Here is a 72089-nt window from a genome sequence, read left to right as displayed (position 1 = left end):
CCTCGTCTCCCTAGACTTTGAAAAAGAATAACATTCATTGGAAAGAGGAATCATGGTTTAAAACGCACAAAAAACAAGAAACAGTGGACTGTTCAAGGACGAATACCATTAATCCTAATCATAGTGACTATTAATCTTCCACTTCAACATATTCTAGTTCGAACTGAGACTGTTATACAATTTTATTCACAGATAAGCCAAGTAAAGGATTAGACTGAGAAGTCAGAACTTAGACCTATACCAGAACTTAACAGTCATCAGAACATAATTTCTTAACTCGAAAAAAAGGAATGCCCATCTTAGTAAATCCTCATACAAGTTCTGAGTTATAGACTTCAGAACTTAATCATCAGAACGTGTAACTAGAACTTGTCCTCAGAATTTGTGCAATAATGACACAATGACTGTTTATCTAAAATAACATAGACCACCATAGAAATTTTCATCATTCAGATGGAGTGATTAGTGTGTGCATTAAGCTAAATTACAGACAAAGAGTAAAGTCTGATTCACTTCAGTACATCTTAGAAATAAGGCATAACTAAAATTTTGCTAAAGAGCTGTCATTGTCCTGAAACCTACTGATGAATGAGTTCATGCTTGAGTCCACCTCAACTGTTTTGTGCTAATTTTATGCATCTTTTGAAATTCTATTTTACAGTGGCTTCTCAGTGTAAGTGAGTCATGACTGTGTATCAGAATTTATGCTATTATCAGAGTATTTCTCCAGTAATCATAGAGTGTGAAAAGTCACCAAGAAAATATTTTGCTTTTCTAATGCATATCTACTTAATACCAGCAATGCACTTGGGTCGTCCCTTCCACATTTTTACTCTAGATCTCAAAGGAGTACCTGATTTTATTCTTTGATTTTTTTTTTTGCTTTTTCTTTTGATAAGTGAGGTTTATCAGCACTTAGTACATTCAACAGTTTTACTAGTATCAGAACTTAACAGATGAGTAGCATTATTCTAATTTGTGACTTAGTAATAAGATATACAAAGTAAACTTAACTAAGCTCAATTATCAGAATTTGCTAGTGTCATAGGGTTTCCACTGAAATAATTACTTCTTACATGGAATCATTTGTTTATTGAAGACTACTAGGTCAGTATCTAGCACAGTTATCCTCATAGGATTGAATAGGTACTTGAACAGACATATCACTTATCAGAGTTTAGAAACATATATCAGACAACAGTCAGTACTTAAAGACATTTATCAATTAAGCACAGAATACACAATGAGATTAATTCTGTAAATACTGAGCATAAAGTCTGATAACACAGAACAAGACTAAGCAGATTTAGAGAAAGAACCTGAAACCATTCCAAGTTCATTTACCAATCTTGTAAAAGTAGCTTCACACAGTGGTTTTGTGAAGATATCTGCTAGTTGTTGATCTGTGGGAACAAAATGCAATTCCACTGTACCTTCATCCACATGTTCCCTGATGAAGTGGTACCTGATGCTGATGTGCTTTGTCATTGAGTGTTGAACTGGATTACCTGTCATAGCAATAGCACTTTGATTATCACAGTAAATAGGGATTTTGAAATATGTTAACCCATAATCTAGTAACTGATTCTTCATCCAAAGAATCTGTGCACAACAGCTTCCTGCAGCAATATACTCTGCTTCTGCAGTTGATGTGGAAATTGACTTTTGTTTCTTGCTGTACCAAGAAACCAATCTGCCTCCAAGAAATTGGCAGCTTCCACTTTCTTTGGCTCAGTCTGAGAGAGAAATAAATTATAAAGACATTCATTTAAAGTACCTGTTTTAGTTCTGACACCTGCATCAGGATTTCCAATTATCAAATCAGGTGTATGTGATTTTGTCCACTTCCTTGCAGATGGAAGGTTTTCTCTAGAACTGGATGCTCCCCCATGATTCATGCTATCTTCATTTTCATTTTCTGATGCTCCCCCTGAAACTATGCTCTCTGAGTTGGATTCTTCAGTATTTAGATTTTCAGTACTATCAGAACTTGGCTTATCAGAACTTGACGAATTAGAACTTGAAGAGCCAGATGCATGTTCTGATGTTTCTTGAGATGTGGTAGGATCTTGAGTATGCTCCCCCTGCATAGGTGCATCTTCCTTTGACGTAGTCTCCACAGTTTCAATAACATCAGAGTTTAATCCATCAGAGTTTACAGTATCAGGACTTAGACTATCAGGATTTTCTGTATCAGAATTTGAGTCTTCATTTTCAAATCTCAGCTGATCATGGTCAATGAAATCTTCAAGACCAGTAATCTTTTTGTCATCAAAAGAGACATTGATAGATTCCATGACCACTTTTGTTCTCAAATTATAGACTCTGAAGGCTTTTGTGGAAAGTGGATATCCAACAAAGATTCCTTCATCAGCTTTTAGATCAAACTTTGATAGCTGTTCAGAATGAGTCTTGAGAACAAAACACTTGCATCCAAATACATGAAAATATTTCAGATTCGGCTTCTTTTTCTTCACCATCTCATATGGTGTTTTTCCATGCTTGTTAATGAGTGTTGCATTTTGAGTAAAACAAGCAGTCTGCACAGCTTCAGCCCAGAAATAGGTTGGAAGCTTTGCTTCTTTAAGCATTGTACGTGCAGCTTCAATGAGAGTTCTATTCTTCCTTTCAACAACTCCATTTTGCTGTGGAGTTCCAGGAGCAGAAAATTCCTGCTTTATTCCATGGTTTTTGTAGAACTCTTCCATTATCAAATTCTTGAACTCAGTGCCATTACCACTCCTTAAAACTTTCACAGAATCTTTGACCATTTTATCCAGATGTTTGATATTATCAATCAAGGTTGATGCAGTTTCAATTTTTGTATGCAAGAAATACACCCATGTGTATCTGGTGAACTCATCCACTATGACCAACGCATACTTCTTCTTTGCAATAGACATGACATTTACTGGACCAAATAGATCAACATGTATTAGATGATAAGGCTCAAGAATTGATGATTCAGTCTTGCTCTTGAATGAAGATTTTCTTTGTTTGGCTTTCTGACATGAATCACAAAGACCATCAGGAGCAAATACTGTGTTTGGCAATCCTCTCACAAGATCTTTCTTGACCAGTTCATTTATATTGTTGAAATTTAAATGAGAGAGTTTCTTATGCCAATTCCAGCTTTCTTCAATTGATGCTCTACTCATTAGACAGATTGCAGAACCATCAGTATTTGTTGAAAGCTTAGCTTCATAAATGTTACCACGACTGTATCCTTTCAGAATAACTTTGCCTTTAGATTTACTCACAATTTCACAGTGTTCTTCAAAGAAATCAACATGATAACCTCTGTCACAGATTTGACTTATACTCAGTAGGTTGTGTTTAAGTCCTGAGACTAGAGCTACTTGTTTAATTATGACATTTCCAAGATTGATATTACCATATCCCAATGTTTTTCCAATGTTGCCATCTCCATAAGAAACACTTGGGCCAGCTTTCTCCACAAAGTCTGATAGCAGGGCCTTATTTCCAGTCATATGTCCTGAACATCCACTGTCCAGAACTAGAATATTTTTCCTGTTGTCCTGCAATCACAAAGACCACTAATTATTAATTTTAAGGACCCAGACTTGCTTGGATCCTTTGGCCTTATTAAGTTTGTTAACATTTGCAGCGGATTTAGCATCAGAGTTTATGTTAACATTTTTCTTATCAGAACTTACACTATCAGACTTTGAATCAGAATTTACACTAGAAGGAACAATGGAAACTTTCTTCAAAGAAGGTTTTATTTGATAATAATCATAGTACAAACTATGATATTCCTTACAAGTATAAATGGAATGCCATAAACTACCATAATGAAAACAAGGATTTTGTGGTTTGTATCTAACAGACTGACTCTTAACTCCTGATTTTGAAGGTAAGGAGTTAATATTCTTATTCTTCCTGCAAAAAGAAGCCAGATGGTTAGAACTTCCACAGTTATGACATGTTTTCCTAGGAGCATCAGGAACAGGTTTATAATCATTACTTTTATTCACACCTTCCTTTCCATTCCTATTTTTCCTAGGTGATTTTACCTTGTTTGCATTCTTGACATCTTTCAGCTTATGCTTAAGCTGCTTCTTTGTCATTAAGCCTATATTCACTTCAGCTGTCTTTTCCTGTTTTAGTTTATCAGAAGTTAATTTCTTTGTAACTTCTGATTTTTCATTTTCAGACTTTACAGTTACAAACTTAACAGGTTTTAACTTTGGCTTTTGTTTATCAATAGACTTAATTTCTTCAGTTCCTTTATCTTTCTTATCTTCTCCATAACCTAAGCCCTCTTTCCAGTTTCCACTACTTAGCAAATTTTGAGTTGTTTTTCCAGAGTTAGTCCAAGTCCTGATAATCTCTCTTTCCTTTTCTAACTCAGTTTTTAGAGATTCATTTAATTTTAGCACTTCATTCCTAACATAAAAAGCATCATCTCTATCCTTCTGAGTTTGATGGAACATGACTAACTCTTTTTCTAAGAAATCATTTCTTTTCTTAAATGCAAGATTTTCAGAAGTTAATCTTTCACATGTTAAAGTTTGATCTCTATAGCTAACAAACATGGTTTTAAGATATCTTCTCAACTCATTAATATCATCATTACGAAAAGCATAAGTAGTCTGAGGTACCTTTGTTTCAGCAGCTTCAGAACTGCTCTCAGCACTTTCTTTATCAGCATTTGCCATCAATGCATAGTTTTCCTCACTTTCTGTAATAATCCCAATTTTTGAGAAATTTTGAAACCCTTATGAATAGTGTTTTTGCTGAATGAGAAAACTGTTCATGCCACGCTATGTAGGGGTTCTGTTATTGATCTTATGGGATATTATTAGTACTCTATGAAGTATATAAGTGTATGTAAAGATCGTCAGAATCCAATTCCGAACACTTTGGTTTTTCCCGGAAATCCACAAGATACGGAGAGAATTGAGTATAAGGTAACAGGATAAAAAGGATTTAAATTAAAGGATTATAATAGAGGATCATAAAAAGGAATATAATGTATTGAGAAAGGTTAAGGGAACCTAAGTAATAAGATCCCGGGTATGATCCTCAAACGATAAACAAGAACGAAAGATAAGCGAACCGTAAAACAAATAAGTGACCAAGAGACAAGCTTGTACAAGAAGCCAGGGACTGTGACATCATCAAACCACAAGGTGTGGACAAGTGGGAGCATTATGACATGTGCAAGGTGACATAAGCATGACATGGGAAGGAAGGAGGTGTGGTGGCTTTGTAACCACACAAATTCAAGGGCACGAAGGTAATTGACTAAAACAAGCACAAAAACCAAGCAACCAAGCCAAGTAAAATCATTTTCATCAAAAATCAAAAGCAACCAAGGCTTTGTTCTTCATTGCTCACGGCTTTTCACTATTCAAAAGGCAAGAGAATTCAAAAATTCAAGATCCAAGCTTCCTAAATTGGTGAGTAAATTCCCTAATCATCTTCATGCTTAGTTAGGGCTATATCATGAGTTTAAGCCATCAATTCCTTCTCAATCTTCTTCATTTAATCAAAGAAGAAGACAATGAATAGTGTTTTCAAGTTTTTTAACTTGAACTTTTCTTGGTTTTCTTGAAGATCCAAGCATTCTTAAGACTTCTCCAAGCTTCTTAAGGCTTCCTAGCTCCACCCACCACTTCAAGGAAGGTATACCATCTCCAAACCCTAGATTCCTATATAGTATAAGATGATTTTGATTAGTGGGTTGATATTGTAGCTTGTTGTTATGATTTAGAGTTTGGGATTTGGAATGGTAGTGAAATGGAATGGTAATTGTTGTGGTTTTGATATAAAGGAACTTAAGTATGATTAAAGTTAAGTTTAAGCATAAGTATGAATGATTAAATTGAATTGGTTGGGGTTGTTATGATGTGATGAGGATGGATGTTGGTTGTATGTTGGATTTGAGGTTGAATTGGGTTGTGATTGTGAGATGATTTGGAGTTGTTTAAAATTGGGTAATCGCGTAAACATAGCCGTCGTAACGTCCGATTTTCTTTAGACTGTTTTTGTGCATAGCATTAGGACCCGAGAACCCCCTGCTAGATTATGACCACTGCCATGATTAGATAGCTCATGTTACGAGCTTCGTTTTGATATGTAGTTCGTTCGATTCCGATGAACGGTTTAGGAGAAACGACCGTTTCAAGTAACGGCGTTTCGCGAATGAAACTTTTTCCCTCGCCTTACTTTGAAACATAGGTTAAAGATCAAAAAGGGTTAATTAATGTATGAAACATTTATGGTAAGTGTGTTAGGCAGTTGGTAAGACACTCGCGAAGGAATCGCTTTAAAATTCGTAAAGGTTAAATTATTAAAAATGGAGGAGCCGAGGGTACCCGAGTGACTTAAGCGAATCAGTGAGCGCAAAACAAGCGTTAGAGTCTAAGTTAGTTAAAGTATAGATTTACAAGTGACTTTGGTTTAATTCCAACTTACTTGTTGTTTATAGGTTACCAGACTCGTCCCGAGCCTTTTATCACCCCAGTCGCTCAGGCAAGTTTTCTACCCGTTATACTGTTGTTGTGATGAATATATGTATATGCATTATCTTGCGATAGATGCATGTTGGTTAATTAGCAAATTTTTGCGATATATTGTAGCATGTGATATGGTATATATGCATGCCTGTTTTATATTCTTGAAATATATATCTGTTGGTTATTTGATAATACCTATGCTAGAGGATAGTTGTATCTTGCATATACCCTTAGTATAGGGACCCAAAGGTGAAAATATTTTCTAAAACCGGGAGTCGAGGATCCCGAGTAGATTTTATATGGATATGGATATATATATATATATATATATATATATATATTTATATATATATATGGTTATAGTTTTCCAAACTATTAATCGAATAAGGTTTATTCGATAACTTTAAACTTCATTTTATTATTGAATATTATTTCGAATATTATTCGAGGGCTTATGACTCTTTTATTTATTTATCTGAATATTATTTGAATATTCATTCGAGGGCTTATGACTCTTTTATATATTATTATTGAATATTATTTGAATATTCATTCGAAGGCTTATGACTCTTTTATATTATTTATGAATATTATTTGAATATTCATTTGAGGATCTATGACTCCGATTATGTGCTGTAATATATTCTTTATTTTATTAAAGAATAAGGTGTAAATAATCAAACTTATTTTCGGTTATTCAAATAAAGATAATACTTTTATATAAGTATATCTTTGGTTATTTAATATTCTTTTTAAGTATAAGTTTTAAAACTTCTACTTCAATTATTTTTATAAAGATTATTCTTTATGGGAATATTAATTAAAATAATAATATTCAGTCATTTTCTAAAATATTCTGGGGACTGATTTACTTCATTAAATCAGCCTTACTCCAAACACTCTTTAAAGTGTTTTCGAGTCTTCAAAATGATTTTTAAAAGTCAGAGCGGATCCCAAAACTCATTTTTATATTTAAGATCTTCCTTTTAAGGGGATTTAAATACTCGCTCAAAACCTGGGGAATCCGGCTCTGTGGTGTATTTTATATTCGCAACAAGGTTGCAGATTTGGTAAATGAATTGATTACTTGCCCAACGTTCGGGAAGTAAGCCCCTCTCATTGAGTCGGCATAAGCGACAGGCCGGGGTACGGTCTATTATTGTGTAAGTGGCTCAGTGGGAGTCCATCAAATGCATAAGTGGCTGAGTGGCAGTCCAGCATAGGTCTTAATTATGACCAGGGTGATGACCAGTGGGGAATTCGTCCATCTACTAGTAGAAAAGGTTACTTATTGGTATCTTTGCCTGATCAGCAAGATATCGGGTTTATGCCAAAATTCTTTTCCTTTCCAAAATTCATTGGATGTTTTAAACTCTGTTCATACTTTACATAACAGAGGTTCCAGGAAATGTTTAAGAGATATATATATGTGGATATATATATATCGGGACTAAATAAAGTATCTCGTAACTTTATTTCATTCAATAATATTTCAAAGATTGAATCTATTCAAGTCTTATCTTGTGGTCTCATCAGTGGGATGAACTTTTGAAACTGATTATAACTTGAATGGTGGTAGTTCAAGTAGTATTGGGAAAGATATAAGTATATTGGGGTATTTGGTAACCTCATCTTTTAAACTTATATCTAATTAATAATTGTCTTATGAATGACAAAGATTTTCAGAAAAACGTTGAGACAAGGTTAGATATATGAGATCACCTTGCAACGATATTTTTATACAGTTATACACTGGGATTTTGTGTATATTATGCATGGAAGAAGACTTCCAATATTTTGAAAAGTATATATGTATATATACTGAATATTTTGCGACTTCATCGCATTAAGATATCAAACTTGGTTCATTTCTTTTGACCAAGACTTTCATGAGTATTATGAGTAGGCTCATATATTGTAAATCATTATACATATTATTTTGGTGGGCTTGCTGCTCACCCTTGCTTTATTTCTTCATCACACAACAACAGTTAGGAAAGATGGCCAGACTCCAGCAGACCCAGCGTAAGCGCGTGGGAAGCGTCCCGCGTCTTCCCGTTGATGTTGTAGCTGCTATAGCTGCAGAGGTAGATCTATTGTAGATCAGACCATCTACTTTTGAGAATCAATTATGTATAATTATAACTTGTGGCAGATAATGGCAATTAACTGTAAATTTATCAAGTAATCATTTTGGGTTGTAATAACTTTTAAATTGTGGATTCAAAGACTTGTACCTATTTAAATTTCATCTCTGAGACTATAACGGGTTGTGGTGTGTGTTAGTGTGGGGTCACAGCATAAGGTCATTTATTATTAATTAAGTGAAGTGATATTGTGGAAAGAAAGACCGTGACGACCCGGATCCCCGACCCCGGATCTGGGGGTGTTACAGAAATGGTATCAGAGCTAAGCGTTATAAACCTCAGAGATGATGGGACGTTAAGATAATAAGTTCACTAAGATAATAAGAACTCTTGCCAAGTTCATAGTCGGACTACCTAACGTAGTACTGACAGTTAAAACCCTTATGGGAACCCTTATAAATGTAGCGATAGAAGCGTAGTTCGTTATCGTATAGAGTAGCGGGACTCCGAACCCTGAGGTTGAGGAGCAACAGCGCGATGATGTTTTATTACTAATTGGAGATCGGATTGTGGATCCAATAGAGTGTCCTAATGCAGGACCAGATGATGTTGATATTGAGGATGTAGCGGTTGAGGATGTTGTCCTAGAAGGGATAGTTGTTGAGGAGGATCCCATGGAGGATCCTGACAAGATTGGATAAAGGACCACTGATGAATTGATGACCATGGTTAGGTCGACTACCGGAGGTTCGTTCAAGTTTGTAAAGATAGTAGCCCTTTTAACGCGGCTTACTCATAAGACTGAGAAGTTCGAATAGACAGAGAAATGCGAGAATAGCTTTCAAGAACTGAAGCAAAGGTTGGTGACGGCCCCTATGTTGGCGTTGCCGGATGGAAAAGGAGATTTTGTGAAGTGTAGTGACGCTTCGCACAAGGGCTTAGGGTGCGTGCTTATGCAGCACGGTAAGGTAATCGCGTACATGTCAAGACAATTAAGGTAATATGAAATTCGATATCCCCGCCCATGAGCTTAGGCTCGTGGCAATAGTTTTACCCTAAAGATTGGAGGCACTACTTGTATGGAGAGAAGTGCGAGAATTACCTAAGCCATAAGTGCTCTAGTACATTTTCACGTAGAAAGAGCTCAACATATGCCATAGGAGGCAGTTAGAGCTAATCAAGAATAATGATTGGGAGATTCTTTATCATTCGGGGAAAGCCAATATGGTGGCTGATGCCCTTAGTAAAAAGGAGAGACTCAAGATGATAATGTCTTTGGGAGAGTTTATAAGAGATTTTGAGAAAATGGAAATAGTAGTGAAGGTAACCGGAGCCGGTACCGAAAAGCTGTTTGAAATTGCAATAGAGACCGAATTATTGGAAAAGAGCATATTGTGCCAGAAAAAGGTGATGAATGAAGGCAGAGAGCCAACAAATAAATATGAGATTAATACTGAGAAAGATGATAAGGGAATAATGAGGTATTCCTATAGAATTTGGGTTCTGAAAGTTCAAGAGCTTAAGGATGAGAACTTAGATGAGAGCCATAGTTTGAGGAATAGGATTTAGGGCAAACCCTGAACGTGATAGTCAGGGAGGTCGCCATCAAGATAGAAGGAACCCATGACATAATGGAGTGGAAAATGAGGATTTTAAATTAAAAGATGACCCCAATTATGGGGAGTAGGATGAAACATTTCATACTAAGGAAACAAAAAGTCGAGTAAGGAAAGGAGACCCGAGATGGTACCCCTATACGGCAATTCATGGACCTGTCTAGACAGAACTTAGACTATTATCCCCAACCACCACCCTGAGGAGACAGTGCGGTGGGAAATTCTTTCATGACCTTTAAGTCGCTAAGCTCTCAGAGTTCCAAGGAACAAGCTGACCCAGTCGAGGCAAGAGCCTGGCTAAAGGAAATAGATGAATCATTTGAGATTCTAAATGATTGACGAACCACAAAAGACTGTTTTGTCACTTACCCTCCCAAGAGAGAGACCACCCGCTGGTGAAAGGCCAAGGAAGGCACGGAGCAAGAGATTATAATAAACTGATTAAAGTTCAGCCAATTGTTTTCGGGATCGTAATTCCCAAGGTTATGGAATAGTGTAAAAGCTTTAGAGCCAGAACAAAGGCAGACGAGTATGATGAATTATGAATCTAAGCTGTAAAAGTTGTTAAGATTCGTTCTGAAGACGCGAATCCAGAATGACGGGATATTTGAAATCAATGCTTATGTTGTGTTGGTTCATGAAATAATGATAAGAGAAAGGAAAATAAAAAGGAATTGAAGTGGAAAGGAATAAAAAGGCAACAGAGTTTGAGGAATGATAAGGGAGTTGGGTATGAGGAAACCTTAAAGACTCCTATTAATAGAAATAGAAAAGTATATGATCATCAGGATGAGGGTGATTCACCATGAGTTAAAGTTGACGGTTGAAGGCATAAGAGATGCATATAGTTTATCCCCTGTAAGTTGGGAGGATTCGAGGAAACATTGAGATAGTTCGAAGGATAAATAGTGAGACGCGGATAGACTGAGGAGACAAGGAAGTAAGAAATTAGGAAAATTGGATGAAGGAAGTGACCTTCAAGAATGTGAAGTGTAAGACCGGTGGCATGATACCCAGGAAGGGAGACGCCAGGTATGAAAGATATACCAACATTGAGGTGACTGTTGAGATAAACAACAAAAGTAAATAAGGATTTATTAAGAAGAAGTTCACGTTGAACACGACCAATATCTTCCAGATCATCCATGTGATCATTACCAAATCAGGAAAGACAAGCGGATAACCATTGTTATCTTTTGGAGGCCATATGGATTGACCTCAATTTGAATAAGGATGCTATTATGAAGTTAGGTATAGACTATCGAGGTGGAAATGATTGAACAAGATACCCTTATCAGGGATATATGACTTTATTTATCCATGGAAGGATGCTTGTACCTTTTTAGAGGTGGAATTAAGGATAGAACATCGGTAACTTAAAACGAATCCTAGGGGAATGCATAAAGGTTGGCATTTCACCCTTAATAGGGATAGTATGAGTTTTGACAGTATGAATTGGAAATGATTAAGATAACAACAACCTTTAAGGATCAGTGGAGAAATTTTTCAGAAGTATATAGACAATGGTTCTAGTAATAGTGAATGGTATTTTGATATGCCCTGTATCTAGGGAATACAGGAGGGACGATTGAAGGATAACCTTAGAGGTTTTACAAGGAGAAAGGTAATATTCAAAATTCTCAAGAATAAAAATGTTGATAAAGGAAATATGACATAATTATAATGTTGCCAAGTGGGGCACGTGTTAAACCACGAGAAAGTATGGATCGAACCAGTAATGGTCGAAATTGTTCAGGGCAATTAGGACTTAAGATAAAAGATGTTCTAATTATGATTGAGAGTCAGTCATGACAGTGATTAACCTCTAAAGACTGAGGGGATAACTTATGGAAAAATGGAAATTTTTTTTCTTTCCCATCTGATTTTAAGGAAAACATCTTCACTCAAGCAGTGATCGGAAATAAGGTAGAAAATTTATTTGGAGGTGGTTAAAATGACATTGACTGTAAGGAAATTTTACTATCAGGAAAGGCCAAAGAGGTGGCCGACACTTTAAAGGTAAGTGGATAATTATAGGCGCGTGTGCCAAAAGAATACAGTGATGATGGTTAAAAATGTGAAGGTTGAATTATGGTTTGGAAGATTGACATTCCTTCTGATGACTGTGCAATACCCAACCGTAATAGTAGTTGGTAAAGGTTTAAATTGTGTAATCGCCATGAACGGGCTATCTATCTTAGAAGGTCCTATCTTGAGATAAGCCAGGACCATGTTTCAAAAAGGACCAAACAAACCTTTGAGTTAAGTCTTCTATTTAAAGCATATGATTAAGAATGGTATTAACCTGCTATCATTCCTTTGAGCGAAACTCTTCTGCAATTTTATCTGCTTCATGTCATGTATGTATGTCAGAATCAGGAGTGTACTCCATGAATTATGAATGGGGGTTATGTTAGCTCCTTAGAAGAATTCGATACAACATGTATGGACTCCGTATGTTTAGATATTAAGATTTCATGGAAAGTGAATGACGACAGTAGGTCAGTGGTGGACCATAGTAATGCAGCAATGATTCTGCGAGTAATGAGCTGGTTACAACCATGAGAGTTGTATTGGAATGGGTGTTGAGATTGAGTACCACTAATCGGGTCGTGGTAGTGTATAAGTTATCATTGATAGACTAATTAAGTAGAGTATCTACCTGGTGAATAATTATTCTTTCTTATCAATAGAGAGTCGTATTATTATACGAGGAAGGTTGCGGTGCGAGCATAAAATCCTAGTAACGGTGATATATAGAATGAGATCCCAGATTCGATTTTCGATGTCGAGGGAGTTTCAAAGGTGATTATGTATAAGCTCGAGGAAGAGCATGGGTCCATAGAATGATGGACGGGATAGCGAAAATATTTAGGCACGTGAAATGCGATGCTATAATACTTGATGTTGATATAAATACATATATGTTTTGTTCTTCTATGACAAACCTCTATAGTTCAGAGGTAGGTTCCAAGCCAGATATTTTGTGGCAGTATATTTTTTTATATATATACAATTCTCTTCAGTTCGTTCTTTTCTCTTCTTTTCATTTCATGTAATTTGAGAAGAACAACCCTTCCAGAAGGGGAGGTATTGCCGAATGACTGTCTATCTGTGTGATAGAAGCCTAGTAGGATACCAACTATTGTTTAATTGCTTGTCAAGTACTAAAGGCTGGCCACCTTCTGTACTAACTATGCGAGATAACAAGTGTTCATGATCATAGTGATCTCTCAACAAATTCCTTTACTTCTATATGATTGATCAAACTTTGGGAAATAGAAACAGCTGAAAAAGGAATAATAAAGTTGTGGTAGTATTCGGAATGGAAACACATTCGTGATACTAAGGTTGACGTGGTTATTAAAAGGTTATAGAACGCTAGAGAGCAAAAGTATAACCCGTATAATATTAGGAACGGAAGGTAGTAGCGATTACGAACTGGAAAAGAATGGGTATTGAGAAGCAAGAGTTCTAATGATTAGAAGCTATGATGAGAGTCTGTGTAATAGACTTGAAAGAATTTGGAATGATCACTTAATTCGGATTGAGTTATCTTACGACAATAGATCATATGTCATTATCGAGATGTCGCCTTATGAGATCCTTGAGGGAAGATAATGTCGATCTCCCTTATGTTAGGATGAAGTTGTAGAGCGCAAGATGCTCGGACCCGTAGTAGTCCAAAGGACCAAGGATATGATAGATCTAATCAGAGGACGGCTGGTAGTAGCCCAAGATGGACATGATAAGTATGTTGATTTGACACGAAAGGATAAAGAGTATGAAATAGGGGACCTAGTAATGTTATAGGTATCCCTTGGAAAGGATTGATGAGGTTCGGAAAGAAAGGAAAGCTAAGTCTACAATTTGTTGGACCCTTGGATATATTAAGACGTTTGGGAAGTTAGCATATAAGCTAGCCCTAACCCCGAATATGTAGCAAGTTCATAACGTGTTCCACGTATCAATGTTAAGGAAGTGTAATTCGGATGCCAGTCAAATAGGGGCATATGAGCGCATAGATATGCAACCCGACGTAACCTATATGGAGCAACCAGGAAGGGTTATAGAGTGAAAAGGAACAAGTGCTTAGGAGAAGGATTATCAAACTAGGCAGAGTTTGGTGGTAGAACCACAATGTGGAAAATTGACTCGAGAGTTAGAAAGTGTAATGCTAAGAAAGTATCCCCATTTGTTTTCTATCTGATTCCGGGACGGAATCCTTTTAAGGAGGGGAGACTGTAATAACCCCAATTTTTGAGAAATTTTGAAACCCTTATGAATAGTGTTTTTGCTGAATGAGAAAACTGTTCATGCCACGCTATGTAGGGGTTCTGTTATTGATCTTATGGGATATTATTAGTACTCTATGAAGTATATAAGTGTATGTAAAGATCGTCAGAATCCAATTCCGAACACTTTGGTTTTTCCCGGAAATCCACAAGATACGGAGAGAATTGAGTATAAGGTAACAGGATAAAAAGGATTTAAATTAAAGGATTATAATAGAGGATCATAAAAAGGAATATAATGTATTGAGAAAGGTTAAGGGAACCTAAGTAATAAGATCCCGGGTATGATCCTCAAACGATAAACAAGAACGAAAGATAAGCGAACCGTAAAACAAATAAGTGACCAAGAGACAAGCTTGTACAAGAAGCCAGGGACTGTGACATCATCAAACCACAAGGTGTGGACAAGTGGGAGCATTATGACATGTGCAAGGTGACATAAGCATGACATGGGAAGGAAGGAGGTGTGGTGGCTTTGTAACCACACAAATTCAAGGGCAAGAAGGTAATTGACTAAAACAAGCACAAAAACCAAGCAACCAAGCCAAGTAAAATCATTTTCATCAAAAATCAAAAGCAACCAAGGCTTTGTTCTTCATTGCTCACGGCTTTTCACTATTCAAAAGGCAAGAGAATTCAAAAATTCAAGATCCAAGCTTCCTAAATTGGTGAGTAAATTCCCTAATCATCTTCATGCTTAGTTAGGGCTATATCATGAGTTTAAGCCATCAATTCCTTCTCAATCTTCTTCATTTAATCAAAGAAGAAGACAATGAATAGTGTTTTCAAGTTTTTTAACTTGAACTTTTCTTGGTTTTCTTGAAGATCCAAGCATTCTTAAGACTTCTCCAAGCTTCTTAAGGCTTCCTAGCTCCACCCACCACTTCAAGGAAGGTATACCATCTCCAAACCCTAGATTCCTATATAGTATAAGATGATTTTGATTAGTGGGTTGATATTGTAGCTTGTTGTTATGATTTAGAGTTTGGGATTTGGAATGGTAGTGAAATGGAATGGTAATTGTTGTGGTTTTGATATAAAGGAACTTAAGTATGATTAAAGTTAAGTTTAAGCATAAGTATGAATGATTAAATTGAATTGGTTGGGGTTGTTATGATGTGATGAGGATGGATGTTGGTTGTATGTTGGATTTGAGGTTGAATTGGGTTGTGATTGTGAGATGATTTGGAGTTGTTTAAAATTGGGTAATCGCGTAAACATAGCCGTCGTAACGTCCGATTTTCTTTAGACTGTTTTTGTGCATAGCATTAGGACCCGAGAACCCCCTGCTAGATTATGACCACTGCCATGATTAGATAGCTCATGTTACGAGCTTCGTTTTGATATGTAGTTCGTTCGATTCCGATGAACGGTTTAGGAGAAACGACCGTTTCAAGTAACGGCGTTTCATGAATGAAACTTTTTCCCTCGCCTTACTTTGAAACATAGGTTAAAGATCAAAAAGGGTTAATTAATGTATGAAACATTTATGGTAAGTGTGTTAGGCAGTTGGTAAGACACTCGCGAAGGAATCGCTTTAAAATTCGTAAAGGTTAAATTATTAAAAATGGAGGAGCCGAGGGTACCCGAGTGACTTAAGCGAATCAGTGAGCGCAAAACAAGCGTTAGAGTCTAAGTTAGTTAAAGTATAGATTTACAAGTGACTTTGGTTTAATTCCAACTTACTTGTTGTTTATAGGTTACCAGACTCGTCCCGAGCCTTTTATCACCCCAGTCGCTCAGGCAAGTTTTCTACCCGTTATACTGTTGTTGTGATGAATATATGTATATGCATTATCTTGCGATAGATGCATGTTGGTTAATTAGCAAATTTTTGCGATATATTGTAGCATGTGATATGGTATATATGCATGCCTGTTTTATATTCTTGAAATATATATCTGTTGGTTATTTGATAATACCTATGCTAGAGGATAGTTGTATCTTGCATATACCCTTAGTATAGGGACCCAAAGGTGAAAATATTTTCTAAAACCGGGAGTCGAGGATCCCGAGTAGATTTTATATGGATATGGATATATATATATATATATTTATATATATATATGGTTATAGTTTTCCAAACTATTAATCGAATAAGGTTTATTCGATAACTTTAAACTTCATTTTATTATTGAATATTATTTCGAATATTATTCGAGGGCTTATGACTCTTTTATTTATTTATCTGAATATTATTTGAATATTCATTCGAGGGCTTATGACTCTTTTATATATTATTATTGAATATTATTTGAATATTCATTCGAAGGCTTATGACTCTTTTATATTATTTATGAATATTATTTGAATATTCATTTGAGGATCTATGACTCCGATTATGTGCTGTAATATATTCTTTATTTTATTAAAGAATAAGGTGTAAATAATCAAACTTATTTTCGGTTATTCAAATAAAGATAATACTTTTATATAAGTATATCTTTGGTTATTTAATATTCGTTTTAAGTATAAGTTTTAAAACTTCTACTTCAATTATTTTTATAAAGATTATTCTTTATGGGAATATTAATTAAAATAATAATATTCAGTCATTTTCTAAAATATTCTGGGGACTGATTTACTTCATTAAATCAGCCTTACTCCAAACACTCTTTAAAGTGTTTTCGAGTCTTCAAAATGATTTTTAAAAGTCAGAGCGGATCCCAAAACTCATTTTTATATTTAAGATCTTCCTTTTAAGGGGATTTAAATACTCGCTCAAAACCTGGGGAATCCGGCTCTGTGGTGTATTTTATATTCGCAACAAGGTTGCAGATTTGGTAAATGAATTGATTACTTGCCCAACGTTCGGGAAGTAAGCCCCTCTCATTGAGTCGGCATAAGCGACAGGCCGGGGTACGGTCTATTATTGTGTAAGTGGCTCAGTGGGAGTCTATCAAATGCATAAGTGGCTGAGTGGCAGTCCAGCATAGGTCTTAATTATGACCAGGGTGATGACCAGTGGGGAATTCGTCCATCTACTAGTAGAAAAGGTTACTTATTGGTATCTTTGCCTGATCAGCAAGATATCGGGTTTATGCCAAAATTCTTTTCCTTTCCAAAATTCATTGGATGTTTTAAACTCTGTTCATACTTTACATAACAGAGGTTCCAGGAAATGTTTAAGAGATATATATATGTGGATATATATATATCGGGACTAAATAAAGTATCTCGTAACTTTATTTCATTCAATAATATTTCAAAGATTGAATCTATTCAAGTCTTATCTTGTGGTCTCATCAGTGGGATGAACTTTTGAAACTGATTATAACTTGAATGGTGGTAGTTCAAGTAGTATTGGGAAAGATATAAGTATATTGGGGTATTTGGTAACCTCATCTTTTAAACTTATATCTAATTAATAATTGTCTTATGAATGACAAAGATTTTCAGAAAAACGTTGAGACAAGGTTAGATATATGAGATCACCTTGCAACGATATTTTTATACAGTTATACACTGGGATTTTGTGTATATTATGCATGGAAGAAGACTTCCAATATTTTGAAAAGTATATATGTATATATACTGAATATTTTGCGACTTCATCGCATTAAGATATCAAACTTGGTTCATTTCTTTTGACCAAGACTTTCATGAGTATTATGAGTAGGCTCATATATTGTAAATCATTATACATATTATTTTGGTGGGCTTGCTGCTCACCCTTGCTTTATTTCTTCATCACACAACAACAGTTAGGAAAGATGGCCAGACTCCAGCAGACCCAGCGTAAGCGCGTGGGAAGCGTCCCGCGTCTTCCCGTTGATGTTGTAGCTGCTATAGCTGCAGAGGTAGATCTATTGTAGATCAGACCATCTACTTTTGAGAATCAATTATGTATAATTATAACTTGTGGCAGATAATGGCAATTAACTGTAAATTTATCAAGTAATCATTTTGGGTTGTAATAACTTTTAAATTGTGGATTCAAAGACTTGTACCTATTTAAATTTCATCTCTGAGACTATAACGGGTTGTGGTGTGTGTTAGTGTGGGGTCACAGCATAAGGTCATTTATTATTAATTAAGTGAAGTGATATTGTGGAAAGAAAGACCGTGACGACCCGGATCCCCGACCCCGGATCTGGGGGTGTTACACTTTCAGAGTCTGAGGTGTCTGTCCAGCTTTTCTGCTTTGTGACAAGAGCCTTGCCTTTGTCACCCTTTACCTTCTTGCAGTCAGGAGATATGTGGCCTTTCTCACCACAGTTATAGCATTTAACATTGGTGTAATCTCCTCTGTCAGACTTTCCTCCTCTGCCTTCAGATCTTCTGAAATTCTTCTTATCAGAACTTATGCCTTTCCTGGAAAACTTCTTTCCCTTCCTGAACTTCCTGTATGCAATCTTTGTGATTCCTTTCACCATAAGAGCACACAGCTTCATCATCTCCTCATCAGCATCAGTCTCAGGCAAACTTTCAGAATCTGAGTCATCATCACTCTCAGAACTTGATGACTCAGTATCAGACTTTATGAAAAGAGCTTTACCCTTGTCTTTCTTTGAGGAAGCTGCTTTGGGGAATTCTTCTTCAGCCTTAAGAGCAACTGTCCTTGACTTTCCTCCTTTCTTCTTGCTTCTTTGTTCCATCTCCAGCTCATGAGTCTTGAGCATTCCATAGATTTCGTCAAGAGTTATTTCATCAAGATTGTAGTTGTCTCTTATTGTCGTTGCCTTCAAATCCCAGCATTCAGGAAGAGCTAACAGGAACTTAAGGTTTGAATCTTCAAGATAATACTCTTTATCAACCAATGACAAATCATTCAAAAGTTTGACAAATCTATCATATAAATCATTCAATGACTCATTTGTCTTTGAGTCAAAGTGTTCATACTCTTGAGTGAGTATTGTCTTCCTGTTCTTCTTAATTGTGTCAGTTCCCTGACACCTTGTTTCCAGAGCATCTCATATCTCTTTAGCAGTCTTGCAGTTGATTACCCTGTTTGACATTACATTATCAATGGCACTATGCAGTAAGTGTCGTACCTTAGCATCCTTAGCAATTGATGCTATGTCTTCAGCAGTATAATCACTCTTCTCTTTTGGTACGGTCTTTGCTGCTTCACCTGCAACTGCAACTGCGAGCTTGGTTGGTTTGTGAGGGCCTTCCTTGATTCTATCAAGGTATTCTGGATCTGTTGCTTCCAGGAACATGGTCATCCTTACCTTCCATATGGGATATTCCGATGGTCTCAGTATGTGAACTCTGATGGTCTCATACCGACTCTGAATTTGTGTCTTTGGTGGTTCCTCAGTTTTGGTAGGCTTAGTTGGAGTTTCTGTGTCCGACATGATTGTGTTTGGATCTTTAATTGTATGTATGTTAACAGATAGGCTCTGATACCAATTGTTAGGTCACACACACACTGTAGAGGGGGTGAATACAGTGTATAGTACACTCAAATCGAACTTTAAGAACTTAAGTAACAGAAAACAAACTTTATTGAAACAATAAACTCTGTTACAGTATGGAACTGTTACCTCTCAGTGATGAACAAATATCACGAGAGCTGCTAGGGTTACAATGAATAATCTTCTCTAATAATGATAACACTTATAGTGTAAACCCTATATCTGTGTTTATATACTACACAGTTACAAGATAATCGCTAATTGATATGGAATATAATTCTGCTTCCTAAAATATATCAATCAGATATCTTTTCTTCCAAGTATTCCATTCTTTACAGAATTCCTTCTTCATGCATATCTCTTCTTATGTTTATCTTGATCTTCTTTCCTTTAATCAGCTACTGTCCTTATCTGATTGTCCTTCAGCACTTAAGTTCTGATATCTATCTTCTGATGATTATCTCCTGATAACATATGTACTGACATCCTTAAGTCCTGACTTTCAGTATAAGTACTGATCAACAGTTAAGTACTGATTTATCCTGTTCAAGTAAGATCTGAAAGCTAAACATAAAACATATTAGCCATGACATTATCAAATATATCTAACACAGGAACATGGTCATCCTTACCTTCCATATGGGATATTCAGATGGTCTCAGTATGGGAACCCTGATAGTCTCATACCGACTTTGAATTTGTGGCTTTGGAGGTTCTTCAGTTTTGGTAGGCTTAGTTGGAGTTTCTGTGTCAGACATGATTGTGTTTGGATCTTTAGCTGTATGTGTGTTAACAGATTGGCTCTGATACCACTTGTTAGGTCACACACACACTGTAGAGGGGGTGAATACAGTGTATAATACAATCAAATCGAACTTTAATATATTAAGTAACAGAAAACAAACTTTATTGAAACAATAAACTCTGTTACAGTATGGAACTGTTACCTCTCAGTGATGAACAAATATCACGAGAGCTGCTAGGGTTACAATGAATAAACTTCTCGAATATATGATAACACTTATAGTGTAAACCCTATGTCTGTGTTTATATACTACACAGTTACAAGATAATTGTTAATTGATATGGAATATAATTCTGCTTCCTAAAATATATCAATCAGATATCTTTTCTTCCAAGTATTCCATTCTTCACGGAATTCCTTCTTCATGCATATATCTTCTTATGTTTATCTCGATCTTCTTTCCTTTAATCAGCTACTGTCCTTCTCTAATAATCCTTCAGCACTTAAGTTCTGATATCTAACTTATGATAATTATCTCCTGATAATATAAGTACTGATATCCTTAAGTCCTGACTTCCAGTATAATTACTGATCAACAGTTAAGTACTGATTTGTCCTGTTAAGTAAGATCTGAAATCTAAACATAAATTATATTAGTCATGACATTATCAAATATATCTAACAATATATATATATATATATATATATATATATATCTCAGCCCTATATCTGGTGGATACATTCAAATCCACCAGAAAGTTTTAAAGACTTGTATTTTTATTACTTGTGTTTTGATTTATATAATTCTTTCATTCCGCACTTTGCAAATCAAACACTTATATATATTATTAAGTTAAAACGGTTTTAAAAATCTCAAAAAAAGCCAGAATTACATTCAACCCCCCTTCTGTAATTCTTGTTGTCTTGTTAGGGAATAACATTAAGAAATGATTGATTAGTGCATTCAGATATAGGTGGTTTCACTAAAAAGCTCAAGAACAATATCATCTTCATATGTTTGAGTAAAATTCAGGTGAAAAGCCCATTACAAGCAGAGATTAAAGCAATATCCTTCATAATTGAAGCTATTAGTAGCGGTGATAAAAGTAAGGATAAATGTATGTTCCACACTGATAGTGAGAATGTTATATTACTGCTATTGTAAGCAAAAACAGGCTTTTCCAAGAAGTCATAAATATTTTATGGAAGGCTAACGAGTAAGGTAAGAAAATCAAAGAAGTTGCAGAGCTCGTGGTAGATGACATGAATACGTAAGTGGCTTGGCAAGAAATTTGGAAAGTTTATTAGTTGTCTTAGTAAGTTATTTTTTTAGTATGTTTAGTTGGTTTGTGGAGTAGTAAATTCCATTATGTGATATTTCTTTTAGGTTCGGGGATAAATTAGATTATAAGTGTTTATTTATGTTTTTTATCGTAGGTAACCCGTAACCGCTACCCTTCGGGTGCGCGCACTGGGTAAACCCTATGGGCTCACGCAATAGCCTGCAAACCACATGAACCAAGGTAAACCGCATTTAAGCGACAGGCTCTGGCTCAGGAGGCATAATCATAAATTCTCCTCCCGTGGGATTCGAACTTATGACCAAGAGGATAGTTAACCCCCCTCTTTAACCAGTTGAGCCAACCCTTGCGGCATGTTTATTTATGTTTGTGCAGTCATGTTTGTGCTTTTTAGTGGGCTGGTTGCAGTGTTGTAAAAATCGGCATATTAAACGAAATATCGGTTGGACATGTGTTGTCGATATTATTCATAAGAATCGCTCAATTGTACGTTTTGTCTACATCGATGAAAAATCGGGTCAAATTACAAGTCAAGAATCTTTTTTATAAAATTACGGGTTAAACTTGAGCTTTGTTTTTCATTTTATATATGAAAGAAGAAGAAAAATATAAGAATAATAGAAGAAGAATATGAAATTAGGACAAAAACAATGTAAATTTGTGAACTGGAGAGAGGGAGAAAGAAAGTGGCCGCTGGAAAAAGTATTGATGTAAAAACTATTATAACTGTTTGATAATTTTTTTGATATATATATATTTAGATGCGAAAAATTAAAAATAATAATTTTTTTGATAAATTTTTATGATGAACTTCCTGCAAAACTGAAAAACAGTTTTTTTAAAGACATCGAAAACATACTTTCTCAAACTGCAACTTTTAGGTAAAAATATTTTTTCGAAAAGCAATTTTATATTTTACCGAACGGTTTAAAAGCTTTTTCCGAAAAGTAATTTTTTATAAAATTTTGGAACAAAAATAGCTGGAGTTATCTAAGCCAAATCTCGCACCAACAGAAAAAAACAGACGTACATCAACTTGCGCTTGATCAATCTAATGGCGGCGGTGTTAATGAAAAGATTGTTGTCGGCATCGGGGAAAATACAGAAGACAGGTAGTTTTATTACACACTTCAACCCTAACCCTAACCCTAACCCTACCAGCACCCCCTTTTCCATTTCTTGCCGAGGTATTGCTTCCAAGCTTTTCGTCGGAGGTCCTCTCTCTCTCTCTCCCTCCCTCTCCCTCCCCTTTTCTCTCTCTGTCTCTCTCATGTATATTGGTGTGTATATGTTTAACTCCATAAATATTGCAAGATTAATACAACATTTATCAATTTGTCATTTCTGCTATTTTAAGTATTTCCCTTGGTCACATTTTGTGGGTTGCAAGTTGAAATGTTTTTTTTGCCTTGTAATTGTGAATTGGATATATATAATTATGTTGGTCGCACAAGTTTGAGGCTGGTCATAGTCGTTAAGAAAGAGTGTTTTTCTTTGACCTGCGGTTTCTTTTGCATTTGGTAGTTCGTTTGTTAGATGAAACTATTCATTGCTTATTCCACAGTGACACCTTATCCTGTTAATTATCTTGGAGAGGTTGCTGTAACATATGGACCATTTTCATTATGTTTCGATGATCCATTTTCATATCTTTTAACACTGAAGTATATGGAAAAAGGCATCTATATTCTCATTATATAAAATATCTGAATTACTACTTGAGCTTGTTTCTTATATGAGTTGCTAAGTTACGAGGAGTAAAGGAGGCTGTACATTATATTACAATTACTAACATATGGTTGATTACATTTTTGATAGCGTTGTACATCTGATATTTTCTTTCAGGACTATCATTCTACACCACAGATAATGGATTATCAGAGGCATTTTCTCAGTACGGCCAAGTAGTTGAAGGTGTTTTGAGCCTAATAATAATTTACAATTTGTAATTTTGTAAGGATTTCTTTTCATAACATTTTTTGTTTTAAATATCAGCTACAGTTGTGATTGATAGAGTTTCTGACCGATCAAAAGGCTTTGGATTTGTTACGTTTGCATCAGAGGATGAAGCTGATAAAGCTGTCACAGAAATGAATGGAAAGGTTGTGATTTTCTCTGCCTTTTAGTTTTTAATTTGTTCTTGAAGCTGATGCTGACACATTATCACTTGCAGCAACTGAATGGGCGTGTTATTTTTGTTGACCATGCAAAGCCTAGAGCTCGTTTTGATGATGGTGGGATGCCAATAGCCAGGGGACCCCCTGAACCAGCAGCAAACCAGTGAACACTACCACAATTTGTTAGGATACTTGTAGATTGCCGTGTTCATCTTCTTGCAGAGACTGAGTGTGATCTACAAATTCAAGATGCCTTTAATGGCTTTGTGACATTGCTTTCAAAGAAACAGGGGTAGGTTCCAGCAAATCTTCAAGATGGGGTCCTTAATCAGAGACATAGTTGATTTATGTTTTAAATTATGTTTCACTTGAATGAAAACAGAACTTTAGTTATCATTAGTTTATCTATATAAACATCCAATGATGTCTGAATCCTACCTGTAATAGGAGACTGCATGTATAATGAAATGAATATTTTATGGCCCGTCTTCTGTCCATACACTTTAAACCCTTTTTTTTTGGTTCTTTCTGTTTTTGCTAAGTAATTTATTATTGATGATTAATCGGTTATTGTTTCTGCTTTCTTCCTTCCTGCATCTCATCTGTACTATGTTCTGCAAGGGCTTTGGCCAATATTCTTTGTCGTTTCCATCGTCATGTAATTTTGTTTAGGGTTGAAGTCCTCTGAGAGATCTGGATCGCATGCAGATGATCTGGTGTTAACCCTTGAAGTTCAAAGCATCACAGTGTTCTAATTGGTAGTGTAATATTTTTTTGAGCTTGGAATACCTATTGCCAAGTATAACAGAGCAAAATCAAATGAAGGCAGCTTCAATTCCTTGATTTGATTTGATTTTGTAGGCTATATTGTTGCTTCCCTTAAATTTTTAAGGGTTCTACTTTTCTGGGCTAGGGCCTGCAAAGAAGGAAGCACCAATGCGTGTTTAGTTGATTAGCATATGACACGATGCAATAATTCTAGAGTCAATTATGCAAAATGAGTTTGATTTGTGTGAAGTATCTTAGTACAACACACTTGTGCACTATTTATTGTAGAAAATATTTTTAAAATTTATGTATGTTTAACATTTTTTATTATCTTTGCAAGTTAAAAGCAAATTCCAATAGCGAACAAAAATACAAACACTCTAGTTTAAAAATCCGTAAATGTAACGAGGGCTGGAAATTTTGAGTGTTGAAACTACGGACAAACTTTCCTATAACATTCCTGTAGATTTCAGTTCCAAAATAAGAGTAGAAACTGAAATTTAAAGGTTTCTTGCAAGCAGGGTTTGTTTTACCAGTTACATCTTATTTATTTGCCTGTGCTAGAGTTTTGATTAGAGCATCATATGTAATGTACCAATATCTTCATCTATATATTCTATCACTCATATTAGCATATATTTTTATCCACAAAATCTTCAGCGAGTTCATCTTCGTGCCTTTTTTTGGTCTAAACTAATATAAACAAAGTTTCCGAATCATTACATCATGTAGTTCACTGCAGTTGACAATGCAGCAATGTTGGCAGTACCCAAAGATGCGTACCAGGTGCATGCTGCTGAAGATTTTCTTGTCTATATATTTTTCAAAAATTGATCTCTTTGAGTGCTATTAAATCGTCTCTTCTGCAGAATTCCATCCACCTATGGATCATAAATGATAGATCTGTTCAGGCAGCTCAGAAAGCTGAAGAACATGTGGAAACCACCAAGGTGAAGGGAAGGAATTGCAAATGATTAATCATGGAGGGACAAATAACTTGAAGTAGTCATAAATCCGATGAGCTTCTTCATGATAAAGTGATTCTAATTCACTCTAGCTTGGTAGTTGGTTCTGAAGCCCTTTGACAGAAGATGGGCATAGATTACTTCATTCCAAGTGTCTGGGACTCCAGGTAAGCACCAGTGGCTGCAGTCTTGTGGTGCATCAACTGGAGTGCCTGGCTCACGATGGAGGGAAGGGTGACCATCATTCCTAAACTCTGTCAGATATGTTATGTTTAAGAAGTATGCTTTTCTCCTTTTGCTTTCTATTTGTTTAACTACATGGGAAACAAACTTATTATTAGATGTCTCGGGTTCCAGCTTTGAGTAGTTTGTTTCTGGTGAGGTATTTCTGTCACAATGACCTCCATCATTCCATGTCCCATCCCTGCACAACGCCAAAAATAATATATTGTCTCAGAGGAGGCATCTAACTTAATGTTTGTGTCACTGACTTAAGCATGCAATATTAACAGAATAGACACTCATTATTGCAAAACATTGCAGTCACCGGAATTGCATTGACACTTTGTTATGCTGTTATACTTGGTGGAGGCACATTAACACTGTGGTCTCAAGTTCTGAAATGGGGAGAAAAGAAAAAGAAAAGTAATAGCTCTTTTCAAGTCATGCTACCAAGTTTTTCGCAGGGGAACAGAAACTTAAAGAAGACGAAAAATTATCTGTTCTTTTCTCTTGTTGAAAGACTTAAAGTGAGTTCATGACATAGGAGCAGCACAATTTATTGACCATAATTAAGTGAAGTTTAATTGTTCAGCTATGGTATTATACATTTCAAAGGTTAAGGTAGACAATTAGCACTTATCTATGATTTACCTGTAATGCACCGGGGAATAGCTCCTGAAGAAGATGTGGCTCGCTTTAGGATCTAAATCCTGCATCACCCACCATTTCCACGTTTCCAAGGACTTTTGAAATGCTTCCGTTAACCCCATTGTCATGTTAATGCTCTCGTTTTCCTCAAAATAGAATCCCCTGGAAATTAATGCAAAACTGTCAGAGGCTCAGCACAATTTTCTTCTTTAAACGTGCGGTTTCCCTAATTTTATGATACCAAGAAATAGAAAAAATAAGGTAACAAGTGCATACATCTTTACAGTTTTGTCTTCGTTCCACCAATGTCCTGTATTGAATACAAGAATATCTGCTTTGGTCCATCTGGAGCTAAACCAGTGAAGCTTGTCAACCTTAATGATGCCTCGAAGCCCCTGAGGTGCATCCTTAGGTATGCGTCCGATAACGACAAGGAATGGTTCGCGATAGTACTCTACTGTCAAGTTGTAGTCCTGAAATCGGATTGAAAGAAAGCCCTTATGTTTGGTTATAGGGACTCCATTTTCTTCATATATAGTAGAAATGTTTGGAACTCCTTGTGCAAGCATGCATATCAGAGATTCCCATTGGTTTCTCCCAATGGAGTCTCCAGCAAATACTATACGTCCATTTCGACTCCTCTCCAGAAAATCAGTTGCGTTAAATCTGAACAAAAAATGAGATTATTTAACTCTTCTTCTTCATTCTGCATCTTCAATTTTAACCCCTCTTGTATGTTATTTCACGTGAAAGTAGTTGCTGCCTTTGGCTTGATATCACGTTGTGATGATGTGTTTAGCATGTTATTACCATTGTTTAATACTAGTTGATGTACTTAAAACAAATGTTTAATTTAATACTAATGATGTGTTTAGTACCTTTTTTTTGTGTTTGATTAATTGATTGTCAACTAAAAACAGGTGCATCTAGAAATGTCAACAATTTATTATGAATAAAGAGTGTCGAGATTCAACAATTTGTTATCATAAAGAGTTATAAACTGATGAAAATATTGTTAAGCAAATCTTAGTTTCGATAAACTTGATTGTTATTAATGCCTAGTTCCAGATAAGCTAATTTTATATTTATAATTTTGTATAGTTTGACAGATGACTCGTGAACAGAAAAAGAGAAAGCAATATCATTCAGTTGATATGATTTATGAGATGTGTCTGCAACTCTTTTCCTCAAGTAAAGTCTACGCAGAGATCATAAAAGCCAGCGAAGAAACCACATACAATAGCAATGCCAATGCAAATAACATGTACCTGGGAAGATGACAATCTTTTGGCTGCCACCGCCAGTTTACGTAGTCCACGTCTGATCGACCATTTCTTCGACAACGAAAACCGGGATCAAGAAACGGACATTCCTCGGTGTACAATTGGCGCCAATAAGTTTCGTCCCGAACCCATTTTCCGTTTGAATAATCACAAACCTTGAAGTTTTCATCAATAGTAGTAGTAGTAGTAGTAGTATTGGAAGAAGTAGAATAGTGCTGGTTTTTGGGTAAGATTCGGGAAAAGAAAGCAAGACTAGTTAAAGAATGCGAGGGAGAAAAGAAAAAAAGACAAGTGACAAGGAGAAGAAACAAAAAGAAAAGAGAGTAATGTGTGAGGTGTTCTTTGGCCAAGAATGAATGAAAGAAAGAGTGGTGTATATGTTGTGGAGGTTGACGAGAATTAGGTTGAAGAAGATCCATACCATAAGAAATGGAGTACCAGAGGGTCACTTGCCTTGGCTTAATTACTTTGTCAGGTTTGGAGAATTTTGTGGCAGAGTTCCAGGATTAAGTTATCACTTTTTTTAACACTGGATTTTTATGTTTAAAATTTATCAAAAATACTATATTTTCTTCTTCTTCTTCTTCTTCTTCTTTTTTGCAGTTTTTACTATTTTTTTAAAATACGGTACAAACAAAATCAGTTAGATATATAATTAGTTGTATCAAGTTTCTTTTGTTGCATTTGAGGTTACGTGAAGTTACAAAAACTTGTCGAGTTTGCATCTACTTGAATCGAATTGCAGAAAACCGTATTTTTGAAAAACATTATTTTTGCAAATAAAAAAAGGATGTTTGCAATTTTATTTATTAAGTGACGGTATTTTTGCAAAAATATTTGTGGACATTTTTTAAAAAAAAGCCCTATTTTTAAAATCCTCTATATTTTGGTAAACAAAATTTTAATTATTAATTTTGATTTCATCTCTGCGCAATTGGTAAGCACCGACAAAAAGTAAACTTGGAAGCACGTCGTATAATTTTAGACAAGGCGATGGTATTTAATGCCCCAAATGTGGATTGTCGTTGAATAGATCATACCTGTATATGACAGTTTAACAACGGCATTAATGATTTAATGTGTACATGAACACAACATTTCGATCATCTTATTCTCTAAAATTTGGCTGTTTGTCAACAGTAAGAAGAATCTACTCCATAGCTAAATTTGGAGCAGGGGACTTTACCTAATGTCTTTTGCAGTAAGAAGAGTATTGCCAGAAAAATCTAACCAGGTCTTATGTTTTTATTGCTGTATAATAATTTTCCAGAATTTGCATCAATAATTGTTTACTGTTCAGTCCACAATTAACATAGACATAAAGCCCTTCAATTGATTGTGTTCATGTCCACAGTTATGATTAAATGACTTCTGAAATTTACACTATGGTGTCTACAGAGCCTTGACAGCATGGTCATCCAAGTACGATATTGCAACAATGGCGTGCAGAGCTGCTCCTATAGGAAGAACATCCTCATCCAGTACAAACTCCGGAGAATGGAGCGGCTTATCTGAGTTGAGAGTCTCGTTTTTTATACCAACAAAGAAAAATGCAGCTGGCATCTTTTGAGAAAAGAAGCTGAAATCTTCCGCTGCCATGGTCATGGAAACCTCCTGCACTTTACTCTCACCAAGCAAGATTTCACCCATCCTCTTTGCATGTCCATACAAACCTTCATCATTAATTGTCGGAGGGTAATACTTTATGCTGCCCATCATAAATTCTACTACACTGGTACATCTGTGTACAGCTGCTTGTGCCTCAATTACCTGTTATATAACAGCAACTGTGAGTGTGGTTCTACTATCACAGACATAAGTGTAGAAGCATGTTCCTTTAATAGAACAATGTGCAAAATTTACCGATAAAGGGCCGCGATTTTGTTCCAATAGAATATTACATTATCATTCACAAGCAACTTGGCAAGATGAAATCTGGAAAACTTCCCAATAAGAAATGACATGCTATGAATAGCACTAGCTACAAACACACATTTTCTGTGGTAATTTTCAAAGATGAATTTAATAGGTAAAGAGAAAAGAAGTCATGAGAAATTATCTGAAAACTTATGAACTTGTGTACAATGTAAATCGCAAAAGGTCTGGCATAGTGAGACTTAAGTTATACTTGATCTAAGGCTAATAAGACCCCAAAAAGCCATTCATGCAAACATTTGAATCTCAGAGTATTGCTGGTAACTGTTTTTCTGTTTATAATTGTAAGTATTAGTGACACTTGTGAATATTATATCAGCATGAAGTGGCAAACTTTCCCTTAAGGTCTTCATACATAGATGTTCTACACATTCAAATTAATTCACTCTTATAAGAGCTTTCTTCCAAATTAAGCATGGGAGACATTCTGATGAGAGCTTTTTAACACCTAGCAAACTTTCTACCCTGAGCTTAAAAGATTCCTTGCAGAGTTCCCCTTCAGTAACCTTTCTGCGTGTTTTCCACTAATTTTAAAGTGATCATATTTAATTCAAAGTTTGTAGGTTTGCAGAATCCCTTTTTTTGGTAAGTTTGATTTACAGAATCCTTATTTTGATTGTTGGTAATAGATTCATATAAACATCAATGTAAGAGGCTTCTTATTGCCGTGCAGGCGGGGGTGTTAGACAGGCTTACTTATCCTTGTTTGGAAATATACCTATTATCCTGTGTTCAGACATATAAATTGATGTTTCAAAGAATAGTGATTCAAGCATTTAGGAAACAAACATTATTATATTCAAAAATTATTGCACCTCTTTGATTCTTTGCTGAAGGAAGAGTAAACCTTCTAATGTCGCACTACGATAGGTGCCACCAAATCTCACTGTCTCAGGGATTACATTTCCAGTTTTACCACCTTCCATGAAAGTGACTGTGACAACCTAAACACAGTCATTAAATGCAATCACAAAAAGTTATTGTTCGAAGAGCAAATGCAAGTAATAAGGACAAATTCTGTCACGGCCTCTATTAATTTGTTTAGCTTTCATTGAATTTGACACCCTAATCTGAGCACTGAAGGATAGGCAACAAAATGATAAAATCTGTGCAAATAAGATTGTTAACAAAGTACCCGGGCCTCCAGAGGATCTGTTTCTCGTGAGACAATCTGTTGGAGTGCAAGGATTGACAAGGCCGCGGCCAGCGTTGGATCTCTAGTTTCATGGGGTGCAGCTGCATGGCCGCCAATCCCTTGAATTACTGCAGAAAACCTGGATGAACCAGCAAGAAGTGGACCTGGTTTTGAACCAATTGTACCAGTGGGCAAATCTGGCCAAACATGTAACCCAAATATGGCTTGTAGCTTGTCCACATTACTCTCTTGTAGCATATGATAAGCACCAGCATGGCCCTCTTCGCCAGGTTGGAAGACAAGGTTAATAGTTCCCTTCAATATATTTCAAACAATACCATCATCAAATGTATAAAAGATTATAAACAAACCACCAAGTTCCCTTTGAAAACATTAATTCCCTTTGACAGACATAAGTAGAGTCATAAGCTTACTTTTAACTCGGTTCTTCTGTCATTAAGCAGTTTAGCAGCTCCCAGCAGCATTGTAACATGTGCATCATGTCCACAAGCATGCATTTTACCACTAACCTTGCTTTTGTGTTCCCATTCCACCAATTCCTTTTAAATGCATATGTTGACACATAAGCAAATTAATTCTCTTTTTGAAGAACGCTATGAAAGCACTAGAATACGAACCAAAAGAAACATGTAAGATATCAATATCGAGGACCCTTTACACCACTACTTACTGCTTTTTTACATTCAATCTACCATGATTTGTTTAAATAATTTGTAGGAGGATCGGTACTCCCCGCTCTCTCTTGACTCTATTATGCACTACAACTAATTCTGATAAGAAAGTGATATACATATATGTATCATGGGAATTCTCAATCCTCTTGAATAATAAAATTAATCATAAAGTTTTCGATTAATATTACTTACCTAGCAGCAGCATAAATTTTTCACATGCTTCTAAAATTGCTTAGGTTTATAAAATTTGATTAAATAATATGTATGACTATATCTAAAGACTATCAGTAGTTTTATCTACAGAATTAAACTATTTTTCACAAAATTAGTTTCAATACATTCTCAAACTTCACACAATGTTAGTAACAAATTGCAACAAATTTTGTCCCAAGATCAACATCCCTCTTTACATAAGCGCATTCACACAAATTTGGTTTAAAGACCATCATCCATCAGCTTTGAAATTGGCATATACACTAACTTACAGCCGCATCTCCAGAAAACCTTCATTGCAATTTGCGGGGAACCTAGAAATCAACTTGTATATAGTAGTATGCACAATTAACAAAGAAGTACAAATTTAAAATTTATATAGCTCTATACAACTGCACTGAAATTATAGGTTTAACTAGGTTCAAGTAAGGGTTTTGACGAATCACTGGCACAAATTCTAATCAACTACAAATACCATTCAAAATAAAATTCTGAACTTAAACATTTTGACCTGAATTTTTCCCATTCATATTAAACGATTTGTTCAAAACAACATATATACGGTCAGTTCCGACGAGACAAAGAAATGTAATGACCAAATGTTGTGCACTAATACACTGTGTTCAAGTGCTAGTGCACCACATTATATAACTTGAAAACAAAAGGTGCACAATATTTTTTTTTGGTTCTCATTTTAAGAATAGTTCTCCCAAACATGGATAATATATACCATAAAATGTAATAACAAAATGTTGTGCACCTTAAATGCGCTGTGTTGGAGTGCACAATATTACTTAACATAAAACAAAATGTGCAGAATATTTATTTTTCGGTTCTCATATAGTTGTCGTAGGGATACGAGACATAAAATAACAGTATATATGTAGGAAAGAAGACCTGAATAGGAAGGGCGTCCATGTCAGCTCGAAGAGAAAAGAAAGGGGGTCCACCAGAACCAATAGAAGCTATGAGGCCTGTCTTAGCAACTGGCCAGTTGTAGTGTACTCCAATCGAGTCAAGCTCCGATCTAATGAGTTGACTCGTCTCGTACTCTTGAAAAGAAAGTTCAGGGTACTCATGTAATCTCCTCCGTACCTTTTTTAACCACCCGAAGAAGTTTTCATTTCTGGCCGAGTCAAGAAGCTGCTTACTCAGTATCGCAATCTCCGATTCTAACTCGGTAGCACCAACTCGTGAATTTGAGGCGGACAGAGACACTAAAACCAACACTAGATAACACAAAAGCCTTGGCTTCAACATGCTCAAACGACTTCTGTTATCAAATTCAACTCCAATTGTGTGCTTCTTTTCAGTTTTCCCCTGCTACTATATATTCTTTATTTTGTTGACAGATCTATTAAAGATTCTTAAAATTAAAGATTTTTCACCTTCTTTTTTTTGTTCAATTAAAACGACTTAGCTCAATTTCACTTATACACGTATTTGTTTGGACTCACAAATTATAATGTTTATTTATCGATAAAACTCCTCCCTTCCGTCTTATTTGGCTTTATATTGGGTTCTGTATGTAAATTAAGAAAAATTATATCGTAAAGTACGGAAATCGGTGAATATTAGGACGTGGAAGGCCTAAAAATTTAGTTTAGACGATTACTATTTAATTTAATTTCAATTGAAATTTTTTTGAACTCACAAATTATATGATTATTATGGAATAAGAATACGTTTGCTAAGAAAATTCTAAATTATGTCGCCAAATAAAATTCATGGCTTCTTCATCAGTAACTTTCAATTACAAAAAGGCACCTGCCATCTGCTGGGAATAGAAGCTGAAATCTTCTGCCCCCATACTCCCTCCAACCAAATGTTCTCCGATACTTTTTTGCATGCTTGTACATCTGTTCATCATTAACTGTCACCGGATAAGGCCTCATTTTTTCCAACAACAAGTCCACAACACCACTACACTCATGCACAGAAGCTTGCATCTCTATGATCTGTTAGCAACAAGTTCATACAATTACTACCTATGATATGAGTGCCCGAAAATTGCTCAACATAAACTAAATACATCAAACGGAATAAATACACACACATTTTTATCTTTCCTACTCTCCATTTTTTGTATTTTCTTTCTGATGACTGATAGTCCACCTGGATTCTAAAAGTTCTGTTTCGACAGAAAACAGCCCTCCTGGTTAAATGGATGGCAGCCCCTAGCCAGTGTAATGAATTTAGGTTATAAGAACTTTAGTCTCATCTGTTTTGAAATTCAAGACATGTTTCTTTGATGATTTGTAATGGCCAGTTTGTATTTGGAACTGTTGGGGCTACTGATTTATTTATAATATGAATAATTTATTTCTAGTTTTTAAAGAATTACCTCTCTGATTCTTTGCTGAGCTTGGGAAAAACCATCAGTGCTCATGCTTCGATATGTTCCTCCAAATTTCACAATCTTCGGTATCACATTTCCTGCTTGACCACCCGCTACGAACCCAACTGAGACCACCTATATGCATCACAAAAATTTAGCATATTCCCACTTCATAAACAAATCAAGAAAGTTGTAAGTTTATATATAATTTGTGAAATATTTTGTACTGTAAAGATAGGTACCATGGCCTCTAACGGATCAGTTTGGCGGGAAACTATCTGTTGAAGTGCAAGGATTGCCATAGATGCAGCCACAACTGGATCTTTAGTTCTGTGGGGGCTTGCTGCATGTCCACCTTCCCCTTTAATACTGGCTATGAACCTGCCGGCGCTGGCCAAAATTGGACCAGGTTTGGAGCCTATTGTGCCGGTAGGCAGGGACGGATCAACATGTAAACCAAAAATAGCCTGCGACCCGTCTAAAGCGCCTTCCTTTAGCATATGGTAAGCTCCACCTTGTCCCTCTTCAGCAGGTTGAAATACCAGTTTGACAGAACCCTTAAATACAATTTGAGCAATAATGTTTACTAGAAAGCATCGACGAATCAAATGTTTATATAACTATGTTTACCTTTAATTCATCTCGTCTGTGTTGGAGCAACTTGGCTGCCCCAAGCAACATTGTTGTGTGAGCATCATGCCCACAAGCATGCATTTTGCCATCAATATTACTCTTATGCTCCCACTCAACTAATTCCTGGAATACAAAACAAAAAATGAGACTGAAAGAGAAACAGAAATGCAATTTTTTTTTTTGTTTTATAAGTCTCTTTCACTTTTATGAGAGTGGAAACTCTATTTTTAAGTGCCAATATCATTTTTTAAAGATCAAATTAATCACCGCGACTAAAGCACAACTAAAATACCACAAAGATATTTTTGAACTCTCTAACAAGCTCCATCTTTATTATACCACAATCAATTTGTGAAGCACAAAGAATCAATCTGGATGATGAGTTATGACCATTCTAATATTCTCAGTAACAGGTAAACTATGGAGAGCTAGCCAGCATCAGCTATATGTCACCCACCCACCTCGGATATTCAAGAAACTATCAGGAGTTAGGACTAAATTATTTTCAAAAGCAACCAATCTCCACTGCCATGTTATACAATCAAGACCTCAGAGTTATTAAACATCACACCCTCCCCACTGATTCAAACAAAAAGCATTTAGAATATCTGCATTTCATGATTTCGATGATACCAATATAAATATTTTAATTCACTGTGAATTGCACAAAGTAATGCATAGATTTGAAAACTAACAAAAAGACAATGGACCCCGATTAACCTAAGCATGCTTCTTTTCCAAACAGCAATAATTTTTTAATATAAGCGTGCTTTCTAGTTTTTCTGGCTTTTATAAGAATTAATAACGGTGTTAATCAAAATGCTTGAGATTGCTACTTGCACACCAGTGTCTTCCCCTAATACGTGCAAATTAGATACGAATTATTTCTATTAAAAGATAAGACCTGAATAGGAAGGGCATCCATGTCAGCTCGAAGAGAGAAGAAAGGGGGTTCCCCAGAGCCAATAAAAGCAACCACTCCTGTTTTGGCCACTGGCCAGGTGTAGTGAATTCCAAGCAAGTCGAGTTCTGATCTAATTAGCTGACTTGTATTGTACTCTTCAAATGCAAGCTCCGGGTACTCATGTAATCTCCTTCGAACCCTTTTTAACCATCTAAAGAAATCTTCTTCTCTGGCCATTTCCAGCAATTGCTTGCTCAGCAACCCAATATCCAATTCAGAACTAGTTGTCTCTGCAACACGCCATAGATTGAAGGTTGTGAAAACCAATAGCACCATCACCATGAAATAGCCGAAAGGGTAGAATCTCTTCTTGCTTATGTGTTGTGTAAATTCCATTTGTTCAACTTCTTATTAAAGAACTGAGTAGTTTGTTTCAAAAAGACATTTGCTGGAAGGTAAGAAACGGAGAAGATGTCATATTAAGACAATACAGTTTACATGCAAAGTAACCTATAACAACAGACCTTATACTGAACAACCACTCTCTCAAGTCAACCCTTATTCGTGATGTTTATATCTAAGGAGGTCGAATCTTTACATATCAATTAACAGTCCTAAAAAAGACAGAGACTTGGATCAGCTAGATTTGAATCAACAATAAGAGCTTCACATACCAGAAGACTACCAATGATAATATTATTATTAAGAATTATCAGTTGTGAAAAAATAACAGTTTCCCTTCACAATTAAGAAATTGAAAATGCAATTTGGCTACACCAAATAACATTTCTTGTTTCACACCAAAGCTTTTAGTGGTAAACTGGACACCTTAATATTTGGTCAGAATTGGTTATGTAATAAACACACTATTGAGCAACTAGAAGTATGAAACCAAGACAAAACAAATATATAGATAGCTGAAGAAGGTAGTTTACCAAAAGCTTTTGCTTAATGAATCTGACCACCCTCTATCCAGTGATAATAACTGCTGGTGAACTACTGAACTGGCTTCTGCTTATTAGAAACTATCAGAAACCAATCCAACAGTGGATTTCAACAACATACTACAGTATGTGTTTATAGTTATGAATTAAAATAAGTTTATTAGGTGAGGAATATTTAAAATAGCTGATGACTTATGGTTGTGGTTGTTTTGTCAAGTAGACATTGACAGCTTGTTTTGTTGTGAAAATGTGAAATACTGGATCAAATCAGACACAAGATATTTAATTCATGCAAAAATTCCTTCCTTTGTTTGCAAAAATGCGAAAATATACTCTTATTATGATCAGAATCAACAAAATAAAATTTTGATTAAAATTATTAACTAATCGAATACCACATCAGAATTTTACTGCACAACCAGTAGTGGCATAAAGTTTACAAAAAAGACTCCAGTGGTACCACCGGAATTGAGCCATTGATCTCGAGTAATTGGTTGAACTCAAGAATGACGGGCCAGAAGTAACCAAACCCAAATAAAGGAACAGCAGCCCAAAGAGATAACATGGTCCCCGGTGTCACGTGGCACAGGATAAAAGAATCAACTGTCTCATATTATCCAAAATGGAACAATTGCATCCAGCCGTCCATAGGTAAAGATCCCAAGGCAACTCTAATGGAGAAAGGACACCTGACCACACAGGCCATCTGAACCGTCCAATCAATCACCAACCAAGAATGATCAAAGGCCAGGATGAAGAGGTACAAACCCCAAAAACCCTAAATCTTGGGACCTATAAAAGGCCCCAAAAAGAGGGTTTTAGGGGTTGAAAAACATTTGACTGCTACACACCTATACACACACCATTACACATATTTTGAATAGCTCCTTCTTCCCTCTTCTTCTTCTTCTTCTTCAAGAAATCCTATTTCTTACTCTCACACCGGAGTTGCCGCGGGAAACAACCCCCTTCCGGTTCTGTTTTACAGAGACCCCTACCTAGCAGATTAACCTCACCCCGACCGCTACGGAAGCTGGACTCTAGCTTACGTGGGAAAGGAGAAGACCCGGAAAGAAACAGAGTTATCATTGGCGCTATAAGGAGGGGACGAACCTCCGGTGGTGTGGTGTCATCTCCAGCTACATTACACAGCTCCAAAAGCCAAGGAAAGCCTCTCTCCGGTAAGAACAAAACCCTCATTCACTTCACAGCTCACTTTTCTTATTTTTCCCTCTAGAACATTCACACACCCGTTACTATCTCCCATAATCTGTTCTGAAACTAATGACCACGAGAAAAAGAAAAACTTCGATCTCCGGAACTATTCAGCCCACCATTGCCCCGCCCAGGGACGGGGAGATGGAAGATATAGAAGAAGAGCCCCTCATAACTCGTGCCTCATCTCAGCTCTAACCCGGGGATCAGAGGATAACTATAGAGAAAGCAGCCCACAAGTATGCTGAAACCTCTACAAACCCTTGGGGAAACATGACCCCGGAGCAGATTCAAGCGGCTATGGAGCTGTGGAAGGAAAAGGACAAGGCTCCTGAAACCCGTCCCGGGGACCAGGAAGAGCACTCGGAAGAATCTCGGGGCTCAGTCTTGGACCGAATTGGCAGAACTAAGAGGCCATCAGAGGACGCCTGAGACGAGATCAAGAGGGCCACACTCCGGGACCGCATCCGGAAGGAAGAAGAGGCCAAGGCGAAAGCTAACATTGAAAAGAGGGTCCAAGAGGAGGAAGCCAAACTAAAGAAGAAGACACGCCGGATTCATGTCTCTTCGGATTCAGAACCAGAGAAGGAATCTAAGCAGGAGCAAATGGTCCGGGTTCTCCGGGATCTCAAAAGAAAAGTGGAAGGAGACGTGGAAGTCGGGGCGGCGGCCACGCCCTTCACCAGAAAGCTGGAATCCACCCCAAGGGAACCAACACTCAAACACTTCAACTTCGACTCTTTTGACGGGCTTTCCGACCCTGAAGAACATCTCAACTACTTTGAACAGATGTCAAACAAATATGATTACAATGACCTCACCAAATGTCATTTCTTCGCTTCAACACTAAAGGGAGGGGCGCAGAAATGGTTCAGCAGAATCTCCTCCCGGAGCATCGACTCTTGGAAGGACTTCCGGGAGATATTTCTCAAGAGGTTCAGGGCGAACTGCATGAACGAGCTCCAGATGTGCCACTTGGAAACCATTCAACAAAGAAGCAGAGAAACTCTACCAGAATTCATCAAAAGGTTTCAAGAATCAGTCAACCAGCTCTCCAACCTGGAGGAGAAGGAAGCCGTGAATATTTTCCGGCATAATCTCCACCCGGTTTCATGCGAAGGCTACGTGAAGGACCTGATCCATAAGGAGCCCCCAAGCCTTGCTTCGGCTTATGCGATGGCTTCGAAGTTTATCAAGGTAAATGACTTCCTCACCTCGATGAAGATGAACAGGCGGATCCGGGATGATGATGAGTCTCCGGAACGCCGCTCCACCTACAGAAAAGAAAAGAGACACAGGACGGACAGATAGACCAATTATGTGCAGCAATCTCGGGGGACCCCACCCCGGGATGACTACTCCAGACCACAGAAGATTGAAAGGAAGCCGAAGCCCAAGCCCAAAAGGGAGCCAAAACCGGAGCCCGAATGGACTCCACTCAACCAGCCCCGGGCCGATATTTTGAGAGAAGTCAAGGGAAAACTCTTTTATTACCCCCGAAGCCGCTGCTGGCACCCCCGGAAACAGGGCCCGAGATAAACATTGCGGGTATCACGAGGATCATGGCCACACCACGGAGAACTGCTTTTCTTTTAAAATGTTCATTGAAGACCAAATCAAAAAGGGCAACATGAACCAGTACCTACAAAGAAGACTAGATGACAGAGATAAGCCCTCTAGTGGCGGGAAACACGTGGTCAGCATGATCTTCGGAGGAACCTCCTCCCCACCCCGGAGTCCAGATGTGGACAATGATGTCTTGATGATCCAACCTGCTGAAGATGAACGCATATATTTCTCTAATGCCGATTATGAGGGTCTGGATCCCGAGCACAACCAAGCCTTGGTCGTGACTCTCGACGTTGCCGACAATGAGGTACAAAGAATTTTGGTTGATAACGGTTCCTCAGCTAACATTGTCTTTGAGCATACCCTTAACAGGATGAATTTGGGACACCTCTGCATGGATCCATGCCTCAAAGACCCTCTCTATGGATTCGGGAACAATATGATCCCGATCCGCGGGGTAATATACCTCCCCGTGGTCTTTGGTGTCGCACCCCGACAGGTATCTCATGTCATGAAGTTCTACGTGATAAGTGTTGCATCCTCTTACAACATGATTCTGGGAAGACCCACCATCACCAAGCTCCGGGCCATCCCGTCTACAATTCACTTGAAGCTAAAGTTTCCCACCCTGGGAGGCATCGAAGAACTCAGAGGGGACCGGGGCACATCTGGAAAATGCTACGGACAAGCACTGGTCATGGCCGAAACTGACCCAGAAAACAGAAAGAGGGCAATGGCCTTACCCAAAGGCCAAAGCCGCAAGAAGCATCGCGAACATCTCAGCAAAAGGCTAAAGTTGGATGTCAACATGATAGAGGATTCGGGATACAGCGTAACCAACGCCGATGCCCGGATACAGAAAATTGTGGAAATAAAAGAGAAAATCAAGGTAGAACCTGATGCCCAGACGGTGAAGATAGAGTTGGAGCCCGGGAACCCCATCCGGAAGTTGAAAATTGGAAAAGGCCTAGAGACATCCTTCCAGGAAGAGCTCATCTTGCTGTTAAGGGAATATACGGATGTATTCGTATGGGCACCGGAAGATATGCCCGGAATTGACCAATCTGTGGTAATGCACAGTCTGGACGTAGACCCGAGGAAAAGACCGATCAAACATAAAAGGAGAAACTTTGCCCCCGAGTGACAGCAAGCAATAGACGAAGAAATAGAGAAGTTGCTCAGGGTCGACATCATCTGCGAAATCAAGTATCCCGACTGGCTCTCCAATGTGGTGCTAGTCAAGAAACCGAATGGAAAGTGGAGAATGTGTGTCGACTACACGAGCCTCAACGCTGAATGCCCCAAAGATTCATATCCCCTCCCAAACATTGATCAGCTAATCGACGCAACTTCAGGCCACACCATGCTCAGCTTTATGGACGCCTTTTCAGGATACAACCAGGTCTGCATGAATCCCGAAGACATCGCCAAAACAGCCTTCATCATTCATAGGGCAGTATATGCCTTCATCATGATGCCCTTCGGGCTCATTAACGCCGGAGCCACCTACCAGAAAATGATGAACACAATTTTCAAAAGCCAACTGGGGAGGAACATGGAGTCTTATATGGACGACATGATTTCCAAGTCGCTCACAGTCCCGGATCATATAAAGGACCTCAAGGAGTGTTTCGACAACCCGAGGAGATATAACATGAAGTTGAACCAGGAGAAGTGTGCTTTTGGAGTACCTTCGGGCAAATTCCTGGGCTTCTTGGTCAGTGAAAGAGGAATATAAGCAAACCCGAAAAAAATCAACGCCATAATAGAAATGAAGATACCTCACACTCAGAAGGATATCCAGAAGTTGGTTGGGTGCCTGGCGGCCCTACGCAGGTTCATCCCGAAGCTGGTGGAAAGATGTATCTCATTCTTCGAGTTACTAAAAGGCGCCCGGAATAAGAAGTTAGTGGATTGGACCCCAGAATGCCACGCAGCTTTTGAAGAAATCAAGAGGCACCCCTCGGTGCTATCAAAAGCCAAGCCCGGCGAGCCTTTATCCCTCTACATCGCCGCCGGCCCCAAGGCTGTCTCTTCGGCCCTAGTACGGGAGGAAGGAGGAATGCAAAGCCCCATCTACTATGTCAGCCAAGTCCTCAAGGACACCGAGACTCGGTACCCAAACTTGGAAAAATTCGCCTTGGCCCTTGTACACTCCAGCAGGAAGCTGAGACAATACTTCCAAGGCCGAGAAATTAGGGTGGTCACAGATCAGCAGCTCAGGAAGATCATCCACAAGTCAGACGCCTCCGGAAGGATAGTTAACTGGGCCATTAAATTAAGCCAATTTAACATCAAATTTGTGCCAAGGACGGCGATAAAGGCCCAGGCCTTAGCGGAATTCATTATGGAATGCACCTTCCCGGAGCTGCAACCACCCGCTTCCCATGAGATAGCCCAAGAAGAAGCCAACCCAGGAACGAATTGCTAGAAACTCTACGTGGACGGATCATCCACGGCCGAAAGGTCCGGAGCGGGCCTCATCCTAATCAGCCCGGAGGGCTTCACCATTCAACATACAATAACTTTTGCCTTCAAGGCAACGAACAATCAGGCGGAATATTAGGCACTCATCTCCGGGCTCCAATTGGCAAAATCTCTTGGTATTTCAAAGATGATCGTCTACAGTGATTCTCAGATTGTGGTCAAGCAAACCAGTGGAGAATATATTGCGAAAGATCCAACATTGGCACAATACCAGGCAATGGTGCAGAATATCCTAGAAGCCACCCCCAACATCACCATACTTCAGATCAACAGAGAAGAGAACTCCAAAGCAGACGAGCTGTCCAAGCTCGTACAAAATACTTCGGACCTCGCTAGTTCAGTGTACTTCGAAGAACTCAAGGCACCCAGCATAGAGCCAGCTGAGGTCCTGTGCATCGGGAGCTCAGACAATTGGATGACCCCCTACATAGCTTACTTAAGGGACGGGACGCTCCCGGAAGACCAGAACAAGGCCAGATACTTAAAGCACAAAGCTGCTCATTTCTTCTTGAAAGACGGTTAGTTATACAGAAGAACCTTTTCAGCACCCATCCTGAAGTGTGTGGACCCGGATGAGGCAAATTATTGCCTCCAGGAAGTTCATGAAGGCATCTACGGAGACCACCTGGAGGCCAAAGCTCTAGCTTACAAAGTCATCAGGCAAGGATATTACTGGCCCACAGTCCACTCCGACTCCATCGCCTATGTTAAGAAGTGCGCCCAGTGCCAAAAAATCAGCAACGTCCCCAGACAAAGCCCCAGCCTGCCATCATCGGTATTATCTCCGATCTCATTTGTTGTTTGGGGCATAGATATCATGGGCCCCTTTCCCCGAGCGAAAGGTGACCTCCGCTATGTCTTGGTAGCCATTGATTACATGACAAAGTGGGCAGAAGCTAAGGCCATAAGGACAATCAATCAACAAGATTGTATCAAGTTTATGGATACAATCGTCATGAGGTTCGGGATCCCGGTAATTCTCAGTCTCCGACAATGGTCCACAGTTCGTCGGGTCCGACTTCGAAGCATATTTGAAAGAGCTCGGAATCAAGCAAAAAAGGGCATCGGTTGCACACCCTCGGGGAAATGGACAGGTCGAAGTAACTAACAGAACCATACTCTGGGGCCTGGAAAAAATACTAGAAGAGTCCAAGAAAACTTGGCCTGATGAGCTTCCGAAAGTCCTGTGGTCCTACAGAACCACCCCCAGGATGGGAACCAATGAAACCCCCTTCAAGCTTGCATACGGCACCGAAGCTCGCATACCAGTCGAAACCGGGTCCCCCTCCCACAGGGTCATCAATTTCGATGAGATCTCAAACATCGAAGGACTCAAGACCAACCTGGAGCTCCTAGACGAAGTAAGAGACAAGGCAGTAAAAAGGATGGAAAGCTACAAAGAAAAGACAAATCTCTACTTCGCGAAGAAGGCAAAAATCAGAGAGTATAAAGCGGGAGACTCGGTACTCCGACACACCGAGGCCTCGAACCCAACCAATCAAGGAAAACTGCAACCCAAATGGGAAAGCCCCTATATGGTTAAGGAAGTGCTCTACAAGCTAAGCTATCTCGGCGGAACCGAAGTCCCAAACACTTGGCACGGGGCCCGCCTAAGGAAATTCTACCAGTAAAGGTAGGGCACACAGTCCGGGATCTCCTCTACTTTTAGGCTATAACAGCTTGATGTAACTTTTAACATTTTCCCCGAAATGTATTTTTGCTTTATTATGATTTAAATAAAAACTTTGCTTCGAGCACCCCATAGCTCTGAATAATCTCGTTGTCATATGATTACTGTCGCCATATTACAAAATTTTATTCAGTTAAAATTTTAAACCCCATCCCGGGGACCATAACACAAACTATGTGTACTTACAAAAATTTTATCCAGTTAAAATTTTAAACCCCATCCCAGGGACCATAACACAAACCATGTGTACTTACAAAAATTTTATTCAGTTAAAATTTTAAACCCCATCCCGGGGACCATTACACAAACCATGTGTACTTACAAAAATTTTATCCAGTTAAAATTTTAAACCCCATCCCGGGGACCATAACACAAATCATGTGCACTTACAAAAATTTTATTCAGTTAAAATTTTAAACCCCATCCCGGGGACCATTACACAAACTATGTGTACTTAGAAAAATTTTATCCAGTTAAAATTTTATACCCCATCCTGGGGACCAGTACATAAACCATGTGTACTTAGAAAAAATTTCAAACACAAGACATCAAAAACCAGATACGGAAATGGAAATATATTTACATACATTCCCGAGGAAAACCAGGCCCCGGGATAAATTCAAACCAGAGTTATACGAAATCCAAATAACAAGTCTAAAAGCCACAAGGGCTAATTCTGAAATGACAGCAAACTATGAAAAACAAATTACAAGGCACAAAGCCTGGGTCTTCATTCTTCAGTTCTCGGGAGGAGGAGTCCTCTCGCAGCCTTCTTCGGGAGGCGGAGGCGGCTGTGCCCCGGAAGTACCCGCCTCAGCAGCTTTGGCTTCTTCACGACGGAGCTCTTCTGCGAGGTATAGCTCTACGAATCCGTCCATATCACCACCTGGATTCTCATCCAGATAAGCAGAAGCAATGTCCCAGCAAATGTTGACCTTCTCAAAGATCTTGTTGTTGAGCTCCTCGTAGTAAGCTGGGGTACCCCGGAAGGACTCAAGCACCTCCTCTTCCCGGGGCCTGGCAACAAGCTTTTTCTTCAAGTTCTCCACCTCCGCCCGGAGGGATACAACCACCTGCTCAGCAGCCTCCCGAGTTTTCATCGCCTCAACAACAACCTTCTTATGCTCACAGGACTCCCTCTCCTTTACCTCCCGGTACTTGGTGAATGTTTCCTTCTCCTTAGACAGCTCCTTCACCGCGGCTTTATTTTTTGCCTCCCTTATACGGTAATTATGAAGAATGGTGGAACAGCCGCTGATCCGAGCGTTGGCCTGAAAATAAACGACTCAGTACTAATGCAAAGATAGGAATGAAAATAATAAGGGAACAGTCTTACCTCCGAAACATCCCGAACAAGATGATCAAGGAAGGTATCCAGATCCTCCTTGACATAGCAATCGAAGTCAGCAGGGGTGGCATAGTTCTCAAACATCTTACTCCGGCGATCATCCAACATCATTCGGGCTAAGAGGTTCTTCAAAGCATCCTCCTCCACCAACTTTTGGCTTTCCTCCTCGGTAGGGCCCAAAGAAGAAACCCTCCTACGTTGGGGGGTTCTGGAACCACCAGCAACTTCCTCCACAGCCTTCCTCTTGCGAGGATTCAAAGTTCCAACCTCTTCATCGTCCAACTTCAGCACCTCAACCTCCTCGAACTCTGGGACAATAGGTGTATTAACCACCGGGGCACTTTGCCTTACACTATTTCCCGAGGAACCAGCATCCCGGGCCTGAGAGCCAGTACCCACACCAGCTATCTTCTTTCCCGAGTCCAACTGCACAGTGCCACCGATCTTTTTGAACCTTCCGGCCAAATCCTTGAATTGTTGCAACATAGCGTGATGGAAAGGGTTAAGGAAGGGAAGACCTGCACAAGGAACAATGATTTTAAAAAGAAGTACCAGGGAAAAGATATACATCAAGAAAAGTACAAGGAAAAAACTACTAATGTAAAACACTTACAGCCAACATTAAACAATGTTTGGTTATTTAAAAAGGTATCCCGGGTCCACTGGGCACCAAGAGCAACCACAAAATCATACATATTCACCAGGGCATCTCCATCGAGCCGCTCGGATGGGAACCTGTTATTTTTTAAAGCAGTTTTGTACAAAGACATAAACTCCAGGTCCCAGCCCCGGACGAAGACGAACTCCTAGTGCCAGCCCCGGAGCGAGTTCAACATAAAGACGGGTGTTTTTTTGGCATCGGAAGGGAGCCCACAACCATCTATATTAAAGGTAAACTCAAAAAGGGGAGGTAAGGTGGACTTCTTAATCTTAAAAAGGTAGTGGAAAAGTTTAAATGTGGGAAGCTACTTCTTTACATGGCAGCAGGCAAGGAACCAAGAAATCCACTTAACAGAATTCGGGGCCAACTGGGTGAAAGGTATCCCGTAGACATCACGACATAGAGACTTGGCAAATTGATGAAGGTTGGGCCTCATACTACGTAGATGCTCTAGAGGAATTCCTACCCAACCACCAATGGGGCGGTGATAAACCCTCTCGTGAGGCTCGGGCCACCTCCACTCCATATCATCCCCGAAATGGAAAATGGCCTTCACTAGATCATCTATCTGCTGAAAGGTATACTCAGAGAGGTCGGGATGACGGGGAGCTGGAACATATCTAGTCCCGGGAGCATTATAGAAAAGTTGATCCATACGGGCCCCATCATAAGGTTCTATGCCCCCGGGCCTGTAAGCGGTAGTAAGGTCCCTGAAGTAGTAATCGTCGGGAGGACTATTCTCACGGGTATGAACAAAGTAATGATCTATATATACCCAAGACCCATCTCTTCTACCCAAAGTCTGCCCGGGGTTTAAAAGGAAGGTAGGCAACTCCTCAACTACAGCTTGGCGACGGGGAGGCATATTTTCTGGTTCCGGGGAAGAGTCACTCGAAGAATGTTCAGGAAATCCAAAATGGGGACGGTCAGGTCTACGTTTAAGGTTAGCCAATTGTTTCCTTCTACCCCTCCTAACCATATAACCCCGGAGTCTATGCCATTTCGGGAAGAAAAGGAAAAAGAAAGAAACACAAAAGCTACTCAGAAACAGTTAACCTTAAAATCAAAACACCAAAGTACATCACACAACCTATACATACATATATACGCCTACAACACATGTCACGAACAGTCACAAAAACAAAGAACAAGCCCAGATTTTTGCATAAATTAAACCTCCTATTCGTACAAATACAGACACCAAAACACAAACCTAGATTCACTACAAACATCAACTGTTTCTATGCAAACAAAAAATATAAATCCAAACAATAAACAACAACCCGTTCGATTCACCAAAACTCGACACAACAAAAATAAACTGATTCAGATGCTTGGACACACATGCATTCTAAGAACTCAGACTACAAGTATTTGTTAAACAATCACGAGAAAGAAAAGAATGAAGAAAAGTTCGAAAACTTATAAGAAAGCAGGAGAAATAAGGCGGCTTCAAAGAGAAAAGCTCGCAAATTCACCTTGGAGAAAAGTTGCAGAGAGTTTTTGTCTTTGTAATTGCGTAAAGAAAAAAGAAATGACAAATGTGGAGTATTTATAGGCACAAATGAAGAGGTAACCCACTCAACTGCCACACAATAGTGTCCGTCGAATGAAGACACGTGGCACAATCCTGAGCGTCCAGAAAATAACTGCTACAATTAATGATTACGTCACTGTAATTATTTAACAGGCGCGGCTTTTGAGGATAAAAGGGGAGAAAAACTGCAACGTTTCGTATATATACATATACGCACACATATATTCGTACAAGAAGCTCAACCGCCGCCTGACACTCCGGGGAAAGCACTAAAGTACTACCCACCTGTCGCATCTGCACCCAGTCACCCAAACGCAACCCCGGGGACTTGTATCCAACAACACCCAGGGGTTAGGGGCCACAAATCAAAGGAAAAAATGATCAAATTTTTCCAAATGACAAAAACCAAAAGACCTACCTAAACACAATCCCGGGGACTTGTATCCAACAACACCCCGGGGTTAGGGGCCACAAATCAAAGGAAAAATGATCAAATTTTTCCAAAATGACAAAAACCAAAAGGCCTACCTAAACACAATCCCGGGGACTTGTATCCAACAACACCCCGGGGTTAGGGGCCACAAATCAAAGGAGTGATAAAAAAATTTCCAAGAAAACTACTCCCCCATCCGGGAAAACCCGCATAAGGGAGTGGGAGGCAAATGATAGGCCAGAAGTAACCAAGCCTAAATAAAGGAACATAAGCCCAAAGAGATAACACCCCAGGCCCAAGCCGGGGTGGTCCCCGGTGCCACGTGGCACAGGACAAAAGAGTCAACTGTCTCATGTTATCCAAAATGGAACAATTGCATCCCAGCCGTCCATAGGTAAAGATCCCAAGGCAACTCTGATGGAGAAAGGACACCTGGCCACACAGTCCATCCGAACAGTCCAATCAATTACCAACCAAGAATGATCAAAGGCCAGGATGAAGAGGTACAAACCCCAAAAACCCTAAATCTTGGGACCTATAAAAGGCCCCAAAAAGAGGGTTTTAGAGGTTGAAAAACATTTGACTGCTACACACCTATACACACTCCATTACACATATTTTGAATAGCTCATTCTTCCCTCTTCTTCTTCTTCTTCTTCTTCAAGAAACCTCATTTCTTACTCTCACACCGGAGTTGCCGCGGGAAACAACCCCCCTCTGGTTCTGTTTTGCAGAGACCCCTACCTAGCAGGTTAACCTCACCCCGACCGCTACGGAAGCTGGGCTCTAGCCTACGTGAGAAAGGAGAAGACCCGGGAAGAAATAGAGTTGTCAAATAAGACATCAACTGGAAGCAAAAAAAAGGAGGAGATGTCAAAGTAACATATAACAACAGGCCTTGTACTAAAAGGGGCATTATTAAAACCTAGGTAACCACCTCTTAATCTAGGACCACCATGAACAAAAACAGCATTAAAATTATCTTCAATTAATGTAAAAAGTTAAATAAATTAATACTTACTACATTTATCCAGAAGCTACACAAATAAGAAAAACCTGGCAATTTCCTTGGAAAACATGACTACATTCATATTAACTTTTACGAAAAACTGTAAAATTTTGTTACCGCCTGTTAAAATATATATATATATATATAATATATAAAATTTGAGAAGCTGCAAAAAGTAATGAAAGGCTGGCCTAGAGGTAGGGCTGAGCAGAAAACCGAAAAAATCTGAATCCGAAATCGAAACCGCTAAAAACCATTAAAAATGAACCGTAAAAATCCGATCTGAAACTGAAATCGCAAAAATAAAAACTGAAACCGATTATTCGGGTTCGGTTATAGGTGAAAATCGAACTGTAAAAACCTGATCTGAACCGATAATTAAAAATAAATAAAATATATTTAATATATATGTTTTAAAAATTAATAAATACATATAATTTTGGGTGGTGCTAAATGCAGTAATAATTTACTCCATGTAGTAATCAGGAATTACTATATTATCCCTTACTTGTTTTCTTTGTAGAGTTGTCAACATACTAACATTAAATAGATACACATTAATCAAGACATAACACATTAAACACATACAGTTAATACATTAAACACATACATGTTCTTGTTTTTTCTACATGCAATGAATAAATGACTTATCAATTCATCTTCATTTTATATAAATGTAAGTGACTCCTATTTTTTCCTTCAGCTCAATCTGAGAGGTTAGAATAATTTTTTTAAAATTTTCCTATCATATGAATAACAGATGTACGAGGTAGCTTGAGTTAAAATACTTCATATACTTAAACATAAGGTAACTGAATCTTTTTTCTCATAATCTTTTTTTCTAATCTTTTTTAACATCATATGTGAGCTATATGTATTTATATCTTTTTTCTATTTGCAAGTTGTTTTACCCACCTTTTTACATCTTTATATAACTAAAAGGTAATGCATCAATCTCTCTGAATCCGCTATACATCATTTATATTATGCATACATGTACTAGTGTTATATAATTAGTCTTGAAAAATAAATTTTTAGTGAAGGCAGTAACATATCTAGTTTAAAACAAAAAAAACAAAAAGAATATCATGCTGGTATATAATGTGTGTACGTGTGTTCTGATTAATTTTTTAAAATAAATTTTATATGAATTATATTTTATTTTTTTGAAAGAATTTTACTCCACTGATAGCTAAAAGGTATGTATCAATCTTTGTGAATCAGGCTGTACATCATTTATATTATGCATACACTGTTATATAATGTTAGGTCACACACACTGTACAGGGGGGTGAATACAGTGTATAGCACAATCAAATCGAATTCTAATAAAACAAGTAACAGAAAACAGACTTTATTCAAAGCAATAAACTCTGTTACAGTATGGAACTGTCCTCTCTCAGTGATGAACAAATATCACGAGAGCTGCTAGGGTTACAATGAATAATATTCTCGATAACGATAACACTTATAGTGTAAACCCTATGTTTGTGTTTATATACTACACAGTTTCAAGATAATCGCTAATTGATATGGAATATAATTCTGCTTCCTAAAATATATCAATCAGATATCTTTTCTTCCAAGTATTCTAATCTTCATAGAATTTCTTCTTCATACATATCTCTTCTTACGTTTATCTCGATCTTCTCTTCCTTTAATCAGCCACCTTCCTTATCTGAACATTTCCTTTAAGTCCTGATATTATCTTCTGATAAATATCTCCTGAACCTTAAGTACTGATGACTTAAGTTCTGACTTCAGTATAAGTGCTGATTTTAGTTAAGTACTGATTTGTCCTGTTTAAGTCAGATCTGAATACTAAACATAAATCATATTAGTCATGACATTATCAAATATATCTAACAATCTCCCCCAACTTGTAAATTAGCATAATATACAAGTTTAACAGATATTTGATGATGTCAAAAACATTAAGTACAAATGCATGAGAATTTGACTAGATAACTACAACTTACAGTCCTTAAAACTTTACCAACCTTAACTTCTGATAACAACTTCAGTCTGTATAGATATCAGAATTTGAGCAGTTGTAGATTTTGACTTGGCTTCACCTTCTGATCTATCTGATGTCAGGAGTTGTTCTGAGATAGTTCTTTAACAAACATCTCTCAGCATATCTGAGTTCATCAATCATCCTCCTTTTAGCATCTTTAAGCTCTGCAGAATCTTCACCAGTTTGGAAGATAGCAGCCCTGAGATCATTAATTCTAGCTTTCCTTATGTCCTGATCCAGCCTGATCAAATATGCCCTGTCAGACTCGAGATTGAATTCTACAGTCTTGTAACCCAGAAATATAGTTATAATCTTAGCAGAGTTAGGCTTCATCTCAACAATATCACCCTTATGATCTCTGTACTTTGGAAGATATGTGCTGTCAGACTTTACAGAATAAAGCCTTTTCTGTCTCTGAATTTGAGTCTTCAAATAGTTTGCAGCACTTTCTGTTATTCTGTCATTCACTTGAAGTAAGAATAATGCATGTTCTAATTCTTCAAAATACTTCAGTGGAATAGCATTTTCCCTTATATGATAAACCCTACCATCTGTCATGAAGTACAACAAGATGTGTTCTTTCAAGTAAGTATGGTAAACCATCTGTACAGATTCTAGTTGATTCAATCTTTCAGGAGTTGTTCCAATACCTGGTTCACTTAAGGAAGTTGGATCATTGGTTGTGTTCTGTACTCTTCTTTCATCAGCACTACCCAATCCAGATTTATCACTTGCTTCCTTTCCAGTAACCACTCTTGCTTCAAAACCACTTGATGCAGTCTTCAAAGGTTGAGTCTGTTTGGCTTTGGTGAATCCTGGTAGGAGTAACTTTGAAGGTTTAACATGAGCAATATCAGAGGTTTCCTTTGATTTATCTTCTGATATCAAGTCAACTTGAGCTATGTCAAAGGTTACTTGCTTCTTTGTAATATCAGAACTAACTATATCTTGACTCTGAACAACTTGAGCCATGTCAGAAGTTATCTTAGAAATCTTTCTCGAAGTCAGAGTAAGATCAGCATCTTCAACAGTAATTTCTTCATCCACAGGAGGCACATAAACCTTTATAGGTTCACCAACTTTTTCTTTGCCTTTGGACCTTGGATCTATCTGCAATTGTGATTTAGCCTTGGTTGTCTCAACATTTGTCCTTTCTCTTATCACAATGCCTTTGGCCTTAGGAAGTTTTTTTTTACCAATAGAAGCTTCAGATTTAGAATTGACTTTTTCTGACTTAAGTTTAGCTTCTTCTTCCATCAGACTCTCAAAGTCCATTCCTGGATTTTCCTTCAGAAATAACTGTCTTGATATTTCTTCATCAAGATCCAAAAGTTCATCAGAACTTATTCTTTTACCAGTATCAGAAGTAATTCTTTTTCCAGTATCAGAACTTGTTCTATGACTTGTAGCTTCAGCTCTTCTTGATGAAAAACCACTACCTTGACCATGACCTCCACCAATTCCAGAGTTTTCCTGGTCATCTTTTTCATCATCCTTCCCCTTCAGTGTCTTAACAGTTTTGCATTTGGACTTAATTACTTTTTCCCCCTTTTTGGCATCAGCAGGTAAGAGAAGAGAGACAAGCAATTCCACTGAGGATTGGATTTCATCAAGTCGAGATTGCTGAGAAGCTTGGTTTTTCAAAATATCATCAATCTGAGACTGTTGCTTTTCTTGGGTCTTCTCAATGTAAGCAACTCTGTCAAAGGTAGGTTGAAAGAAATTTTTCTTGTCAATTTTCTTAGTCATGTCTTGCTTGAGCAATTCTTCCTGAATTTTATGCAGCTCTGCATGAGTTGTTGAATGTAGACCTTGAAGATGTCTAGTACTCAATATAGTAACTCGAAGTTGTGTCTTGAAATCTTCATTAACTAAGAACTCATCAGCTTTTGCAAGATGCTCAGTAAGAATCTTTTCAGATGGAACAAAAGTAACTGTGTTCCATTCCTTAGTCAACTCCTGTCCTCTAGGAGTTTCACTCCAAGGTACTGGTGCATCTCCTCGAACAAACTTCTTGACTAGTTCAGATTTAGGAACAGTCTGTTGAGGTGCATGTCCTGAAGGACCAGCTTCATCAGCATCTGTATTTATAGCAGCATCACCAGTATCATCAGCATTTGCAGCATCAGAACTTACAGAATCAGCATCTTCTGATAAAAGAATAGTATGAGAAGTTATTGAGACTTCAACATCATCCTCTAAGTGCTGATCTGCTTCCAAGTTCTGATCAACATCCAAAGTCTGATGCTCGCCTATATTCCGATCATCAACATCTAGATGCAGTGAAGGTGTTGTAGACAATTCTGGAGTTTTATTAGCATCGGTAAGAGGTGTTGTTGATGGATTTATTGATGTTGGAGCTTCTAAGTAGAAAACCTCAGGCACAACTAGATTGTGAATATCAATTTCAGCACTTGTGCCTGGGTCTTCAATAGATACTGGTTCATGTACAGGAGACACGGGTGGTGTAGTTGCTTTGTCTGTAGCAGCTTCCCGAGCTGGTGACAATGGAGGTGGAGATGCAGTAGCTTCAGCAAATTCTGGCTCTTTTGAGATCAGAGATTCCTGATCTCCTTCCTTAGCTGCTGCTTCCTCATCATCTGAAGCTGGCCTGTGAGCTCTCTGTTTCTTTCTTTTCTTTGAAGGTGTAGATTCCTTGGGAGTTTCAGCATAAGACATTCTTCTAAGCCTTTTGAGAAGCTTAGATCCCCCAATACCAGTATCCTTCTGAGAAGGGACCTTCTCAGCTTCTTTAACAACAGGTTCTGATGCAGAAACCTGTTCCTCACTGTCTGACTCATCTCTCAGAACAATCCTCCTTCTCTTCTGTGATGTCTGAGGGACAATCTTTGTCCTCTTGGGCTTGGAAGATGAAGGCTTCATAGTATGTGCTGATGATGAAGGTTGAGGTATCTGTGAAGTTTTGAGATGTGTTCTGACAGAAGGTTGAGTAGAGTGAGGTGTATGTGTGGTATGTTCTGATGGTTGTTGAGTTGTCTGGGTTGTGGTGGTGGGTTGTACATCAGGGTAAACAGATCTGTAGGTTTGAGGATCAGCATTTACCAAGATCTGTTTTACAGACTGAGGTATCTGTAAGGGTCTAACCACCTTTTTCTTAAGGTCAGCATTTACCAAGTCATTAAAAGCACATTTTGCAAGTTTAAAAGGTGGAAATAAAGAACTGGTTGGTTGGGGTTCATTAGCACAGCAAAAGGTATATATAAGCTGACAGAATCTAGCAAAGTAAACTACATTTCTATCCTCTGTCATCCGATCCCCAATAAAGCCTAGCGCAACACTTGCAAAATCAAAATGAGTTTGGTGAATAATAGCATACCCGATGTGCTGACTCATGATTGGAATGGTATCAAAGTTGGAACACTTATTGTCAAATGCTTTAGTGATGCAGTCGAAGAAAAAGCTCCATTCCTTTCTGATATGTGCTCATTTCAACTGTCCAAGCTTGGCCAAACTCTTCTCATACCCCAAATTGGCCATGAGCTGATGTAGAACTGGTTCCTCCGGTGTTGAGAAAATGCAGCCTTCTGGTAAGTGTAGAGTTTTACGAACTGCTCCAGGAGTTACCACATGCTCAACATCATTTACTTCAAAGATAATGCTTAGAGTTCCAGTAGCACCACCATTATCAAAATGTCCAGTCCGCCAGAACGTCAGAACTTGTTGGCTGGAAATGACTTGAGGCTGGGTCAATGCATACCCAATTTCACTGTGTGCTAGAAGATCTTGCACAAAGTGCAACTCAGATGGAGCTTCATCGTGATTTAAGATTGCAGCATAGTTGTTGGGAACGAACTTGGCTCCATCTATGATCAAATTCTTAGGTGCCGTGAGAAAAATTGAGAATTAAGGTTGCCTGTAAGGTGTTTGATAAAATGTTTGTATGAAAAACAACGTCAGGAGATGAGAGAGAATAGAAGTAAAGAAAGAGAGATAAAGTGTGAAAGTAAATAAAAGATTGTACAATCTTCTCTCTTCTTTTACTTATACATGGTTAAAAAAATAACCGTTGGACACCTGTCAGACATGCAGCAGTAAAGAATAATTAATGGGCACGGGAAAACAGTAATCATTACTTATCACATGCAGTTTTCAAGGAAAAACCGTTCCACTTACCAAGTAATCCCATTAAGTAAGGTAATTCAGTTTTAATTCAAAATTTAAATTGTTCCCACTTATTAAATCATTTTCACTGCAAAACCAATATTCTGTAAAAATACACCAAGTGAGAGAATGACCAAAAAATAAATCAAGTAAACAGGTACTGCCATGTCAGAATCAGAACTTGATTTGTATCAGTAATAAAATGGTCACCAGAATATGGATAAATCAGGATTTAAAAATCTATCAGAATTTCAAACAACTCAGAGACAACATCTTGCAAAAATATAAAAATTCCATTAATATATTAAGAGAATACATTCATGAAATTGAAATTACAGCACAATATTACAAGAGTGTCCTAAGCTACAAGGCCTATTTCTTCTTCCTACTCTTCACAAACAGAACAACGAGATGAATGATTCGCTCCTGCTGTCGAAGAGCTTCCAGCCCTGCTTCTTCCAATCGCTCAACATGGCGATGATAATCCATATAGAAGAACAAGAGGTCTGTCAGAACCTCTTGGGGAACAGAGTCCCAAACCTCATCAGGAATGGCAGTAACATGCCATTCCTGCTGCCATTCTGGACAGCTCATGGTGAGAGAGAAAGTATCATAGTTTAGAGCTAAGTTGTAGTTCACCATAATTGTGATGATAGAGAAATAGATGAGATTGAGAGCTTGAGAGTTTGAGAGAAAATGAGAGAAAATGAGAGAAAATGAGAGAAATGAGAGAAAATGATAGATGTACTGACTGGAGTGAAGTGTTGGTTTATATAGGCAATGGAATTCCAGGAAATGCAAGGAAAATTTAATGCTGACAGGTAGAAATAATTCTACCTCATCTCCCTAGACTGAGGAGAATAAAAACAGTCATTGGAAGTGTAAAACAGGGTTTAATGCGCACAAGAAACAAGTAAATATTACTGTGCATGGACGTGTACCACTAACCCTAATTGTATTAACTGTTAATATTCCACTCAAACATATTCTGATTTAAAATAAGACTGTTTCAGATTTTAACCACAAATAAGTCAAGTAAAGAATCAGAATTTAATATCAGCACTTAGACTTATATCAGAACTTAACAGTCATCAGAACATGATTTCTTAACTCGAAAAGTTGAATGCCTATTTCTGTAATTCTTCACACAAATTCTGATTTCGGTTCTTTAGAACTTAATCATCAGAACTTCCATCAGAACCTGTCCTCAGAATTTATGCAATCTGACACATAAACTGTTCATCTAAAACAACATTAATACCCACAGTAATTTTTATCATTCATATGGAGTGTAAGTGTATGCATTAAGCTAAATATCATACAAAGAGTAAAGTCTGATTCACTTCAGTACATCTTAGAAATAAGGCATAACTAAGAACTTTACTTAAAATCTGTAATTATTCTGAAGCCTACTATTGAATGAGTTCATGCATGAGTCCACCTCAACTGTTTTGTGCTTATTTTATGCATCTTTTGAAATTCCATTTTACAGTGGTTTCTCAGTGTAAGTGAGTCACGACTGCTTATCAGAATTTATGCTATTATCAGAGTATTTCTCCAGTAATCATAGAGTGTGAAAAGCCACCAAGAAAAATATTTATTTTTGCATTTTCTGATGCATATTACTTAATACCAGCAATGCACTTGGGTCGTCCCTTCCACATTTTTTACTCTAGATCTCAAAGGAGTACCTGATTTTTATTCCCTTTTCTTTTCCTTTTTCTTTTGATAAGTGAGGTTTATCAGCACTTAGTACATTCAGCAGATTTACTAACATCAGAACTTAACAGATGAGAAGCATTATTCTAATTTTAGACTTAGTAATAAGATAGACAAAGTAAACTTAATTAAGCTCAATATCAGAATTTGCTTGTATCAATAGATTTCCACATAAATAATTACTTCTAACATGGGATCTCTAGTATGTTAAAGACTACTAGGTCAGCATCTAGCACAGTTATCCTCATAGGATTGAAAAGTCACAGAAATATTCATTACACTATCAGAGTTTAGAAATTCACATCAGACAACAATCAGTACTTAAGCAATTTTCAATTAGGCACAGAATACACAAAGAGAGTAATATTTGTAAATACTGATCATAAAGTCTGATGCATCAGAATAAAAGCTAAGCAGATTTAGAGAAAGAACCTGAAACCATTCCAAGTTCATTTACCAATCTTGTAAAACTAGCTTCACATAGTGGTTTTGTGAAGATATCTGCTAGTTGTTGATCTGTTGGAACAAAGTGCAATTCCACTGTACCTTCATCCATATGTTCCCTTATGAAGTGGTACCTAATACTGATGTGCTTTGCCATTGAGTGTGGAACTGGATTACCTGTCATAGCAATAGCACTTTGATTATCACAGTAAATAGGGATTTTAAAATATGTTAACCCATAATTCAGTAACAGATTCTTCATCCAAAGAATCTGTACACAATAGCTTCCTGCAACAATGTATTCTGCTTCTGCAGTTGATGTGGAAATTGACTTTTGTTTCTTTCTAAACCAAGAAACCAATCTGCCTCCAAGAAATTGGCAGCTTCCACTTGTGCTCTTCCTGTCAATTTTGCAACCTGCAAAATCTGCATCTGAGTAACCTATTAGTTTAAAATATGATTCTCTGGGATACCACAATCCCAGATCAGCTGTTCCCTTAAGATACTCGAAAATTCTTTTTACAGCTGTTAAGTGAGGTTCTCTTGGATCTGCTTGAAATCTTGCACAAAGACAGGTAGCATACATGATATCAGGTCTACTAGCAGTTAGATAGAGTAGAGAGCCAATCATACCTCTGTAATCAGTAATATCTTTACCAGTATCCTTATCCAGTTTTGTTGCAGTGGCCAGGGGAATGGATGCACTTGAACAATCTTATATTCCAAATTTCTTCAGCTAGTTTCTGGTGTACTTGGTTTGACAAATAAAAGTGCCTTCTTCATTCTGCTTGATTTGAAGGCCCATAAAATAGCTAAGTTCCCCCATCATACTCATTTGATATCTTGACTGCATCAGTTTGGCAAACTTCTTGCAAAGTCTGTCATTTATAGAACCAAAGATGATATCATCAACATATATCTGAACCAGAAGTAAGTCCTTTCCATGGTTGAGGTAGAACAGTGTTTTGTCTATAGTTTCTCTGTTAAATCCACTTTCCAGAAGAAACTGAGCTAAAGTCTCATACCATGCTCTAAGAGCTTGCTTAAGGCCATTAAGTGCTTTATCAAGCCTATAGACATGATCTGGATATTTAGGATCTACAAAGCCTGGAGGTTGTTCAACATATACTTCCTCTTCCAATTCTCCATTGAGAAAAGCACTTTTCACATCCATTTGAAAGACAGTAAACTTTTTGTGAGCAGCATAAGCCAAAAATATCCTTATGGCTACCAATCTAGCAACTGGTGCAAATGTTTCATCATAATCAATTCCCTCCTGTTGAGAGTATCCTTTTGCAACCAACCTTGCCTTATTCCTTGTAATTATGCCATCACTATCAGTTTTGTTTCCGAATACCCACTTTGTACCAACAACAGATCTGTTCTTTGGTCTTGGCACTAGGGTCCAGACTTTGTTTCTTTCAAATTCATTTAACTCTTCCTGCATTGCTTGCACCCAATCAGCATCTTGAAGAGCTTCTTCCACTTTCTTTGGTTCAGTCTGAGAAAGAAAAGAATTGTAAAGACATTCACTTGAAGTAGCTGTTCTAGTTCTGACACCTGCATCAGGATTTCCAATAATTAAGTCAGGTGTATGTGATTTAGTCCACTTCCTTGCAGATGGAAGGTTTTCTCTAGAATTAGATGCTCCCCCATGATCCATGCTATCTTCATCAATATTTTCTGATGCTCCCCCTGAAACTATGCTCTCTGAGTTGGATCCTTCAGAATTTAAGTTTTCAGAACTATCAGAACTTGGCTTATCAGAACTTGACGAATCAGAACTTGAAGAGCCAGTTGTATGTTCTGATGCTTCTTGAGATGTGATTGTATCTTCATTATGCTCCCCCTGCACAGGTGTATCTTCCTTTGGCGTAGAAACCACAGTTTCAATAACATCAGAGTTTAATCCATCAGAGTTTGCAGTATCAGGATTTAGACTGTCAGGTATCAGAATTTAAGTCTTCATTTTCAAATCTCAGCTGATCATGATCATTGAAATCTTCAAGTCCAGTAATCTTCTTATCATCAAAGGAGACATTGATAGATTCCATGACCACCCTTGTTCTCAAGTTATAGACTCTGAAGGCTTTTGTGGAAAGTGGATATCCAACAAAGATACCTTCATCAGTTTTTAGGTCAAATTTGGATAGCTGTTCAGGATGAGTCTTAAGAACAAAACACTTGCATCCAAATACGTGAAAATACTTCAGATTTGGCTTCTTTTTCTTCACCATCTCATATGGTGTCTGTTAGGTCACACTTTCACTGTAGAGGGGGTGAATACAGTGTTTATTACAATCAAATCAAACTTCAAGAACTTATGTAACAGAAAACAAACTTTATTGAAACAATAAACTCTGTTACAATCTGGAACTGTTATCTCTCAGTGATGAACAAAATATCACGAGAGCTGCTAGGGTTACAGTAAATAATATTCTCGATAATGATAACACTTATAGTGTAAACCCTATGTCTGTGTTTATATATTACACAGTTATAAGATAATCGCTAATTGATATGGAATATAATTCTGCTTCCTAATATATATCAATCAGATATCTTTCCTTCCAAGTATTCCATTCTTTACGGAATTCCTTCTTCATGCATATCTCTTCTTATGTTTATCTTGATCTTCTTAACTTTAATCAGCTACTGTCCTTATCTGATCGTCCTTCAGCACTTAAGTTCTGATATCTATCTCCTGATGCTTATCTCCTGATAACATAAGTACTGATATCCCTTAAGTTCTGACGTCCAGTATAAGTACTGATCAGTTAAGTACTGATTTGTTCTGTTCAAATAAGATCTGAAATCTAAACATAAAACATATTAGCCATGACATTATCAAATATATCTAACAATCTCCCCCAACTTGTAAATTAGCAAAATATACAAGTTTAACAGATATTTGATGATGTCAAAAACATTAAGTACAAATGCATGAGAAATAGACAAGATAACTACAACTTACAGTCCTTAAAGCTTTTACCAATTCAACTTCTGATAACAACTTTAGTCTGTATACACATCAGAATTTAAGTAGTTGTAGATCTTTGACTTGGCTTCATCATTTTCTGATCTCTCTGATGTCAGGAGTTGTTCTGAGATAATTCTTCAACAAACATTTCTCAGCATATCTGAGTTCATCAATCATTCTCCGTTTGACATCTTTAAGCTCTGTAATATCTTCACCAGTTTGAAATATTGCAGCTCTGAGATCATTAATCTTTGCTTTCCTTAACTCCCGATCTAGTCTTATGACATAAGCTTTGTCAGACTCTAGATTGAATTCAAGCCCCTTAATACCAAGATATGTTCTGATCTGTGAAGTATTAGGCTTCATATCAACAATATCACCATTATGATTTCTGTACTTTGGAACATATATGCTGTCAAACTTAACAGAATAAAGTCTTTTCTGTCTCTGAATCTGTTCTTTTAAATAATTTGCAGCAGTCCCTGTCAATCTGTCATCCACTTGAAGTAAGAATAATACATGCTCCAATTCTTCAAAATACTTCAATGGAATGGCATTTTGTCTTATATGATAAACCCTACCATCTGTCATGAAATACAACAAGATGTGTTCCTTCAAGTAGGTATGGTAAACCATTTGTACAGATTCCAATTGATTCAATCTTTCAGGAGTTGCTCCAATTCCTGGTTCACACAAGGAAGTTGGATCATTGGTAGTGTTGTGTACTCTTCTTTCATCAGCACTTCCCAATCCAGTTTTATCTCTTGCTTCCTTTCCAGTAACTACTCTAGCTTCAAAACGACTTGCAATAGTCTTCAAAGGTTGAGTTTGTTTTGCTTTAGTGAATCCTGGTAGGAGTGTTTTTGATCTTCCTTCTGATATCAAGTTAACTTGAGCTGTGTCAGAGGTTACTTGCTTCTTTTGAATATCAGAACTTTTAATTTCTTGACTCTGAACAACTTGAGCTGTGTCAGAGGTTGTTTTAAGAACTTTTCTTGAAGTCAGAGCAAGATTATCTTTGTCATCAGTAATTTCTTCATCTTCAGGAGGTACATAAACTTTAACAGGTTCACCAACCTTTTCTTTACCCTTGGATCTTGGATCTATCTTTGGTTGTGATTTAGCAAATATTGCTTCAGTTTGTGCCTTTTCTTTAATCACAATACCTTTCAGTTTTGGAAGTGACTTTTTACCAGAAGCTTCGGATTTAAATGTGACTTTCTCTGATTTAAGTCTAGCTTCTTCTTCCTTTAAACTTTCCAAGTCCATTCCTGGATTTTCTTGAAGAAATAACTGTCTTGACATTTCTTCATCAAGATCTAGAAGTTCATCAGAATTTATTCTTTTACCAGTATCAGAACTTAATCTCTTCCCAGTATCAGAACTTATCCTGTGACTTGCAATTTCAGCATTTCTTGATGAGAATCTTTTACTTTGACTATGACCTCCACCCATTCCAGAGTTTCCTTGGTCATCTTTTTCATCATCCTTTCCTTGCAGTGTCTTGTCATCCTTGCATTTGGACTTAATCACTTTCTCCCCCTTTTTGGCATCAGCAGGAAGTAGAAGAGAGATAAGCAATTCCACTGAAGATTGGATTTCTGTCAGTTGTGATTGCTGAGAAGCTTGATTTTGCAGAATTTTATCAATCTGTGCTTGTTGGCGATCTTGAGTCTTCTCAATATAAGCAATCCTGTCCATAGATGGTTGAAAGAACTTTTTCTTATCAAGTTTCCAAACTTGTTCTTGTTTGGTAAAGTTCTCCTGAATCTTATGTATTTCGGCATGAGTAGTTGAATGAAGACCTTGTAGATTTTTAGTACTCAATGCAGTGACACGAAGCTGAGCTTTGAAATCATCAGAATTTAACATTTCATCAGCTTTAGTAAAGTGCTCAGTAAGATGTAACGCAGATGGAATACATGAGACTGAGTTCCATTCCTTAGTCCACTCCTGCCCTGCAGGAGTTTCACTCCAAGGCACTGGTGGTTCCTCTGTAACATACTTCTTGACTAGTTCAGACTTAGAAAGAGGAATGTGTCCTGAAGGACCTGCTGCATCAGTATTTGCAGTTGGAGCAGCATCACCAGTATCTCCAGCATGTGCAGCATCAGAACTTATAGAATCAGCATCATCTGATATAATAGCAGTGTGAGTAGCAATGGAGGCGTCAGCATCCTCTAATTGCTGATCTGATGCTAAGTTCTGATCAACAGCCAAATCCTGATGCTCATCTAAAGTCTGATCATCAGTGTCTAGATGCAGAGAAGGTGACTTAGATAATTCCGGAGTTTTAATAGCATCAGTAACAGTTGTTGGCAAAAGATTTGTTGCTGTTGGAGCGTCTAAGAAAATTACTCCAGGCACAACTAAGTGTTGATCAGCATTATCAGCACTTGTGCCTTGATGACCAAGAGACACAGATGGGAAATTAGCCTTGTCAGATACAGTTTCCTGAGATGGAGTGGATGGAGAAGAATTAACTGGAGCAAATTCTTTTTCTTGTGAGATCAGAGATTCCTGATCCCCTTCCTTAGCTGCTTCCTCCTCATCATCTGAAACTGGCCTTTTTGCCCTCTGTTTCTTGTATGTCCTTGGTAATTTAGAGTCCTTGGAAGTGTCAGGAATTGTCATTTTTCTAAGCCTCTTGAGAAGCTTAGATCCTCCAAGTTCAGAATCCTTCTGAGAAATCTTTTTCTCAGCTGCAGTTACCACAGGTTCTGAAGAAAGAATCGGTTCCTCAGAATCTGAGTCATCTCTCAAGGTGATCCTCCTCTTCTTCTGAGGTGTGTGAGAAACAGTCTTTGTTCTCTTTGGCTTGGAAGATGTAGGTTTCACATAGGACTTGAGATATGTTCTGAGAGATGGTTGAGAGGTTTGAGGTGGCTGAGTAGAGATGGTAGGTGCTGATGAATCAGGTTCTAATGTTTGAACATCAGGATAAAGTGCAGTGTACTTAACAGGATCATAGGTGATTAAGGCTTGTTTGACAGATAAAGGTATTAAGAGGGGTCTTAACACAGCCTTTTTATTATCAGAAGATAATAAATCAGTAAAAGCTCTCTTAGCTATTCTGAAAGATGGAATGAGATCACCAAAATTTTGGGGGGAATTACAACAAAAATTATAAATAAGCTGACAAAATCTTGCAAAATATACAGTATTGCGATCTTCTGTCATCCTATCCCCAATAAAACCCAAAACTGCACGTGCATAATCAAAATCAGTGTGATTTAGAAGTGCATACCCGATTTGTTGGCTGAATATGGGAATTGCATCAAAATTTGTACATTTGTTGGCGAAAGCTTTGGTAATGCAATCAAAGAAGAAACTCCATTCCCTCCATATGAAAGATCTCTTCAACTGTCCAAGCTTGGTCAATGTTCCTTCATATCCCAGACTAACCATCATATTTTGAAGAACTGAGTCATCAACAGTAGAATAAACACAGTCCTCAGGAAGCTGTAATGCCTGTCTAACCGTAGACAGAGTCACAACATACTCATTTTCCCCTGATGAAAATATTAAACTTGGGGACCCGTGAGCACCACCATTGTCATATACTCCACTCCTCCAAAACTCCAGTACTTGAACCCCAAAAATTGATGTAGGCTCAGTTAGAGCAAACCCAATATCAGAACTTGTGAGAAAGTCCTGAATAAAATGAAGTTCAGAGGGTGCCTCTGTAGTGTGTAGTATCGCAGAGAAGTTATTAGGAACAAACTTTGCTCCATCAAAGAGAATGTCCTTGGGTGCCATTATGTTTTGAAAAGAAAAACGGGAACCTGTAATGTGTTTGAGAAAATGCCTCTGAAAAGAAAATCGTCAGGAGATGAGAGAGTTTAAAAGTAAAGAGAGAGATAAAATATAATGGTAAATAAAAGATTTGACAATCTTTGCTCTCTTTTACTTATACACAAAAAGTAACCGTTGAGGACACATGGCAGACATGCATTTAAAAATAGTGGTAAATACCTTGACACCTGTTTTTCATAGAGAAGGCAAAAAGTAATGGGCACGGTAAATAAGGAATAATTACCACCCACTTACAGTTTTTCAAGGAAAAACAAACCGTTCCACTTACCTAGATTCCATTAATCAAGGTGAATCAGTTTTAATTTAAAATTGAAACTGTACCCACTAATTCAAATATTTTACTCTGCAATATTAATATTCCGAAAAAAAACTGTGTGTGAGAATGAGTAAAATCAATCAGTTAAGTAAGTACTGATAAAACATTATCAGAACTTAAAATCAGACACAATTTATACGATCATCAGAATATTTATCAGGATTTATCAATGCGTATCAAAATTTCTCAGAGACAAGAGCATAAGACTTAAAACAAATTCCATTAATATATCAAAATAATACATTGAGGAAATTGAAATTACATCAGAACTTTTACATTCTTGTCCTAAGCTTCTAAATCTAACATCAACAGCCTTAGTCCTAGCTAAGAAGCCTGACAAAGCTGAGGATGAAGAAGAACAGGAAGAAGACGAGATTAAGTCATCTTCCTCTTCCTATCTTCGACAAACAAGATAGCGAGTCGAATGATTCGCTCTTGCTGACGGATAGCTTCCCGCCATTCCGCCTCCAATCGATCAAGATGAAGCTGGTAGTCCATCTCGAAGAACAGAAGTTGGTTCAGCACCGCCTGTAGGACAGAGCCCCATATCTCTTCAGGAATGGTAGTTACATGCCACTCCTGCTGCCAGTCGGCGCAGCTTAGCTCCATATGAAAATTTTGGTAATTCAAAAACATGTTAAATCGAACCATGATGCTTTTGAAAAAGAATATGAAGTTAAGATTGTGAGAAAAATTGATGAAAGGGCTAATGTGAAGTGGCTGATTATATAGGCAAGAGAATGCCAGGAGACGCGAAGATATTTAATGCTGACAGATAGAGTTAAGTCTACCTCGTCTCCCTAGACTTGAAAAAGAATAATAGTCATTGGAAAAGGAATGTGCACATGTAACAAGAGTGAACTGTTCAAGGACGAGTGCCATTATGTTTTAACCATAGACTATTAATCTTCCACTTCAACATTTCGAAATTAATCTGAGACTGTTACCAAATTTTACTCACAGATAAGTCAAGTAAAGGGTTAGACTGAAAAATCAGAACTTAGACCTATACCAGAACTTAACAGTCATCAGAACATAATGTCTTAACTCGAACAAGGAATATCTATCTTAGTAAGTTTTCATACAAGTTCTGAGTTATAGTCTTCAGGACTTAATCATCAGAGCATATAACTAGAACGTGTCCTCAGAATTTGTGCAAAGGGACACAGTGACTGTTTGTCTAAAAGAACATAGACCACCACAAAAATTTCATCATTCATATGGAGTGATTTGTGTGTGCATTAAGCTAAATAACTAATAAAGAGTAAAGTCTGATTTACTTCAGTACATCTTAGAAATAAGTCATAATTAAAATTTTGCTAAAGAGCTGTCATTATCCTGAAACCTACTGATAAATGAGTTCATGCATGAGTCCACCTCAACTGTTTTTGTGCTAATTTTATGCATCTTTGAAATTCTCTTTTACAGTGGCTTCTCAGTGTAAGTGAGTCACGACTGCTTATCAGAATTTATGCTATTATCAGAGTATTTCTCCAGTAATCATAGAGTGTGAACAGTCACCAAGAAAATATTTTGCTTTTCTAATGCATATTTACTTAATACCAGCTATGCACTTGGGTCGTCCCATTCACATTTTTACTCTAGATCTCAAAGGAGTACCTGATATTATTCTTTGATTCTTGTTCTTCTTCTTTTGATAAGTGAGGTTTATCAGCACTTAGTACATTCAGCAGTTTTACTAGAATCAGAACTTAAACAGATGAGTAGCATTATTCTAATTTGGGACTTAGTAATAAGATGAATAAAGTAAACTAAACTAAGCTCAAGTATCAGAATTTGCTTGTGTCATAAGATTTCCACAGAAATAATTACTTCTTTTATGGGATCATTTGTTTATTGAAGACTAGTAGGTCAGTATCTAGCACAATTATCCTCATAGGATTGAATGATTACTTAAACAGATATATCACTTATTAGAGTTAAGAGATATGTATCAGACAACAGTCAGTACTTAAAAACATTTATCAATTAATGCACAGAATATACAAAGAGATTAATTCTGTAAATACTGATCATAAAGTCTGATAACATAGAACAAGTTTAAGCAGATTTAGAGAAAGAACCTGAAATCATTCCAAGTTCATTTACCAATTTTGTAAAGGTAGCTTCACACAGTGGTTTTGTGAAGATATCTGCTACTTGTTGATCTGTGGGAACAAAATGCAATTCCACTGTACCTTCATCCACATGTTCCCTGAGGAAATGGTACCTGATGCTGATGTGCTTTGTCATAGAGTGTTGAACTGGATTACCTGTCATAGCAATAGCACTTTGATTATCACAGTAAATAGGGATTTTGAAATATGTTAACCCATAATCCAGTAACTGATTCTTCATCCAAAGAATCTGTGCACAGCAGCTTCCTGCAGCAATATACTCTGCTTCTGCAGTTGATGTGGAAATTGACTTTTGTTTCTTGCTATACCAAAAAACCAACCTGCCTCCAAGAAATTGGCAGCTACCACTTGTGTTTTTCCTGTCAATTTTGCAACCTGCAAAATCTGCATCTGAGTAACCTATTAATTTAAAATCTGATTCTCTAGGATACCATAATCCTAGATCAGCTGTTCCTTTAAGATACTTAAAGATTCTTTTTACAGCTGTTAAGTGAGGTTCTCTTGGATCTGCTTGAAATCTTGCACAAAGACAGGTAGCAAACATGATATCTGGTCTACTAGCAGTTAGATAGAGAAGTGAGCCAATCATACCTCTATAATCAGTAATATCTACTGAATTACCAGTATCCTTATCCAGTTTTGTTGCAGTGGCCATGGGAGTGGATGCACTTGAACAGTCTTGCATTCCAAATTTCTTCAGCAAGTTTCTGGTGTACTTAGATTGACAAATAAAAGTTCCTTCTTCACTCTGCTTGACTTGAAGGCCCAGAAAATAACTAAGTTCTCCCATCATACTCATCTGATATCTTGACTGCATTAGTTTGGCAAACTTTTTGCAAAGTTTGTCATTTGGAGACCCAAAAATAATATCATCAACATAAATCTGGATCAAAAGTAAGTCCGTGCCATGGTTGAGATAGAACAGTGTTTTGTCAATAGTTCCTCTGTTGAATCCACTTTCCAGAAGAAACTGAGCTAAAGTCTCATACCATGCTCTAGGAGCTTGCTTAAGTCCATAAAGTGCTTTATCAAGCCTGTAGACATAATCTGGATGTTTGGAATCTACAAAGCCTGGAGGTTGTTCAACATATACTTCCTCTTCCAATTCTCCATTGAGAAAAGCACTTTTCACATCCATTTGAAAGACAGTAAACTTTTTGTGAGCAGCATAAGCCATGAATATCCTTATGGCTTCTAACCTAGCAACCGGCGCAAATGTTTCATCATAGTCAATTCCCTCCTGTTGAGAATATCCTTTTGCAACCAGCCTTGCCTTGTTCCTTACAATTATGCCATCACTGTCAGTTTTGTTTCTGAATACCCACTTTGTACCAACAACCGATCTATTCTTAGGTCTTGGCACTAAGGTCCAGACTTTGTTTCTTTCAAATTCATTCAACTCTTCTGCATTGCTTGCACCCAATCAGCATCTTGAAGAGCTTTTTCCACTTTCTTTGGCTCAGACTGAGAGAGAAAAGAATTGTAAAGACATTCATTCGAAGTACCTGTTCTAGTTCTGACACCTGCCTCAGGATTTCCAATTATCAAATCAGGTGTATGTGATTTTGTCCACTTCCTTGCAGATGGAAGATTTTCTCTAGAACTGGATGCTCCCCCATGATTCATGCTGTCTTCGGTTTCATTTTCTGATGCTCCCCCTGAAACTATGCTCTCTGAGTTGGATCCTTCAGCATTTAAATTTTCAGTACTGTCAGTACTTGGCTTATCAGAACTTGACGAATCAGAATTTGAAGAGCCAGATGTATGTTCTGATGCTTCTTGAGATGTGATAATATCTTGAGTATGCTCCCCCTGCATTGGTGCATCTTCCTTTGACGTAGTCACCACAGTTTCAATAACATCAGAGTTTAATCCATCAGAATTTACAGTATCAGGACTTAGACTGTCAGGACTTGAGGTATCAGAATATGAATCTTCATTTTCAAATCTCAGCTGATCATGATCAATGCAATCTTCAAGTCCAGTGATCTTCTTGTCATCAAAAGAGACATTGATAGATTCCATGACCACTTTTGTTCTCAAATTATAGACTCTGAAGGCTTTTGTAGAAAGTGGATATCCAACAAAGATTCCCTCATCAGCTTTTAGATCAAACTTGGATAGCTGTTCAGGATGAGTCTTGAGAACAAAACACTTACATCCAAATACATGAAAGTATTTGAGATTTGGCTTCTTGTTCTTCACCATCTCATATGGTGTCTTTCCATGCTTGTTAATGAGTGTTGCATTTTGAGTAAAACAAGCAGTCTGCACAGCTTCAGCCCAGAAATAGGTTGGAAGCTTTGCTTCTTCAAGCATTGTTCGTGCAGCTTCAATGAGAGTTCTATTCTTCCTTTCAACAACTCTATTTTGCTGTGGAGTTCCAGGAGCAGAAAATTCCTGCTTTATTCCATGATTTTTGCAGAACTCTTCCATTATCAGATTCTTGAATTCAGTGCCATTATCACTCCTCAAAATTTTCACAGAATCTTTGATCAATTTATCCAGATGTTTGACATGATCAATCAGGATAGATGCAGTTTCACTTTTTGTGTGCAAGAAATACACCCATGTGTATCTGGTGAACTCATCTACTATGACCAACGCATATTTCTTCTTTGCAATAGACATGACATTCACTGGACCAAATAGATCAACATGAAGTAGATAATAAGGCTCAAGAATTGATGATTCAGTCTTGCTCTTGAACGAAGATTTTCTTTGTTTAGCCTTCTGACATGAGTCACAAAGACCATCAGGAACAAACACTGATTTTGGCAGTCCTCTCACAAGATCTTTCTTGATCAGTTCATTTATCTTGTTGAAGTTTAAATGAGAGAGTTTCTTGTGCCAATTCCAGCTTTCTTCAGTTGAGGCTCTACTCACTAAACAGATTGCAGAACCATCAGAACTTGTTGAAAGCTTAGCTTCATAAATGTTACCACGCCTGAATCCCTTCAGAACAATTTTTTCTTTAGATTTACTAACTATTTCACAATGTTCTGCAAAGAAATCAACATGATAACCTCTGTCACAGATTTGACTTATACTCAGTAAGTTGTGTTTAAGTCCTGAGACCAGAGCTACATCTTTAATGATGACATTCCCAAGATTGATATTGCCATATCCCAAAGTTTTTCCAATGTTGCCATCTCCATAAGAAACACTTGGGCCAGCTTTCTCCACAAAGTCTGATAGCAGGGCCTTATTTCCAGTCATATGTCCTGAACATCCACTGTCCAGAACTAAAATATTTTTCCTGTTGCCCTGCAATCAAAAAGACCACTAATTATTAGTTTTAAGGACCCAGACTTGCTTGGATCCTTTGGCCTTTTTAGGTTTGTTAACATTTGCAGCGGATTTAGCATCAGATTTTATGTTAACAGTTTTCTTATCAGACCTTATACTACCAGACTTTGAATCAGAACTTACACTAGAAGGAACAACAGAAACTTTCTTTAAAGAAGGTTTTATTTGATAATAATCATAGTACAAACTATGATATTCCTTACAAGTATAAATGGAATGCCATAAACTACCACAATGAAAACAAGGATTTTGTGGTTTGTATCTAACAGACTGACTCTTAACTCCTGATTTTGAAGATAAGGAGTTAATATTCTTATTCTTCCTGCAAAAAGAAGCTAGATGGTTAGAACTTCCACAGTTATGACACGCTTTCCTAGGAGCATCAGGAACAGATTTATAGTTATTGCTTTTATTCACACCTTCCTTTCCATTCCTGTTTTTCCTAGGTGATTTTACCTTGTTTGCATTCTTAACATCTTTCAGCTTATGCTTAAGCTGCTTCTTTGTCATTAAGCCTATGTTAACTTCAGCTGTCTTTTCCTGTTTTAGTTTGTCAGAAGCTAATTCTTTTTTAACTTCTGATTTCTCATTTTCAGATTTTTCAATTACAAACTTAACAGGTTTTAACTTCGGCTTTTGCTTATCAACAGGCTTAATTTCTACAGTTCCTTTTTCATTTTTATTTTCTCCATAACCTAAGCCCTCTTTCCAGTTTCCACTGCTTAGCAAATTTTGAGTTGTTTTGCCAGAGTTAGTCCAAGTTCTGATAATCTCTCTCTCCTTTTCTAACTCAGTTTTTAGAGATTCATTCATTTTTAGCACTTCATCCCTAACATAAAAAGCATCATCTCTATCCTTCTGAGTTTGATGGAACATGACTAACTCTTTTTCTAAGAAATCATTTCTTTTCCTAAAAGCAAGATTTTCAGAAGTTAATCTTTCACATGTTAAAGTTTGATCTCTATAACTAACAAACATGGTTTTAAGATATCTTCTCAACTCATTAATATCATCAGTATGAAAAGCATAAGTAGTCTGAGGTACCTTTGTTTCAGCAGCTTCAGAACTGCTCTCAGAACTTGATTTATCAGCATTTGCCATCAATGCATAGTTCTCCTCACTTTCAGAGTCTGAGGTGTCTGTCCAGCTTTTCTGCTTTGTGACAAGAGCTTTGCCTTTGTCACTCTTGGTCTTCTTACAATCAGGAGATATGTGGCCTTTCTCACCACAATTATAACATTTAACATTAGCGTAATCTCCTCTGTCAGACTTTCCTCCTCTTCCTTCAGATCTTCTGAAATTCTTCTTATCAGAACTTATGCCTTTCCTGGAAAACTTCTTTCCCTTCCTGAACTTCCTGTATGCAATCTTTGTGATTCCTTTCACCATAAGAGCACACAGCTTCATCATCTCCTCATCAGCATCAGTTTCAGGCAAGCTTTCAGAATCTGAGTCATCATCACTCTCAGAACTTGATGACTCAGTATCAGACTTTATGATAAGAGCTTTACCCTTGTCTTTCTTTGAGGAAGGTGGTTTGGGGGATTCCTCTTCAGCCTTGAGAGCAACTGTCCTTGACTTTCCTCCTTTTCTTTTGCTTCTTTGTTCCATCTCAAGTTCATGAGTCTTGAGCATTCCATAGATTTCATCAAGAGTTGTTTCATCAAGATTGTAGTTGTCTCTTATTGTTGTTGCCTTCAAATCCCAACATTCAGGAAGAGCTAACAGGAATTTAAGGTTTGTATCTTCAAGATCATACTCCTTATTAACCAATGACAAGTCATTCAAGAGTTTGACAAATCTATCATATACATCAGTCAATGACTCATTAGTCCTAGAGTCAAAGTGTTCATACTCTTGAGTGAGTATTGTCTTCCTGTTCTTCTTAACTGTTTCAGTTCCTTGACACCTTGTCTCCAATGCATCCCATATCTCCTTAGCAGTCTTGCAGTTGATTACCCTGTTTGACATTACATTATCAATGGCACTATGCAATAAGTGTCGTACCTTGGCATCCTTAGCAATAGATGCTATATCTTCAGCAGTGTAATCACTCTTTTCCTTTAGTACGGTCTTTGCTGCTTCACCTGCAACTACAACAGCGAGCTTGGTAGGTTTGTGAGGCCCTTCCTTGATTCTATCAAGGTATTCTGGATCTGTTGCTTCCAGAAACATGGTCATCCTTACCTTCCATATGGGATATTCAGATGGTCTCAATATGGGAACTCTGATAGTCTCATATCGACTCTGAGTTGATGTCTTTGATGATTCCTCAGTTTTGGTAGGCTTAGTTGGAGTTTCTGTGTCAGACATGATTGTGTTTGGATCTTTAACTGTATGTGTGTTAACAGAAGGCTCTGATACCACTTGTTAGGTCACACTTTCACTGTAGAGGGGGTGAATACAGTGTTTATTACAATCAAATCAAACTTCAAGAACTTATGTAACAGAAAACAAACTTTATTGAAACAATAAACTCTGTTACAATCTGGAACTGTTATCTCTCAGTGATGAACAAAATATCACGAGAGCTGCTAGGGTTATAGTAAATAATATTCTCGATAATGATAACACTTATAGTGTAAACCCT

At 37.6% G+C, this 72089-nt stretch overlaps 3 protein-coding genes and 1 pseudogene across 5 annotated transcripts; 1 reads left to right on the top strand and 3 right to left on the bottom strand.

Annotated features, from left to right (window-relative positions):
• Window positions 1-22862: 22862 nt before the first annotated feature.
• On the top strand, window positions 22863-24490 carry LOC141705720 (small RNA-binding protein 11, chloroplastic-like). 3 transcript variants are annotated; one of them, XM_074508610.1, is made up of 4 exons: window positions 22863-23001; window positions 23735-23803; window positions 23885-23991; window positions 24063-24490. In XM_074508610.1, exons 1-4 carry the CDS (start codon window positions 22944-22946, stop codon window positions 24171-24173), a joined length of 345 nt encoding a protein of 114 aa, XP_074364711.1. In that variant the 5' UTR covers window positions 22863-22943; the 3' UTR covers window positions 24174-24490. The 3 variants fall into 3 exon arrangements, with proteins under 3 accessions (XP_074364711.1, XP_074364710.1, XP_074364709.1); XM_074508609.1 differs by having other exon boundaries at window positions 22871-23076; XM_074508608.1 differs by having other exon boundaries at window positions 22875-23103.
• A 657-nt stretch (window positions 24491-25147) lies between these two features.
• LOC141705719 (protein trichome birefringence-like 9) lies at window positions 25148-28374 on the bottom strand. Its single transcript, XM_074508607.1, has 4 exons — window positions 27878-28374; window positions 26886-27275; window positions 26613-26771; window positions 25148-26163 (listed from the first exon to the last, which is right to left on the bottom strand). The coding sequence occupies exons 1-4, from the start codon at window positions 28309-28311 to the stop codon at window positions 25818-25820; spliced, it is 1329 nt and encodes a 442-aa protein (XP_074364708.1). The 5' UTR covers window positions 28312-28374; the 3' UTR covers window positions 25148-25817.
• Window positions 28375-29105: 731 nt separating this feature from the next.
• On the bottom strand, window positions 29106-33431 carry LOC141705716 (IAA-amino acid hydrolase ILR1-like 3). The gene is made up of 5 exons (XM_074508605.1): window positions 32768-33431; window positions 31397-31522; window positions 30963-31277; window positions 30643-30771; window positions 29106-29662 (listed from the first exon to the last, which is right to left on the bottom strand). Exons 1-5 carry the CDS (start codon window positions 33128-33130, stop codon window positions 29285-29287), a joined length of 1311 nt encoding a protein of 436 aa, XP_074364706.1. The 5' UTR covers window positions 33131-33431; the 3' UTR covers window positions 29106-29284.
• A 125-nt stretch (window positions 33432-33556) lies between these two features.
• Window positions 33557-36846, bottom strand: LOC141705717 (IAA-amino acid hydrolase ILR1-like 9; annotated as a pseudogene).
• Between the last annotated feature and the right edge of the window lie 35243 nt (window positions 36847-72089).

Source organism: Apium graveolens, unplaced genomic scaffold (assembly GCF_009905375.1).
Source record: "Apium graveolens cultivar Ventura unplaced genomic scaffold, ASM990537v1 ctg934, whole genome shotgun sequence".
NCBI classification, from domain to species: Eukaryota; Viridiplantae; Streptophyta; class Magnoliopsida; order Apiales; family Apiaceae; genus Apium; species Apium graveolens.
This window is presented reverse-complemented; position numbering and strand designations above follow the sequence as displayed.

What these genes read in the sequence shown, in the direction of transcription:
- LOC141705720 (XM_074508608.1), top strand. Translation starts at nt 22,944, where the DNA reads ATGGCGGCGGTGTTAATGAAAAGATTGTTGTCGGCATCGGGGAAAATA. An exon ending in TTCCAAGCTTTTCGTCGGAG is followed by an intron (nt 23,104 to 23,734) that starts GTCCTCTCTCTC and finishes ATTTTCTTTCAG; the next exon opens with GACTATCATTCTACACCACA. An exon ending in GTACGGCCAAGTAGTTGAAG is followed by an intron (nt 23,804 to 23,884) that starts GTGTTTTGAGCC and finishes TTTAAATATCAG; the next exon opens with CTACAGTTGTGATTGATAGA.
- LOC141705719 (XM_074508607.1), bottom strand. Translation starts at nt 28,311, where the DNA reads ATGGATCTTCTTCAACCTAATTCTCGTCAACCTCCACAACATATACAC. An exon ending in AAAGATTGTCATCTTCCCAG is followed by an intron (nt 27,276 to 27,877) that starts GTACATGTTATT and finishes TTTTTTGTTCAG; the next exon opens with ATTTAACGCAACTGATTTTC. An exon ending in TATTCCCCGGTGCATTACAG is followed by an intron (nt 26,164 to 26,612) that starts GTAAATCATAGA and finishes GGCGTTGTGCAG; the next exon opens with GGATGGGACATGGAATGATG.
- LOC141705716 (XM_074508605.1), bottom strand. Translation starts at nt 33,130, where the DNA reads ATGTTGAAGCCAAGGCTTTTGTGTTATCTAGTGTTGGTTTTAGTGTCT. An exon ending in ACAGAAGAACCGAGTTAAAA is followed by an intron (nt 31,278 to 31,396) that starts GTAAGCTTATGA and finishes AATATATTGAAG; the next exon opens with GGAACTATTAACCTTGTCTT. An exon ending in TTCAGCAAAGAATCAAAGAG is followed by an intron (nt 29,663 to 30,642) that starts GTGCAATAATTT and finishes GTTATATAACAG; the next exon opens with GTAATTGAGGCACAAGCAGC.